This window comes from Eschrichtius robustus, chromosome 3 (genome assembly GCF_028021215.1).
Source record: "Eschrichtius robustus isolate mEscRob2 chromosome 3, mEscRob2.pri, whole genome shotgun sequence".
NCBI lineage: Eukaryota > Metazoa > Chordata > Mammalia > Artiodactyla > Eschrichtiidae > Eschrichtius > Eschrichtius robustus.
This window is the reverse complement of record NC_090826.1, coordinates 168997157-169069245: the sequence shown is the minus strand read 5'-3', so window position 1 is coordinate 169069245 and position 72089 is coordinate 168997157.

Here is a 72089-nt window from a genome sequence, read left to right as displayed (position 1 = left end):
ACCTTAAAACCTTGTCCATGTCTTTCACTGTCACCAAAGCCACAGCTTTTGGAACAATGGCTGAACTGGCTAAAGTGATCACATCAGTTTCTAGGGTCATTTATAATTCCTTACACCATTCTCTAGGGCAGAGATTTTATAAGTGAGGCACGCATATCACAAAAGGTATGAGAGAGAGTTTTAAAGATATAAAAATGAATTTTTATTTTAATAAGCTTGTTTCTATTTCAATGTACATTAGGAAAAAATACTACCAGCACGTCAAACCACTGATTTACAATAACAATAGAAATTTCCTATTTTAAAATCTTACAAAATATTTTTTGCCTATAAAAAATATCTACTACATGTAAGATATAAAGAATGATATAATAAAACATGCACACACCCACCACACGGCGTAGAAACAGAACACTATGAATAACCAGTTTTTCCTGTCTGTCTCTCCCTGAACACTTCAGAAGTAACAAGGTCTGAGATTTTGTAATTGTCCTTCCATTATTTTTTTCCACACCTCATCTATGTGCGTCTTGAAACAACATGTTTAGTTTTGCAAATTTCAGAATTTACATAAATGGAAATATTCCATATGTATCTGTGACTTGATTTCTTTGTTTAGGGTTATAATTATGAAATCCATCCATTTTTGAAGCCTATAGACACCATTCATTCCTTTTTTTACTGTCTCAAGCAGACTAAGGTATGATATATTACAACTTATATAGTCAGCTCATATAGAAAGAGACAGATTTTTTTCTGTATTTTGGGGCTATAACGAACAATATTATTATGAACATTCTTCTACATGTGCATGAGTGCAACGATTTCTTTAGAGCATATGCCTAAAAAGGAAATATTTGGATCTTTAGAGCATGCTCATATTCAAATATTTCAAGTATGGCTAAATTGCTTTGCACGGCAGTTTACATCCCAGCAGCAGTGTCTGTAAACACCTACTGCTGTAGTGCTGGTCAGCACTTAGTATTATTAGACATTTTAGTGTGTACCTCTCTGGGGGTATAAAGCAATACTACATTGAACTCTGAATTTGTATTTCTTTGATTACCAGTAAGGTTGAGCATTTTTTTTCCCTATGTTAATCCTAAATTCTGCTTCTTTGTGAAATTCTCATTCACATATTTTCTATTGGGATTCTTTTCTTCTTTTTATTGACTTACAAGAATTCTTTATGTATAAAATACACTATGCATTTGCAGCGTTGTTTTTTTTTTTTTTCTTTTACTTTATGAATAGTGTGTTTTACTGGAAATTTTTCATGTTAGTATAGCTAGATTTATCACATTTTTTATTTATGTTTTATAATTTTTGTTTTGCTTAATGGTCTCCTTACCCTGATCCCTCTTGTCCTATAAATACATAGGACAAAATTTCCCTCAAGATATTTAAGACTTGGCTTCTCACACTTAAATCTTTAATCTTCCTTGAAGTTATTTTTAGGTATGGTATAATGTAGGTATGTAATTTTATTTTTTTCATATGAATAATAAATTTTGTCAGCACCATATTCCATTTCGCCCCCAATATGCAAACTCGATCTGACACCAACCTTTCATATGTGCAAAGATAGGTTTCCCAGCTCTTGAGACTATTCTAGAGGTCTATTTTTCTAGTGCTGTGCTGCTGGTACACTGTCTTCATTAATATACCTTCAAAAACATCATGCAAGGCATGTTTCCCCACCCTGTTCTTCTTCGAGAATGTTTTGGCTATTCTTAGTCATCTACTCTTGATTGTGAATGGTATCTTTTTTTTTTAAATTACATTTTCTAAATGCTTATTGCTGGCATATAGAATTCAATTTTTAAAATAGTGAGGTTAAGTCCAGAAACCCTGCTAAACTCCTTTATTAATTCTAATAGTTTGTCTTTAGATCATCTGGGGGTTTTTTTCACACAGGACAAAAATGTTGTCTTAAACTAATGACGATTATGTTCCCTAAGTATCCTTATTTTCTTTCTGATTTTAAGAGGAATTCTTTTCATCTTTAACCATTAAATATGATGTTTGCTGAAGTTTTCTGGACTACCTCTTATGAGGTTAAGGAATTTTCTTTTTCTTCTTAGTTTGCCAAGAATTTCTTTCTATGAATGTTGATGAAGTTTATTGTATGCCTTTTCTTCATCTAATAAGATCATCATATAGTTTTAACGTTAGAGCAAATTTACATTCCTTGGATAGTTCAGTATGACTATCATATTTGTAGAATTATAGTTTCTACACATTGTTTGCTGAAATAATTTGCCAAGGATCTCCACATCTATATTTGTTATTTAGATTGAATGATAATGTTTTCCTTTTTGTACAGTCATTGTCTGGTTTGGGAATTATAAAGTGAGATGGGGAGTTTCTTGTCTTGCTATTATCTGGAAGATAATTTGAATAATTGAAAAACTTGAATTTGAATAATATCGACATTTGAATAATACTGGCATTACTTTGAGTGTTACTAAAACTACCCTGAAAAATCAGTAAGGCCTTGTATTTTATTGGGGGGAAGATTTTTAATAGTAATACATTCAATAATTTTAAAGAGTATAGGACTACTCAGGATTCTGTGTCTTCCTATAGTAATTTTGGTAATCTATATTTTATAGGAATTTGTCTATCAGGGGAGAGATCTGGGCTGAAGATACATCTATCTTTGTATCTCCTGCATCAAGAGCCAACACCAACAACAACCAACAGCCAACTGAATAAACATGCTAAAATAAAATGGGATGAATCAGACACACAAAATGATCAGTCACCTGATGTCATTTTCCGAGACATGCTAACTCATGGGTTTCTCAAGGGCCATGCCAGTGAATCCTGAAGAGGGCATGGTGAGGTCTAAGGCCTGCCTTGATCAGTGGCTCCTTATAAGTCTTCAACTCAGCACTCAAATTTTTTAATTGGAAATTGAGGCTAATAATCCTGATGACCTGTCTACTTCATGGTGTCAGGCTTAAGATGTAAGGTGATAATACACACACTGTATTTTGGAATAAAATTATGGAAAATTACTAAATGCACATGAATGAACGTGTGAACCAAGTCTCCTTTCATTCCATCTTAGGGTTTACGGGGCACATTCAAAAGGGGTCGCACACCCTATCAACGTCTCACTAAACGTAACCACTGGCTTGATGCCCACCTTAGCTTTTCTTTACTGATTGTTGCTTCCAGTATATAGTGTACTTCAAACAGACAGACAGATGATGCAAGTTCAGACACAGTGCCCACATGCTTACTGGTGACTCACATTGCTGAGGGCATATTCCTTGTGGTCTTGGGTTTACGGACAGCAGTGCTAGAGGAGGAGGAGTTTGGAATTTCTAGTTAGGAGACCTACCAGATGTAACTCCAGCTCTGCTAGTTTCCAGTCATGGGACTGTGGCTAGACTCACGTAACTATTATGAGCCTCCTCCCTTGTGAAGTGCGGATGACATCATCTCCCTCACAGCGGAATAACATTAAAGATTCTCACCTCCTTCGCAGTGTAGTATAAAGACTAAAGGAGATCATGTTTGTACACATGTTTAAAACTGTGATGCACAATATAAAATAAATGTTTGTTCTAAGATAGTCCAATAATATGGATGAAAAGCAGGATGGGGCAGTGGGAAAAGACTGAAACTTATAAAAAGAAATGGGGGATTCAAATACTTAACGTTGTTTCTTTTTAGACATGTGATCTTGATCAAGGTACCCTTTCTGATCCTCAGTTTTCCTATATAAAAATGGAGTGGTTTTTCCCTTGTCATTTTCCTTTTTAGTGAGAAATATATGCTTTGAAAAGGAAATGTAGTATACATAAAGCTCTGGAAGACAGTAAGCATTTAATAAATGTTATTTTGTCCCCACTCCCCCCGACTACCACCACTATGAATTTGGTTAAAGAAAAATAAACTTATATTTATTGTTTATTTGTTCTATATCATTGGTTTCAAGGTGATCCACTTTTGAAAAATCTTAGCCTGATGGAAGGAAGGAAGACACATGTCTATGGAGTTCTAAGAATGTATGGGTGAGAAAAGTTGACCTCGCTGGATTCATACTTGAACTCTACGTGTTAGGTCTTTGTTCTATCTCTGAGCCAGATCTCAGCTGCTTACATAAGTTTATCTCATCCAATATTAGACACACCTGGGGGTCTGAAACCTGAATGGAGATAGCCTATCACTTGGGCCACGCCCCAGAAGTGGTGTTCAGGCAGCAATTAAGGAAACTGTGTCTAAAACTAAAACCAAAATACCTTCCATGGTCAACTTTCAAGTTCACTTAATGGGGCTGTTAGATAGAGACTAACTCTTGTAGCTTCTCTCTGCTATTAGCCATCTACATCGAAGAAGAAGAAAACTCCAACCACATGGATGGACCTTGAGGGCATCATGTTAAGTAAAATAAATCACACAGAGAAGACAAATACTGTGTGACCTCAACTGTATGTGGATTCTAGAAGAAGAGAAAACAAAAAACAAAAAAACAAACTCATAGAAAAAGAGATCAGATTCCTGCTTACCAGAGGCAGAGGGTGGAGGGAGAAGGAATCAGAGGCAGATGGTCAAAAGGTACAAACTTCTAGTTATAAGATAAGTAAGTACTATAGATGTAATGTACAACATGACTATAGCTAACACTGTTGTATGATATACAGGAAAGCTGTTAAAAGAGTAAATCCTAAGAGTTCTCATCATAAGGAGAAAATATTTCTCCTTTTTCCTTTGTTTCTCTATATGAGAGCATGGATGTTAGCTGAACCTGGTACTCATGTCATGATATATGTAAATCAAATCATCATGCTGTATACCTTAAAATTCTACACTGATATATGCCAATTATTTCTCAATAAAACTAGAAAAAATAATAATAATAAATATTGCTATTGAGTAGGGCAAGTTCCCTCCAACATTTTTCCTTCTTTGTTAATATCTTGTTTACTATTTTTCCTTACACTTCAATATACATTTTAGAATCAGTTTGTCAGGTGGCACTTTTTAAAGTGGGTTTTTTTTTCCTTTTATAAAAAATTGCATCAAATCAATGAATTGGTTTTGGAAAAATTGACATACATACAGTGTTAAGATATCTTGTCTATTAATATAGCATAGTTCTCCATCTATACAAGTATACTTTAAGGTCTTTAAATAAAATTTATTCCATTTTACACATGAATTGTGCACAAATTTTAATTGACTTATTCCTAGGTGTCTCACAGTTTCCTACTGTAAAGCATGTTTTTAAAAAAATTCACTTTGGACTACCTACTACTAGTGTGTTTAAATTTCTTTATTTTTGTATATTTTCCTTGAGGCATTTGTAACAAATTTTCAGTTAACAACTCAGCAATATCACCTGATCCCTTTTATGCTCACCTTTCTTTAAAATGTGCTAGAAACTTTACCAATCAGATGCACTGAGATTTATTTGGAAGCAGGAAGAGAAACAGGAGTCTTTTTATTGCTCCCTGGTAGCAGTGACCTGGTGTGGACTTTTCTAGATGTTAGATTTTATCCAATAGCATTTTTCACAAAAATATAAAAAGCAATCCTAAAATTGTATGGAACCACAAAAGACCCTGATAGTAAAAGCATCTTGAGAAAGAAGAACTTAGCTGGAAGCATCTTGACAAGGAAGAACCTAACCGGAGGTATCATACGTCCTGATTTTGATGCCAAAATCTCAGCTTCTGTACACCAGTGCCAAATCAAATCTCAGAGACAGAGTTTTGGGTGAAGTAGAAAAGAATAGCTTTATTGCTTTGCCAGGCAAAGGGGGACACAGTGGTCTCCTGCCCTCTAAAACTGTGTTCCAACCCAGGAGGATTTGATGAAGAATTTTATAGCAATAGTTCAAGGGTAGGTTGCTGATAAGATTAGGGTGTGTGCAGGGCCTGCACTACTTTAATCTCATTTCAGGTAATCTTCTTGATGAGCTTCTCTGGTTCCTTTAGTCTAACCTCAGGTGGTCTTCTCTGATATGGAGAATAGTGACATCTTCCATTTGTTTGGTTTTAATTCTATAAAAGGGTTTAAATATATTGCTATGTGTGTCCCTTGAGGTGGAACCAGGACCCTGCCCCAAGGCTGTACTATTGTTTCTTGGCTGTTCCTCCCTTGACTCTTCATCCCTTCCCTTCCTGGATTAACAATGTTCGAATCTGCCCTTTGGAACTCAGGGAAGGTCATGGACGCTGAACAGAAAGGCTTCCCGTACCCAGGACCCCCTACAGGGTCCTGTTCAGTTTCAATTTTAAACTATATTACAAAGCTATAGTGATCAAAACAGTATGGTATTGGCATAAAAACAGACACATAGATCAATGGAACATAATAGAGAACCCAGAAATAAACTCACACGTGTATGGTCAATTAATTTATGACAAAGGAACCAAGAACATATAATGGGGAAAGGATAGTATCTTCAGCAAATGGTGTTGAGAAAACAGGATATCCACATGCAAAAGAAAAAAACTGGACACCCATCTTACACCAAAACTAAAAATCAACCCAAAATGCATTAAAGACTTAAACATAAGACATGAAACCATAAAACTCCTACAAGAAACATAGTGGGTAAACTCCTTGGCATCCATCTTGGCAATGATTTTTGGGGGTTTGATACCAAAAACAAAGGCACAAAAGCAAAAATAAACAAGTGGAACTACATCAAACTGAAAAGCTTCTACACAGCAAAGAAAACCATTAACAAAATGAAGAGGCAACCTATGAAATGAGAGAAAATATTTGCAAACCACATATCTGATAAGGCGTTTGATGGGTTTCAGGGCAGGCCACCCCAAAATATCTTGCTTTAGCATATTCATTGTTTTTAATTAAAGTGACTTAAGAAAGAGCCAGTGCAAGAAGGACACTCTGACCCTCATTTGTCCCCTGAAAACAGGACACAAATCACCCATATGAAAGGTACTCTCCCTGTACCAGGAGAGAGAGACATCCTTATCATCAGAGATAGGGAATTCAAGGTTAATAAGGCTATATGAAAAAATCTTGTTACTAATTTATTACCCCAAGCCCAAACTTCTTTGTCTTGTCAATTCTTCACAAGTGTATTGTTTCTTTGTCTAAAATGTATAAAAACCACCTGCTTTGGTCATTTCTTTGAGTCTCATATTACTATGAGCTACTGTGCCTACAAATTAAATTTGTTTTTCTCTTGTAATCTGTCTTATGTCAATTTAATTATTAGACCAGCCAACGAACCTAGAAGAAATGAAAGGAAAACTTTACCTCCCCTCCAGATTAATATCTAAAACATACCAGGAACTCATACGACTCAATAGCAAAAAACCAAATAACCCAATTTAAAAATGGACAAAAGTCCTGAGTGGACATTTTTTTAAAAAAAGACATACAAATGGCCAACAGGTACTTGAAAAAGTGCTTAATATCATTAATGATCAGGAAAATACAAATCATCTCACACATGTTAGGATGTCTACTGTATTATCAAAAAGACAAGAGATTAAAAAATGTTGGCAAGGATGTGAAGAAAAGGGAAATTTTGTGCACTGTTGGTGGGAATGTAAACTGTTATAGCCACTATGGAAAACAGTATGGAGGTTTCTCAAAAAATTAAAAATAGAACTACCATATGATTCAGCACTTCCACCTCTGAGTATGTACTTAAATGAAACAAAATCATTATCTTGAAAAATTATCTGTATTCCCTTATTTATTGCAGCATTATTCACAATAGTGGAGGTATGAAGACAACCTAAGTGTCCATCAATGGATGAATGGTTAAGAAAATGTGGTATATACATACAATGGAATACCATTCAGCCTTTAAAAAAAGGAAATCCTGCCATTTGCAACAACATGGATGAAAATGGAGGGCATTATGCTAAGTAAAATAAGCCAGAGAAAGACAAATACTGCATGGAATCACTTATATGTGAAATCTTAAACCAAAAAAAAAAAAAGGCAAACTCTCATAGAAGCAGAGTAGAATAGTGGTTGCCGGGGGCTGGAGGGGTTGGGGGTGGAATTAAGAGAGGTTGGTAAAGTTATAAGATGAATAAGGTCTGAGGATCTAATGCATAACATAGTAACTATAATTGATTATACTGTTTTGTATAATTGAAATTTGCTAAGAGAGTAGAACTTAAGTGTTCTCATGAATAAATAAATATGTGAGGTGATGGATGTGTTTTTTAGAAGAAGAAAAAAAACTGCATCAGAAGCTTGGTGCTGAGGTGTTAAAATCAGAAACTGGTCTTCAAGGAACTCAAGTGAGTAATTTGGAGATGATGACGGTTCACTGGAGAAATGTTATCAGTTTCTGACATTTTAGTTAGATCTCCTATAAAGAAAATGTGGGGTTTCAAGTTTCTTAGCCAAAGTCTGCTAATTCCCTGCATTATATTATCAGCAATTCAAGGACAGGACCAAGTCTCCTCATTTACTTATAATCCCTGTGGTGGTGCTGACATACAGAGTCACTGCTCAATAAACATTTCTTGAATGTTATTCTTCTCTCTGAACTCAGTTTGCATTGTGTGTCCTTTGGCATCTGCCTCCCACCTAACCTCCCATTCTTCATCTACCATTTACCTCCTCCTTTCACTGAAAGATGACTAAGGCATCCTTCCAAGGCCTGGCTCAAACTCATTTCCAGCAGAAAGCTCTCTTAGATCAGCCATACCCTCTATGATCCCTCCCCCGACATTTGGCATTTCTTCAGCCCCTCAGTGTTTAGACTGTTTATGGATTGCTTTACACATGTTCTCAAATTGCCTTTTTTTATAATATCTATTTCTTTCCAGTTAAAGAGGGATGAATGCTTGGAAGTATGCTAGGTATTTTATCATTTGCATAAAAAATATGCATGAAAAATGAAATACAGAGCAGGAAAAAGAAAGAGCAAAGAAAGTAAGAAAAAGGTAGAGTAGAGAGTATCCCACGCCTAACATACACTGCTCTGTAGATGCAGCAGTCATGGCCAGATTAGATGAATAACACGATACAAACAGAAATGTGAAAAACCCAGAGAAACCATGAACCATAGAGAAAGAAGCGAGTGTTGTTTGTCTCTTCATTCAATCTAACACTTAGGTAGATATAGGGACTTCACCAAGGTGTTAACCTTCTAGGTTTTTTTTTATATTTGGCAAGTTATTATTTGTTTTTGTAAAGAAGATCTACTTTATTACCCCCTTGATATGCATCTGAGAGTACAGACTGAGTCAACAAGTAAGGGAGTTGGGGCTAAAACTCGGGATAACAGTGACCACCTGTCTTAGTTCTGGAGGCTGAAAGTCCAAGGTGAAGATGCCAATAGATTCAATTCTTGGTGAGGGCCCTCTTCTTGGCTTGCAGACAGCTGCCTTTTTTTTTTACTGTATCCTCACATGGTGGAGAGAGAGGTCAAGCCTCTTCCTCTTCTTATAAGGACACTAATTCCATCATGGGGGCCCCACCTCCTTGACCTCATCTAAACCTAATTATGTCCTAAAAGTCCCACCTCCTAATACCTTCATATTGGGGATTAAGGCTTCAATATATGAATCCATAACACCAGAAATGCTTGGTCAGTCCAGAAACCACGCGAGGGTGATCTGGCAATGATGTCTGCCATGAGGGTGATTACCCACATTAATTCATGCAGATCATGATGGCTGGCTGGATGCAGGCTCTTCTTCCCTCACTAGGGTGGATTCTTCTTGAAGCTGGGCACTCCATGGAAGAGACAATCTTCCTATTTGTTTGTTCTTCCATTGAACAATTATGTATCATTCCTACTATGTGCCAGGAACTCTTCTAGGCACCAAGGATACAAACTCCAGGAGTTTGTGCTCCTTTCTCTCCAGGATCTTATGTTCTAGTGGAGAGAGATGGGTAATAGGGAGAAAACCAATGGGCAAGATCATTTCAGAAGGATATATATTGTGAAGAGTAGTGTGATAGATAGGTCATTATTCAATCCAACACATATGACTGTCTTTCCTCCCTTTGCTCAAATCTCCAAATGAGCTCCCCAAGTTTGTCCTCAAATAAATGTCATTTCTGTCAATGTCAGGAGAACATTTTCTCTCTCTCTGCCATCTCCATCCTTTTCTTTCTAGCTCACATTTATTGAAGCATTGGTTAAAGTGCTTTACAAGGCATCATCTCATTTAATCCTAACAATAGCACCATGAGTTTAGTATCAGGAATATAACCATTTTGCAGATGAGAAATCCAAGTCTGAGAATAGTTTAGCAACTTGCCTATAGTCATACAGCAAGTAAGTAGTGAAGCCAGGATATGAATGCACGCCCTCTGATTACAGAGGTCCTGGCAAAGCTAATCTGTCAGAATTCACCCCGTGGCAGAATTAGTCCTTCCAACAAAAGGAGGCACCAAACAGATGTCCTCCCTCTCCCCAAAGGATAGAAGAAAGATTCGTATTAGAGCCAAGGGATATGAACTAGACACGATAAAGAATATCCAGCTAAAAACTTCCTAGAGAAGTTTAGAAAATTTTTCTCCTGCTAGAGACTAGAACAGAGGTCAGCATACTACTGCCCATGGATGAAATCCAGCTACTTGTTTTCATAAATAAAGTTTCACTAAGACACAGCCACACTTCCTCATTTACGTACTGTCTATGGCTGCTTTCACGTTGTAAGGATAGAGTTGAGTAGTTGTGACAAAGACCATATGGCCATAAGTCCTAAAAGATTTGCTATCTGGCCCTTTATAGAAAATGTTGGCTGACCTTTGATGGGTTTTGCCTGGGTTGGCTTGAGTATGTTTCTCTCCAAATTCAAGGAATGGTCTAATTGAAACTTTAATATCCCTTTCAGCTCTAGGAATAAAGATGTGTTCCACCTAATTGATGGAACTCTCCTACCCACTTCTCCCAGCTTTCTCCCAGCTCTGATTTGGCTATGTCTCTACGTTATATTTAAAATGTGCATAGCCAACAGAGGTTTCCCAGATTACATTGCAGACTACCAGTAAGCACAGCTTAACTGTAGTTGGGATTAAGGGGGCAGCGGTAATAAATTCTACCCACCAAGGAATTTAAAGTGGTATTTGCATTGACTTAATTCTGCTTCAGTTGCCATTTGGATTGGGCATGAAGGGATGACAGACTTCTGCTATCCCAGTGATTAATATCATTGCCATGATCTCTATTATTAGTAATAAGGCTATATCTTATTTAATTTTACTTTGGGTGAAAGAAAAACTGGTTGTTAGGAACATAAAGTGTTAATTGCTGAAGAATTCTTATGTATCAAACCAGCAAAGCAGAACTGAGGCACTTATGACTTTTTTTGGAAAAATACTATATATGCACACACACACACACACACACACACACATCCTGGGAAAAGTATGTACTAACTGCAAACATTTTCCATCCCTAAGAAGTTCATGAGGGGACTTCCCTGGCGGTCCAGTGGTTAAGACTCCATGCTTCCACTGAAGGGGGCATGGCCTTGATCTCTGGTCGGGGAACTAAGATCCCGCATGTCATGCAGCACAGCCAAAAAAAAAAAAAAAAATTAAGAAGTTCATGAGTATATTCCCAATTCAGTTCAGTGTAAAATGACATTCCCTTTTGCTTTTTTATACCACCGCTGCAAAACCAGACTGTGAGCCTGCCTCTTACAAGCAAGCTGTGTGATCTTAAGCAAGTGACTTCACCTCTCTGAGCCCCACGTTGTTTGGTGAAACGTGGCTGTAGAATGGATGCTCTTTTCCTACCCAAACAGAAGCCAGCATGCCTGTGGGCCCTAAGAGTCCTCCTTCCTACCCCAGCCTCCTCCCTCTACCTGGTATCCAAACCGTGTCTCAGCCTGGTATAGTGAAAAGATGTGAACTGGAGTCCGCCAGCCAGGCTTAGGTCCAACCTTGAAAAGCACGTTTTTATTAGTGGTTCGAGCTGCACACCAGCCTCTGGGATGGCAGGCTGTCATGTTGTTGCACACACTCTTTCTCCACCTAGAACACCCTTCCACAATCAGATCAGAACATTAAGGTTCCTCGTCCCTCTCCTCACCCTCAAGGAAGAGGTGTGTGTCCCCAGGTCCCCTGGGCAGTTTGCACTGTGTGTAACTGTGTGTGTGGACCCCTTCCATAGACGATGACTTTCTCAAGGTCAAGCATGGTGAGGACATCCACATGAAAAGAACTCCCTGCTTAAGCCCGTCTATAGCTTTTCATCTCATTCACTCTCAAACCCAAAGTTCTGATCCTGGTTTCAAGGTTCTGTGCAAGTTAGCCTCTGCCAATTTCTCCAGCCTCATTGCAAGCCATCTGACCCCTTCTTTTAGGTTCTCAGGGCCAAGACCCATCCCCTCATTTTCTTTATATACATCTAGTTCCCTCTGCCGGTGAAGTTTTCTACACAGAGCTCTCCCCAGCCCTTTACTGGGTCTTTTTCAGATCTTAGCTTCAGCCCATGCATTCATTTAGTTAAAATTACTTCTTGAGCACTGTTCTAGGCACTAGACAAAAATCGCTGCCCACCTAGTATCTGCATTCTAATTGGGGACAATGAAGAAATAAACCAATAAATGCAGACTGTGTCCTATGGTGATAGTTGCTAAGGAGAAGAATAAAGCAAGATGAAAGAGGGAGTCCTGGGACAGGTGTCACTCTATATGAGAAAGGTCAGAAAGGCCCCACAGAGGATAATGGATGAGCAAGACCTGATAGGAACACGGAGGCAAGCTTCATGGGTGTTCATGGAAGGAGCAGTAAGTGCAAAGGCCCTGAGTGTAGGCGGACCTGAGAGGGTTGAGGAAGAGCAAGGAGGTCAGTGAGAGGGAGAGAGGGGTGGGAGACGGCGGCAGAGATAGCAGGTGTCCAGGTCATACAGGGCCTTTAGGTCATTGGGAGGACTTTGGCTTTTCTTCTGCACGAGATGTGTGATTCAAGCAAAATGATCCAATTTCCATTTGGAAAGGGCCACTTGGGTTGGTGTGTTGAGATTAAATTGTGGAGGGACAATTTCAGATAGAGACTAGTTAGGAGGTTTTCCCAATAATCCAGGTAAGAAATGATATTCACTTGGACCAGGATGGTCGAGATTATAAAAGGGTTAACAAATGATTGGGTTCTGGACAGAGGTGGAAAGTAAAATCTACAGGATTTACAGATGTATTGGAAATGAAGGATAAGAGAAAAAAAGGATGCAAAGGTGACGCCAAGGTTTTGACCTGAGCCGTGGGACGTATGCATGTGCTGTTTACTAAGATGGGTGGACTGAGGGCGGAGAAGTTTAGGGGATGAGGCAGGAAATGAGCTTGTTTGGGAGACAATCAGGTACAGAGGTCTGTTAGACAGCCAAGTGGAGAAGTCAACTGCACAGCTTGATATACGAATTAGGAGTTCAGGAGAGAAGATGGAGATGATTGCAGGGGCGCTCCAATCTTTAGAAGACATGCATGTGAGAATGAACCAGCTAAGGAGAAGGAAAAGTAAAAGCCTGTTATGTAGGGGCAAAACCAAAAGAGAGCGTGGTGTCCTAGAGGCTAAGAGAAGAGAGCGATTCAAGAGGGAGGGACTGATCAACTGTCAAATGTTGGTGATAAACCAAGCAAGACAGGACTGAAAATTGACCACTGGACTTAGCAAACTGGAGGTCATTGGCAAACAGGCCAGTGTTATTTCCTCAGAGCACCAACCTCAGTGAACTACTCTCTCCTCTTCACTATTGCTCTGGGGCTCTTCTCACAATTTGTAACAATATGTTGTATGTCCATCTTTTCTCTTTGATGCCCCTGCTCATTGACTATAAACCCCAAGAGGGAAGAAACAGTCCACCTTGATTCACCACTCAGTGTCAAACCCTGCTGGACACAAACTAGGCAAACAAACAAAAAATTCATGAAAGAATGAAGAAATGAACAGACAAATGGCAAACCTTTTTGTCAAGTCATGCCCATTTCACGGTTCTTTAAACCCTATAGGTCCATCTCTGCTGTCATTAACTAGCTCCTTGAGCTTGGGGAAAACTCACTTCTCCCCTCTGAATTTCAGTTTCTTTATCTTTTAGCAAAGTGCATAAGTTAATTGCCACTGCCAGCTCTATCAGCTCACTGCTCCATGACAGGTCTAAGGCAGGCCCCCTCATTTCCCTGCCGTGGTGTCCTCCCCTCCCCAAAAATGTCTCCCACTGGCCTGAAATCTATCACTAGATTTTAACACTTTTGAATTCAGTTTGATCTCTACTATATACATGAATAAGGAAGCAGATATTATCAGCCATTTTTGCCAGAGTGTGAGTACATTTTTTCTGGTCCTTTCCTGATGACAGTTTTAGATAAGAACTTGAAAAAGAATGAGAATAGCCTGTGCTCAGAAAGAGTGTCGCTGCCGAAGTAGGAAAGGGGTTCCAAAAGGAACCCATTGGGGAAACGGATGAGCTACTTGAAAATCAGTGTAGGGCAGGTCTCATGTTATGGGACTGAACAGTAAAGTTTCAACAAAGGTTAAGTTGTATCTCTAAGCAACTGTAAATTCTAACTGAAAGCCCAGTGATGTTGACTAAATCATTTCTCCAACCTGGGTTTTGATATCAATGATAAGAACAGTGGAGTTGGACTTGATAATCTAAAAATGCCCTGCTGCCTTTAAAGTCAGGGCTTCTCTGACTAGGGAGGACTTCTCTGACTAGATAGGGCAGGGTAGATAATCCATTCAGCCTTATAATGAGAGATCAAGCAAATGGTCCCACATTTGCAAACATGCGGTTGGTCACGTCAGCCCCAGGAAATGCTATCCAAGCATCTTAACACAGCAATAATAATAATAATAATAATAATAATATTAATTTCTTAAATTTATTCAAGTTCCAACAAAAATTATAAATGGCTCTTGCCTGCATGTGGCCATGCCCTGTAAGTATGGTCGTATGCACCGTATGCATTAAAGGTTACGGAATCCACTCTTAGCATTGCCTTTGGCTGAGACCTTGTATATAGAAACAGGGTTAATTTAGTGCCCATGGTGCTGACCTCCCTTTAATAACCCTTTTAGCATCAATAATAAGGACTGGGTTATGGGCAATTTTTCCAGCAGTGGACTGGCTTATACTGGACCACGTTTACGTACATGTACAACATCTATGGCAAGATTCTTTGTGCGCCGGTGTATAGGGTAGACTCTATGACCTCATCCCAAATCTGTATTTGGTGGAGGTTGTGTATAAATAAACAGGTCAACAAGCAAGCAAACAACATTTCTGACCATGAAAGAGAGTGAAGTCAACTGGATCATCAACAGAATCCAGCCTGTAACTTCAGATTCATTTGCACAGCCCCAAGGACAGCAGAAATGATGTTTTCGGATAACCAGGGTGAGATAAGAAATTTGAGAATGACCATCTGGTGCTGTCAGGTCTACCTTAAGGCAGGGAGCAGGAGCCTTGGCAATGGGCACACGTGGATGTGTTTTGGGTGGTGTGAGCGTGTGCTTGTGCACGTGTGTTCAAAGTCCTTGTGGGTGGTACAATTAATACGGTGCTTTTCTGTCCAGGAAAACTATATCCCCTCCAAAGCCCTGAATTATTAAAATCTTGACGTTTCTCACATCTGTCACAAGCCTCGTATCACAATTTCTGAATGCTATTGGGTGCCATATTCTGTGTGTGAAGTTACAGGCATGCCCGAACGCTTCCACAGCCAAGCTGGGAAATCTTTTGTTATAACTGCAGCCACAAAACCCAGGGTGCATGATTCTGAGAAGAGCCAGCACGCAGCAGGGCAGTGAGCCGGCCGCGCTATGGGGTGGTCTCAGCACTCAATATTCCAGCCTCTTGCCTGAGTGTAACCAGAGCCCCTCAGAGACAAACCAGCCTGAGGTGCTTCAGCAGCTGTAAAATTCCTCTAAGGGCCTATATTCTAAGTTCCTCTCGCTCAGACCACCACCATTTAGATGGAAACTGAGTTAGGTCCAAATAGGATGAACCAAATTTCTGTTTAAGCAAAAAAGTTGGCCCAGGGCTGCATGGCTTTAAATGGACCATGAATAATGTTTTATTGCCTCGGCACTGGGGTGAACTCGGCCCCTACACTCAGCCTCACCTTTCACAGTGTTATTTTTAGAGATCTCATTACACCCCAGCTTAAACTAAAAATACGTTTCCCAGGAATAGCAGAACCTAGTTTTAATTGTGTGGAGTGACCCAAGGGCTCCTGTACTCTGATTACATATGATGTTTCATGCATTTGATATCTGCTTTAGGCTCAAGAGGGGAATTGCTAAATTTCATTTTTCAAGAGCAGCAACAAGACTGGCTTTCAGGCTGTTGGGCTCCATTAGCATTTTCTGGGCTGGAGTTGCTTCCACCAGTGATGCTTTGGTTTCACATCATCTGGTGTGACTACACAGAATCACTGGTCCCGGGAAGCCCTGCTCATAAGAAGTTCACCTCCAGGTTCTCATCCAACCCTGACACATCCTTCCCTCCCCACAGTCCCAGGGTTTGGAAGGAAAGGTCATACAGTAGAAGAGCTTTGGGGTCTGACAAAGTGGCAGCTAGATCTTACTCTGTCCCTCTACCTCCGTGACTTCAGGCAAGTTGTTAATCTTCCTGAGTCTGATTCCTCGCTGAAAAATGAGAATAATAGACATTGTATCAATAAAATGAAATAATATATGTATAAAGCAGAACCCTAATAAATAACCACTTTTAAAAATTTTAACTTGCTGATATACTAGTCAAATCAGTAGGGACGTTGGTTGAGCCCTAAGGCCACATAGGGGACATGCGATGTGGCGATGTCAGACCCTGCAAAGATGCACACAGGGGCACAGATGGCCTGGAGCAGGGCAGCGTGGAATGTCACATTGGGCTTGAGGCACCAGTCTGGACTCTGGGGCCACTAGCAAGGGAGCACTTCATCCTGAAGAAAGAAAGTCTCCTGAATTCAAACTGGTCTTTGAAGGATTCCTCTCCCTACTGGTGCACTTAAGGGTTAAGGAACTAGTCTGCCCCACATGGAACCCCCGTTCTACCTCTTACTACCAGCGTAACCTTGCACAAGTTCCTCGAGTTTTTAATGCCTTCGTTTCCAAAGCTGTAATATGGAGATGTGATAAGACCTGCTTCACAATGTGGTTGTGAGGATTAGATGAGATAGGTAATGTGACACACATGTCTTTAGCACATTGTCACAAAGGAATCACTCAAGAAATGCTGGCTATTAAGGGTACTGTGAAAAGTACGTTCCTGGAAGAGGGAACGGTTTGAACAAAGAGAGGAATGTGCAGGACAATTAAAGGAGCATCATGTGTCCTAGTTTGACTGACTCATAGTGTATGTTAGGAGAGAAAAGCAGGCTCTCACGTGTCCTCACTGGGTTGGTCTTTGCATTCATTTGTGACATTTTCTAGATTATCATCAGTGTACATTCAAACTCTCTGCCTAGTTAATACGTCTTCTAAAGACAGGAAGTTCCTTTGTAACCACTCAGAGAGCCTTCTGTTCTCGAGAGGAATCATTTTCCACTCCCGTTTTCAGATTTCTGGTTTCGGCAGTTCTTCAAGAGCACTGGACAATTCTTGACCTCGTGATGAACCTCACAGTTTCATGACGTCAATGTGATCACTCAGTCTGGCTAGAAGGAAAAACATGTTTGTAAAATTCCTCTTTGAGGAGAAATCCAGAGGCCCTCATCTCATTTGTGTTACCTCTCGAATCCCAGAGCACAGCCTAGAAGGGGGTTTGTTCATACTGGATCTGACAGCCATGTTCCATAGCATGAGGGTAGGGACGGGGTGGAGGGATGCCATGTCACAGGCCAGCCACGGAGACACAGGGTTCCTGAAAGGGTCAACACATTTCAAAAATGAGATCACCGTGAGTACTCTTTATATATGATCCACCGTTGTAAGTTACTCTCTGTTCCTGTCATTATTTGGGATCTTTGCAGGGCGTACACTTGTACCCAATACCAGGAACCAATTATATTCCCTTTTTCTTCCAGAGAGCTCTTGACATATTTGCACATAGAAATGAGTCCCCATCTCATTGACTTCAGGAAGAAGAACAATTATTTTGCACACCATTGTGAACAATTATTTTACACACTGGTGTGAATAAAGAACAGAAAGAAGGAGGAAAATGAGAGGAAGAGGAGACATACTGGCTCCCCTCCCAGGCTGTGAGTATTGTCACCTGGTGTGTACCTCCGACCCCCTGACGGTTGCTTTCAGACCCTAGTTTTCCTCTTTCGCCCAACATCTAGAAGCACAAGACCTGAGCCCAAGTGAAGCCATCAATGCCTCCTGGGAGTTGACTCTCCCTGGTGGGTCTCCTTAGACCCCAGTCTGCCCCTCCTACGTTGGCTTCCAGCACCGGGCTCTGCCCCTGGCCGCTCACTGTGAGGGGCAGTGAACCAGGCTTCAGGGAAAGACTCTCCCTAAGGACCACATCACGCACCTACTTCTTGGTTCATCTGGTGTCCTGGGACGGCCCGGGAGCATCCGAGAAGGACAAAGAGCGCCCCACACAGCAGCTGGGCGGCTGAGGTGCTCCAGGGCCCCTCTCCGCCAGGAGGAGGCCTGCCTCCTGGGAGCCGCCTGGCTGGACAGCTGATCCTTGTTAATCCCCACCCGGTAGGGCAAGCCTGGTCACCTTTCATATAGCTATGACTTGCGTGTTGTTCTTTACATCGCCTGCTTTATTTTCAAACCTGTCAACAGGCCTCTGAAAAGGTTACACACATGAGCAGAGGCCCGGGAGGCTCGGAGAAGGACAGAAGGAGCCACAGGCGAGGTGGGAACGGCTGCCACCCCAGACCTGAGAGACCAAGTCAGGAAACCGTGGGCTCCCCCATTGTCTTGGGTTTTCTCTAATCAAAGCAAAAATGAGGCAGACATTTTTACACGGTGACCCCTTCTGGTAAGGTTAGAAAGCTGGCTATAAATCTGAGATGGACCACACACTTACTGAACTATATTTATCAAGTTTCTTAATAAAGCAAAAAGCTCAGAAGCCTTGGGGAGTAAGCTTTGTTTTTTTTCTTTTTTGACAGAGACAGAAGCCAGCAACAATCGGTTTACTGCTGTTGTCCTGTTGCCAAGTGGGTGATTCAGTTAAAATAGGAGCTGGCTCACATCTGTTTACAGGAACCTACAGGGTTGCTATTTGTACGGGGGCCCTACTTGTCTGACCTTGGTTGTCACTAAACTTGTTTTTCCCAAGACTGTTCCAAGGATCTAAAAGAAGACTCACAGCCCCACCACCAAGGGTGACATTTGCTCGCAGGTCTTGTTCCCCCCCGATACCATCACGTTGCTGTGACAAATACTGGATGGACAGACTGAGGTCCCCTCTGAAGCTGGATGTCACACCGACTACTTTCTCTAAGCTGACTAGTTGATTAGCCTAACAATTGAGTTTGAGATCATTAAAATCAGAATATTCGAGTTGATGGGGATCTCGGGGGATTACATAGTACAACTCCCTCATTTTCTGTTGAAGAAACAGAGAACTAAAGAGATTGCTGGTGGGAGCTAGAACGTGAAGGCAGGATTATAGGGCTCTTTCTAGTTTTTCACACTCCCCAGGAAGTGTGGCATCTTGAGATAGAGCCTGGTTCAGAAATTTCACATCTAACCATATAAATGTGTAACCATGTGGGAGAGGAAAACCGGGCTGTCCCCTATGGGGAGAGCAGCATTCTGGGTCCTCATATCTGCACGGGTCCTCTTGAAGCTGGGAAGTGGCCTCCAGATTTTCTTTCACCCATAAACCACGTGGAGAATTCAAAGTCTCTGATGGGCTCCAGAGGAAAACTACAGAGGAAAAATACCAGGATAGTCCAGGGACAATAGCTAATGAAATAATGTATGGGAAAAGGACCCTTTCTGTAAACCCTAAAGCAGTCTTCAAATATTTGAGTGTCATGGGATGTTAAATTGGAAGTTTTAATTGAGGTATCAAGATATAAATATCGGATACAAAAATATCAACAAGGCCACTCAATAACAATTTCATGTTTCTATGGCCCTCTCTGGAGAAGGCTGCACTATGAATATCACCCAACTCTCAAAGGCTCTTAGAGAGTTTGTCACATAATTAGGGAGATAATGTGGACTAGTGCCTTATTCTCAGACACCAAGCCTTAAAATGTGAGCATTGGGGGTAAAGGAGAGGTGACAGCTCTAGGCAGCCTGTCTCCTGGAGCTTGCAAGGCAAAGTGCCCTGAGTTTCCAAGGACCAGACGTGGGCCATGTGATGGAGCCGGCACGGGGTGGTCCACAGAGAAGTTGGTAGAGGACCATCTGATTTCCAAAGGGCTAGGAGGGGCTACATGGCCGCTAGAATGGAGAGCCTTAGCAGGGTGAGAGGATCTGCAGGCAAAAGACCCCCAGTGAGCAGAGAAGACCCACAAATAACCCAGGGAAAACATCAGCCTTTAACTTTTCCCAGGCTTGGAGAGCTTAGAACCAGCTGTCTTTGGTTTGGCTGCCTTGGAGCAGAGCCTAACGTGGGGATTCTTGTGGTTTACTGAGGGCGTGCTCTCAGGGGAAAGAGTTAGGGAATCAGATAAGACAGAGGGGGGAAGCACAAAACAAGGATTCGGTCTCTGTGAGTGGCTAGCTTCTGACTGGCCCCGCAGAACTCTGCTCTGTCCCGTGGAAAGGGGGTCAGGCTTTTAACACCAAGTCAGTTGGCCATTGGCTCTTGCTTGTAATGTGGGGGAAAGGGGAACACTTGGGGAGGGTGGGGCAGGACTGGGTCATCACCCAGCAGAGGTGGCTTCTATCTGGTCAAGGACAACTTCTCCCAAAGGGGGAAACTGTGGGCCATTAGCAGCCAATACTCATAGCACCTGCGGATGGGGCTCAGGGAGGGGCGTCAGCAAGATTCACTCTGCCAGCTTCATGCCCGCCTAATAAGAGCTTTTGGGTTCTCCTTACATGTCCTCCTACCTCACAATTTCCAACCCCTGCCCCAGGGGTCAGAAAGTGAGAGATGGGTAGGAAGACAGAAGGGAGGTGATCTTCTCCACACACCACACACACACACCACACCCCACGCACACACCACACACATACCACACACACCACACATACACCACACCACACACACACACACACACACCACATACACTCACATACACCCCACACACACACCACACACCACACCACACACACACACACACACACACACATACAGTTCCTTTCCAAAAGTCAAAAGACTCACCTGTAATAGGACCTGTCTAGAATTGGGGAAGAAGTCGTAACTTTGAGTGAAATTGAAGGTTTTGATTACTGCATAGGACTGAACACTTTCCAATGTTTCATTGCAATATGACATCCATATAGAAAAGGCACCTATCACAAGCCTACAGCTCAATGAGTTTTCACAGAACGCACCAGTATAACAGTCCCCAAGATCGAGAAACAAAATCACCAGCTACCCAGAGGCTCTCTCTCAGTCACTTCCCTCCTATTTCCACCACAAGGGTAACACTACAGCAGTCTTCCAACGGCACAGATTAGATTTGCTGTCTTGATGAAACCTGAGATCTTGACCTATCTGGAACCTGAGTTTATAACAAATGTCATCAATCTCAAACTGATTTTGAAAATCCAACTTCAATTCCTATTATCATGGGGTGAAGGAGGGTAGTTTTTCATAATAAAAATAGAAAAGAACCAGATTTTTACCTCCTTGATTGTTGTGGGGAAAGAGGAGAAAGAAAAAAAAGAGGACTTTTTTCCAGGTTTCTTCCCGCCCTGCCTCCCCCTGCCCTCCCAGCTTCCCAAGGGAGCACACACAAAATAATCTCATTCCTCCACTCTAGAGAGACTAGGCTGGGCCAGAGGGCATCCATTCAAGATGTGTGTATGTCCTCATGTGTAAGTGGGGCATACAAGCCATTGCTGGACGATGTGGGCCTTGAGATCTTTGGTCCCTGGATGGGCCTCTGGAAAGCAAATCCAGCTTTTGTTGTTTCTTCCCACATTTTTGTCTTGTCAGTTGTTTCCCTGAGAGAATGAGGGGTGCTAGGAAGTCAAGTTGCTGCTGAAGGCCTTTGTTTGAGGGAATTTTCACCCAACATGTCATCTTCTAATTGGGGTTATTTGCTGTAGTCCTCCTGCCTGACTGTCTGCATTGAGAGAAGGTTATAATTATAAACAGAGAAGCAGCATTTCCACTGAAAACTCATCATGTGGTTTCCCTGACTCGTCCTAATGAACTATGGGCCCCTCGAAGTGAAGAGATTTTTTTCCCTCCGAAGAAAGTACTACGGTGGTGACCTTAGTAGACACTGCTGAAAGACAAAATGCACTTGTTATTCAATTTTTAAAAACATTATATTAAAAGGCAGGAGAAGAAATGAAACCAAGTGGTGTTTGTTTGTCTGTATGCTGTGAATATACCTGTGTATTTTACTTGAGAAATTTATGTTTTAAATTGTGCCAATACTGGATGGCCATGTGGCCCTACCAAAATTACTCACATGTTTTCTTCAAAGGCGACTACTTTTTATGAAAACATAATATTACTGCTGGACAAGTTAAGAAGAATAAAGAATGAATTAAATAAGAGGATACTTGAAAATCTTGCTTTCATGATATGGGGAAGTGGCTGAAAGAGTTATTACTTGGGGAGGGAGTAGTTTATCCTGCTGAGCTCAAGTGAAAGTGAAGGATCCCAAAGCTTTGGGAAGGATCCCATAACCTTTAGGGTTTTCCTTACAGTACAACTCCCACTCAGAGGAGCCCATCTGTGAAATGGTGAGTTTCTATTTAAAAGCCCTGCTGGCTGCCTTCCACTCATTAAAGATTCCACCACATCCTGTGGGGAGGAAAGAGACGCACCTCCTATTTCTCATGATGCCTTGGAGACATTCTCAGAAGTCATAGACTCCTGGAAGGTCAGACTGGGGAGGGACTTGGAGAAAGATGAACTTGGGCACATTTCAGATGGAAAGGAGAGCTCTTCAGAGATGGCACCAGGACCACAGATGTAAACCTGGATGAGCCAGGCCAATCAGCTGGGATCTTTCTAAAAATACTTGCTCTTGTGTCTGGTCCCAGGCCTACTGAATCAGAACCTGCAGTGCGGGGCCAGGCCCCTGTGATTCTGATGTGTACTCACATTTGGAAATCAGTGATTCTCATGAAAAGGCTTCATTTCAGAGTCTAAGATGATAAGATTCAGGAAAATGATTCCTTGCTGGGGATCACCGAGTGGTTACTGACAAGTGTGTCCCCATGGCGTGTTCAGTGTTCTTCCCATTCTGGATCCCCGACACTGGCTTGCCTTCTGGTTGCTTCTCTTGCCTTGGTCTCTCACCTTCAAAAGGTTGCCAACTCTGCTGTTTGACCAGGAGTTTCACTTCTCTGAAACTCATTGTCCTCATCTGTAAAAGAAGGATAAGAACTGCCAAATGAGGATTTAAAAAAAAAAGATTAGGAAGAGCTTTGAAACTGTAAAAAGCAGAATACCTAGCAGATAGGACTCTTATTATTATTTATACTGTGAAACTATCTGTTTACACAAATTATATAGGAAACTAAGAAAGAGAAGAGAGCAGAAAACCTGTCTATTAGTGGGCAAGAACCTTTAAAATATTCAACCTTCTCAAGATGCAACGGAAGCAGGGCTTTAGGTGATGATTCAAATAAGCTTTTGATGGGACTGGGCCTTGGACCAACTAAATTTGCCCTTTAGCTGATAATAATTTTCTTTTGCCCTCTCTCATGCCTACCTTCAGACTACTTTAGTTTGCTGTGATGTAGTTTAAAATTTTCATGACGATTGAAGCTGCTATAATTACATATCCACCCAAGACTCTCCCACTCATGTTGTGACCCTCCCTGAAATGAAGACCACTTTCTCAATTCTTGAGAAAACTACCAGCACCTCACATAGTATCCCACAAGAGATGGATGATTAATGGGTGATCCTAGAAACACGGGACTGGAGGAGACCTCAGAGGTCCATTCATTCAACCATTTAACAATATTTATTGAGTGCCCGTGATATGCCAGTCACTCTTCTAAGCTCTAGCGTTACAGCGGTGAGCAAGAAAAAAATTATCCTTGCCCTCTTGATGCTCAATTTCTATTATGTAAGAGTAAATCTATAAATAAGTGTCTTAGCTCAGGCTGCTATAACAAAATACCACAGACTGGGTGGCTTAAACAACAAACATTGAGTTCTCATAGCTCTGGAGGCTGGAAGTCCAAGATCAAAGTGTCTCAGACTTGGTTCCTGGTGAGAGGCTGATTCCTGGCTTGCTTTGTCCTCACATGGCATTTCTTTGGTGAGATGGGGTGGGGAGAAGGAGATGGAGGGGTAAGGGCAGGAGGGAGGGAGAGGGGAGGAGGGGAGGCTGTGGGAGGGGTTAAAGGCACCCACTTTGGTTTTTCTTCCTCTTGTCATAAGGGCACTAATCCCAACAGCAGGGCCCAGCCCTCCTGACCTCATCTAAACCTAGTTACCTTCCATAGGCCCTCACCTCCAAATACCAACACATTGGGGGTTAGGGCTTCTACATATGAATTTGGTGGGGGGGACACAGATATTCAGCTGAAAACAGTAAGTTAACAAATAAGTACATAAATAAATGAGGCATCAGGTAATGCTAAGTGCTATGAAGTGAAGGGCATCAGGTCAAGGGTTAGAGGGTGGGGGAAAGAAGGCACGGCTCAGGGAGCCTCTGAGGAGGGAACATTTGAGTGGAATCTGAGGAGTGATTCGAGTGTGGGGTGAGGAGTGAGCCTCACTGTGATTTCACAGGTCCAAGTGAGGAACAGGAGTTGGAGTTGATTCTTGCAACCGGAGGATGCCGAGGGGGATTCTGAAGCAGGAGTTGGCGCAGGTCTGACTCTTTTTTTTTTTTTTTTTTTTTAAGGATCATTTCATTTCTATTTTTCTTTTTTTTTTTTTTAACTTTGGGTTTATTTATTTATTTATTTATTTATTTATTTATTTATTTATGGCTGTGTTGGGTCTTCGTTTCTGTGTGAGGGCTTTCTCTAGTTGCGGCAAGCGGGGGCCACTCTTCATCGCGGTGTGCGGGCCTCTCACTATCGCGGCCTCTCTTGTTGCAGAGCACAGGCTCCAGACGCGCAGGCTCAGTAATTGTGGCTCACGGGCCTAGTTGCTCCGCGGCATGTGGGATCTTCCCAGACCAGGGTTCGAACCCATGTCCCTTGCGTTGGCAGGCAGATTCTCAACTACTGCGCCACCAGGGAAGCCCCACTGACTCATTTTTAACAGTATTACTTTAGTCGTTGTGCAGAAAATTCACAGTAGAGAAGTAAGTGTGGAAGCAGAAAACCAGTCAGGAGACTTTGGGGGTGAGGGGTGACGGTGGCTTGGATGTGGGCAGAGGCCGTGGAGGTGACACACTCAGTTGCAGTCTGAAGGAAGCACTAAGTTAATTTGCACAAAGTCTCCAGTGCGGTGATGCTCACCTGAGTTCCAGGACCCGCGGGGCTCCTGGGAAGAGCCGGGGGTGGGGGTGGGGGGGCGGTGAGGAAGGTGGGCAGGGGAGTTAAGCATCTCCAGCACCCCCTGCTGGTCTCCACCGCAACTGCTTAGCTTTACCTGCTTCACACGTCGGGTTCTGAGCAGCCACCCACCTGAGACAGATCTGACTCCCAGAGCAAGTCATTTGTAATTACCCCCTCCTCCTGTATCACAACATTTGCAGTAATAATCATGAATGAAAAGAACACCAATAATGACCAGAAAAGAAACAGTGTAAATTTGCTTTCATTAAATTTCATATGCGTGTGTAATCACACCATTAAACACAAAAATAAACGAAAGATATGAGAGAAAATAAATATTATGGTACAAAAAGGGAGGAAAAGCGCAACTATTTACTCAATAGCTTTACACTTACCCAACAGCTTTGAAATGTGATTCTTTGGTTATAGCGTTGTAATAACATGTTATATAAATGACTCTCCATTAACTAATAAGCAAATTGTAATAAAACTGAAGTGTCTGCAAAGGGCACAATTTAGGCAACTACGAAATCGTACTACTGATGTAATTTTTTTTCCTTACTTTGTTTTTCAGTTTTAACTAGGTTTTAACTTTGGTTTTAACTGAAGAACTAATCAAGAAAAAAAGTTACAGTGATACCACCACTATTAATTTTAGTAAAACAATTAACAGTTGTTTTAGAAAAGAATAAATTTAAATCTTATAGATATTATTCCATTACAGTAAACCATTTCATGTATGAATTAAATTTGTATTTCTATAAATACAGAGAGGTACAGACACACACACATATACATATTACACATTTATAGTTTATAGTTTATTACATGTTTATATTTATAGTTTATACTGTTTCAACATTTTAAATGTTTAAACAAATGAAAACTCCAAGTGGACACAAAGAATGACAGAGTCAAAGTAATTTTGATTCCTTTCTCCTTCTCTGTACTCTCTGTGCTGTCACTGTTTATTTTGAAACCACTGTTTAAAGGCAGGAAAACGCAATAAGTCTCATGGGGACTGGTGACACAAAATGCACCCAGAGCCCTCAAAAGATGTTAAACAATGACGCATTCACCCTCCAAACAGACAGTCAGCTGAGTCTCCACGTGTGAGGGGCAAGTGTATAACTGTGAGCTTTTAGAATAAACCACCATGTAAATTACAATGTTTATTACTGGATAATTAATGCGCTATGCTATTTAAGTTTACATATTATGAAAACTCAGCAGCAACTGCAGTTTCTTGGAACTTAGACCAAGAAAACATTTTATTTTTTTGGTGGAGGAATATTTTATCACTGACTGGTAAAAAGAAACAGGCAGACTTTTAGTAGCTTTACATTTTTTACAGGCAACGCATCCTCTTATTGCCTGAATCGAAGGTAGAAGTCTCCCACTGCTTGTTCAGCCCTGAATATGCCACCGGTCCCAATAAGGTTGCGTTTGCATTTCCCCGGGGCACGGAGAGTCAGGAAACCTCCATCTAGCTCAGTCCCCTCATTGTCCAGGTGAGGAAGCTGAGGTCAGGTGGGTGTGTGACTTCCACAGGTAAGGGAAACCTTGGTGGAAGGAATTGAGAGCAAGGGTCTCCAAGCCTCGCTTGTTGGGCTGCAAGCTGCAGAGGCTCAGGGGGACATGATTTGATGTGCAGCCCATCCAACTCATGTGAGCAGCGCACCTCGGAATGTCCCCTGGGACCAGGCAATGATGGAAATGGGGAGTCTGGGCGGTGGAGGGGATGTGGAGAAGTAGACAGCACAGCTCGCACCTGAAAGCAGGTAGAAACTTAGCTTCAGCGAGGCGTTGCCACGCAGGAACACGGGCAAGCAAGGCCAAGCCTGCTTTTCCTAGAAAAACCAGAGAATGCCCTGCTCCCCTTTGGCATAAAATCTCTTGCTTTTTATATTTTGGCAACTAATCCAAATTACTTGAAGGAAAGCAAAACGGAAGGAAGAAAGAGAGGGAGGATGGAAGAGAGGGAGGGAAGATGGAAGGAAGAAAGGAAGCAAGGAGAGGAGGAAGGGAAGAGAGAGAAAGCAAGCCTCTAAAGCCTGCCAACTCTGCACGCGGGGCTGGCAGGGCACAGCCCGCCATCAGCCTCTGTGCTGATAGTTAAGCAAATAGAGGCTTTGTCTTCAGCACCCACGTTAAAGAGTTCCAGGTCGGCCTTTCCTCTTAGAGGCAGTTTAATTAGTATTTACTTGTGGTGAAGTCTCCTTGGGTACTAGAGGGCTGAGGGCTCTGCCCCCTCTCACCCCCACCCCCCGCTGCGAATATTTGGAGCCCCTTCAGGCCAACGCTGGCCCTTTGGCTCCACGTGGGGAAACAAGACGGACCCCCTTCCTGTCCAGGGAGAGGCTTGCCATCCATGGGCAGCGCTCTGCTTTCTGCTTCTGCCCCTGCCCTCTCACCACCAGCTGCAGACAGAGCTCAAAATGCGGCCCAGCCAGGGAGCTAACAGGTCAAGTTCAAGGGGCCACTGTGGGCTGCCAAGAGCAATTTCCCCTCCGTAACCTGTCAGGAGCAGACAAGCTGCACACAGCTCATGTAACATTTTCACCATATGCCGTTTTGAAATAACCCTGTTCCATAGGGAAAACCTTCCAAAGACTTTTCTTTGTAAACAGACCTGACGATAAAGACATACTAAGTCCTGGAGCCCAGAGGCTGTCAAGTGTTTTACATAATACCAATTTTGTCTTATCTCCTGGGCACTGTGGAGTTGAACATAAGCTAGAGCTAAGTGCTGAATTTATTAGACACATGTCAGCATCTGTCTGTCACAAACAGCAAACGGGAGAGCCTCCCTGCCAATTGAACCGCTCTCTGGTTGAGGGAAAGATTAAAAATTGTCTGGAATGTTTTCTGAGAATATTAAAAAAGCCTAGGTTACAGAGGTTTTGATTTCTCTGCTTCTACCCAGCAGAAGTAAAGTGCAGAAGCGTAGGTGTTGATTATCTGAAATTTGTTTTAAAAAATAAATTCACACACGCACATGCAAAGAGAAAGACCAGGTGAATAAACATCAAAACGTTGACAATAGTTATCTTCAAGTGGTAGAATAAAGGATAATTTATTTTTCTTTTTGTGTAACTCAATTTTGTATAATTCAGATGTTCTGTGATGAATATTTATTACTTTGGTCATAAGGAAAAAATCAATCAATGCAAACTCGGAAAAAATGAGCACACATGATATATTAGTTTGCCAAGGTTGCTATAAAAAAAGTACAACAAACTGGGTCACTTAAACCAGCAAAAATTTATTCTCTCACATTCCCGGAGGCCATAAGTTTGAAATCAAGCTGTCAGTGAGGTTGGTTCCTTTTGGAGCCTCTGGGGGAGAATCTGTTCTGTGTCTTTCTCCCAGCTTCTTGCGGTTGCTGTTGATTCGTGGTGTTTCTTGACCTATAGACACATCACTCCAATCTCTGCCTCTGTCTGCACAGGGTGTTCTCCCTGTGTGTACATCTGTGTCTTCACATGGCCTTCCCATGAGCAAGCGAGTCTTTGGGGTTAGGGCCTCCCTCATCCACCCTAATCTTTACTAATTCCATCTGCAAAGACCCTATTTGAAATTCTGATATTCCGGGTGGACATGAATTTTAGGGGAACACTATTCAACCCAGTATACACGGCAATGAACTGGATTAATCCCCCCAGAAGAGATTCAGGTCACCATTGACCCTATTAAGCCTTAATTCCTGAGAAGTGGGGCTTTGGCTACCAGAATTACACGGCCTCCCTCTCCCTCAGTCTCTGGGCTAAGGAGTAGGGCCAGAGCCAAAGCAAGAGGTGGACCCACAACACAGTCCAATAGGACAGATCTGGGACCAGTCACACCCCCAGGCCACTGAGCCCTGGCAGAGCTGCTGGTGATGCGAGAAACCTGACAATCACGTGTGCCCACATTGCATCTCACTCAGATAATGCATTATACTTTTGTAAGTGTGTGTAGATGCCATTTGGATTAGTAAATTGCAAACTTGTTTTACAGTATTTCTATCATTATATATTTTCTCCATCAGTGGGTACTAAAAGTAGAACTACTTTTATGTGTAAGTCTATGAAATATTTAATGATAAAAAGATTCTTTGGGGCTTCCCTGGTGGCGCAGTGGTTGAGAATCTGCCTGCCAATGCAGGGGACACGGGTTCGAGCCCTTGTCTGGGAAGATCCCACATGCCACAGAGCAACTGGGCCCGTGAGCCACAATTGCTGAGCCTGCGCGTCTGGAGCCTGTGCTCCACAACAAGAGAGGCCGCGATGGTGAGAGGCCCGCGCACCGCGATGAAGAGCGGCCCCCGCTCGCCGCAACTAGAGAAAGCCCTCGCACAGAAACGAAGACCCAACACAGCCATAAATAAATTAAATAAGTAAATTAAAAAAAAAAAAAATTATTTGTACTCCAAAAGGTTGAGAATCACCATCTTGCATTCTTTTCCGTAGCAGGCTATCTGTCAGATGAGAGGCTATAACAGGGATGTATTACATATTATCTAACAGGTACTGTGCATAGTCCTTTATAACCATTATTCTCTTAACCTTCAAAATAAAACCATGAGGTAATCATCCCATTTTTCAGGTGAGGAAACTGAGACTCAGAGAGGCTAGACATTGGTAGAGAGGCCCGAAAATACATAGCTAGGAAAGGGTAGAGGTGGGATTCGAACTTGGAGGTAAATGTTTCCAAGACTATGGGTGGTGTTAATCTTTCAGGGGCTCTGCCAAAGTGTGTCATTAGTACTCTCTTTAGTACTGGATAAAGCATCAGCAACTACATCCTGGGACTACATTGCCATGGCTCCCCACAGAATGTGTCTGCCTGAGGGATACATTAGGGTGTGGCCTCCAGGAGGGACCCTCTAATAGCCTTAGTAAACGCATTCCTTTCTAATGTTCAGACACATGGAGAACACAATCCCCTGTACCTCTCTGTGCCCAGGGCATGAAGCCTAGGTGAGATATTTCTCCAGAGTTAAGGAACAGGAAAACTTCAGTTTCCTCTGAAGAACTGACATATTTTCTCCTTAGAGTCGAAGGAATAGGATTTACCTGGATTTCCATTTTCTCTATTCAGATCTGTCAACTCCATCACAGTAACTATGGATTGATTTCCTTATGGTCTGAATTCTGTGATCCAGTCCCCCAGCCCCTACTCCTGGTCCTGGCCCACTTTTCCCATTTATTTTTTTTCTGTCTCAATTTCTGTTTTAATTTATAACTTACTCTTGTGTTGGCCATTTTTCAGGAAAGCCATCCTTTCTCCAGAAATCTTCTATTAAACAAGGTAGATCACTTTTTTTTTTACATTAGTATGGGTCTTGCACAGGAGGGGGAAGGGAATGTGGTGTGGAGTTAGCAGCATTTTCCGTCTACTCCTGCCGGCTCTGGCTCCTTTCACTGGGGTCCCTCCAATAGGCCAAGCTCCATATGAATCTGCTGGCTGCCCAGAGCCTCACATGGCAGACATGGTCCACTGACTCCTTGTTACTCAGGGCTCCCATCTTGAAGACTCCTCTGGCCTAGGTCCCGTCTTAGATCTCTGTCTTCAAGTGAGTTAATTAACTAGGCAGAAAATTTAACTGCCAAATGAATTCATGAGTATCCCCCTCGGATAATGTACACCTCAATCTAAAAAAGAAGCACTACTGGTTTCAACAAAGACTCAAGATTTCTCTCAAAATACACCTAATTTATGTAAGAAAAAGTAGAAGCAGGCTACCAATTTGGTCAACTTAACAATGTGAAGTTGAGGGGTGGAGCTCCACGAAGCTCTACACTTTTTCGAACGTAAGCCAAACCCCCAAGCAGCAGTTGTCAATGTACAGTTTGGGTCCTTGATTCTGTAGAAACAAAGGTGTTCTAAAACGCAAGGCTGTATAAAGTTGTAGAAGACCTTAAGGGCCTGACTCCAATTCCAATTCAACTACAAGTATATTGACCACATTCCATGTGTGCTACCTGCTCACACATTATTTTAGTTAATCCTCTAGCCACTTTGTGACCTCTTCTCCCAAAGCTCCTGTGGTAAAGCCAGAACCATCTGGAGTAAAGAAGTGGTAACTGCCTCTGCTCCAGGCCTGTGACCTTCTGCCCCGGGACCAGAGGGAAGATTTGGTCGCGCCTAAGCAAACACACAAGGTAGTCCACCATGTGGTCTGATCCCTCGGACTGGAACATGAAGCTTCCTGTTAGCCTGACCTTCCCCAGGTGTCAACACCTGGCCTGGCAAGGTTAGCACAGCCTGGCATTGAAAGAAGCTCCTCAGAAGACAACCTGCTGTGAGCTGAGGTCAAGGAGAGTGACAAGACCCCCTGGGAAGCTGAGCAGACACAGTGTATCTACCTGCACAGGTGCAGCAGTGCCTGGAAACATCAGATAGAGACTCTGCAGCATGGGAATTAGGAAACAGCCATCTGTGTCTAACAGGGATCTGAACCAACCCAGGGCAGCCATTGATGTGTCCCCTACGTTCATGGACATTATTCTCACCAACTGGTTCCATCAGTGTTTACCCCTCCTAAGAAGGAAAATTGCCCCCACCCCACCCCAATAAGGACATGCAAGACAGATGCGAAGTTCCTGGTATCAGACAGCATTTACCTCTAGGCTCACTGAGGGCCCTATCACAGAGTACCAGACAGGAACTCTTGCACACAGTCAAAAGTTGTGTACCATTTATTTGCATGGACATAGCAAAACTATGCAATATACCATCTTACTACTCTCTGGCTCAAAATTCATTGTTTTGCAAGGCAAGATTTACAACATTATTAGGATGTACAATGTTTCATTGTGTGGCAGTCATAATTTCTGTGAAAATATGAAGAAATGGAAACAAACATCCTTTGGAATAGATTTTGCAAGATGTAAGAATAAGGAAATACAATAAATTTTGTATCATTTGGTTGTCTAACTAATGGGAAATGAAGAAAAATCATTAAATTTTTCCTAAGAAAGTGTATCTCTTCTTGATCCCAGAATTAATAGAAACTCTTGCAATAACTTAATCAAAGTTTTTAAGCCTGGACTCTGGGAACCCTTGAAATTACATACATTTGTATATGTGCTTTGTTATGTAGAGAGAAGCCATATATTTGATCAGAATCTAAAAGGGGTTTACCATTGATCTAGTGCTCAATGACTTTAGTTTATGGGTGAAAAAACTGACACGCAGAAAGTGAATTCGCAAACAATAGTGGCAGAGTTTTGACTAGACTCTGATTCCTTACTTTCCATGCGTCACTGTTTTTAGGAAGAGCTTGGGGTCTCTGTGAAAGGTTAGCCACACCTCCTTATTTGACACTGTCCAGTAAGAATCCAGATAAATCTGCATCAGCTTGGGTGCACAGAGGGGCCTAGGGAAAGCAGGTCTGCTTAACAGAAATGGGCTGAAACATGCAACCAAATTATTCATTATGTAAAACTTTAAGTCTAATTTCTCACTTTCTTAACACTTGGGGAATTCTTCAAAGCGGCTAGAAAATTGGCAGTGCATCATTTGTCCTCATGGGCGTTTTTATTAAATTAAAAGTGGATGCATATTCACACATTGAAACCGGCAAAAGAAAGCTGCTCTATACTTCTTAGCTCTCTGTAAAATCTTGCTTTTAATTACCTTGATCCATATTGAATTGCCCCACCTCTCTTTAACATCCATCACTAGGAAGCATGAGGCACAAAAGGCAAGAGCCCTTACTACACCATCACCCAAAACATAAATCAATAGTAACAACTGACCCCACAGTCTTATGTTGTTGATCTTGGCCCTGGTCTAGAACACATGAACTCAACTTGCTTTTCCTCCTTTATTAAATTCCTACATATAAACCATCCTTGTAATTAAGTCAGGAGCTTGGGTCTTCATTCACACCTGCTAGCCTGCACCATTCCCAAGTTCTCAGGGTGGGAGGATCTCCCTGGATCCTCTTTCTAGTGTTTTCCTTTCAGCCAGGCTGACCTCTGAAATATGATTATCTCTAAACATGTGCATCACCACATCAGACTTTTAAAAATCTATTATAATAATGGTAAAAAAAAAACTACTAACATTCATTGCACCAAGCTATGTATCAAGAAATGTGCTGAGCACATTCACAAAAATTTCAGTTAATCCTAAGAGTTTATGAGGGAGGTGATTTTTTTATTCCCATTTTACACAGGAGGAAACCGAAATTTAGAAATTCAAAGATCATAAGCTTGCAGTAGCAGAGCTGGAATTTGAGCTGAACTTCACAGGGCCTTCTCTTTCCCACCCTTCTGCTATCCAATACAAATAACGTGAATTCCTAGACTAGTAGTAGTTTTACTCAGATGTGATCTTTGCTGGTAATGGTTTCCTGACTGGGAGAACACACAAACTTAGATACATTATAAATTACCAGGAAATATAAGAATTTAGCCATGAACTTCAGGAGAAGTTAGTTTGTTACAAGTCCACATTTAAAGGCCATGGTTTATTGAACATTTCCTATGTGCCTAATAAAACTACTGTGATATAGGTATTTTTTGATTCATACACTATCTCCAATCCTTTACTTCAAGGTGATTTCACATTTTAGATGAAAGGAAACTGAAGCATATAAAGGTTAAGTGACTTGCCCAAAGCCATCTAACTAGTGATCCAGGTCAGGATTTGAACTTGTGCTAGTTCTCACACTTCCCATATTCTTTCTATGCCTCATATACAGCTATGACCTTTATTGGTTTATGTACACACATGAAGTGAGCAGTATTAACTACCCACCACCCTCCATTAGTGGCGCACAAGATGAGTATGTGTCCACATGCCCCTCATCCCCTTCGTGGGCAGCATACATGTATGGAACCAGAGAGGCTGGATGTAGAAGGACAGTCAATACCAAGGTGTTGGTATTTTTCAGGTGGTTGGTCATGGTACCAAACCCAGCTACCTAGCCCACTTTGGGGCAAACCCCAGTCTTATAATGGTACATGTAATTCAAATGAGCCAACCTGTAGAAACCCTACTCTTTCAAGACCACAGTGTTGTTAATGATAAAGAATCATGGCACAGTGAAAAGAATATGGTCTTTGAAGTCACATAGACTGGTAAATCACATGTGCTGGTAAATGTCTAATAACCAGCTCTATAGTGGCAGGAAGAAGCTCCGAGTTATAGCATTTGTCAATTTCCATGATATAAACACTCACATGGTGGCTCATTTCAAGATAGCAAAATGATGTCCCTGAACACAAAGTTGGTAAGAGAGATAACAGTAATTGGCCCTCAGGAGCTGGTGGTGCCAGTCAGCTCCAGCACCCCACTGTCAGTGGACCTTATTCTCATCCCAGTTCATAACTTCCTAATGTTAGATTTGGAGCAAGCCACCTAGCCTTTCTGAGTATTAATTTCCACTTCTATAAAGTGAGGAGGACAATACCACGAGAAATGATGCCATGACTAGAGGGATTTTAACAGGAGAACAAGATCATCATCTCTCCCCACATACTGAGGGAGCTGCACACACAAAGCATTCTGACAGAGGGAAGCAAGGGAACACTTTATGGTAAGTGCAATCTATGCCTCTGAACTCAATTAAGACGGATCTGATGAGATGTAGTCAAGGTTAGTGTCCTGTCCTATCCTATCCTCCTATCCTAAGCCCAAAGCCACATCCCAGGATCCGCTCACTGCCTACTAACCCCACGAGGGAGAGAGGTTGAAGAGACGTGAATGGCCACCAGATGCTTGCCCTGTGGTAACAAGACATAGGCAGCTCAATGGCATGAGTTCAAGAGAGAAGCAAGAGAAAAGCAAGGTAAGCAGGCTTCCTCTCTTACCCTACCTGCCTTCTAGAAGGGGAGAAGCACCACACTTAATAACTTTAAACCTGTAGTGACTCACCCCCTGGCACCATGGCCCAATCAGCACCCAGCTCACTTAGATCAGCACCTGGGAGAGGGGTGACGGATCCACCTTTGCAATTCTGTTGTGTGGTTGCTGGGAAGATGAAAGGACATTAAGCAAAGAACCGCATTTTGACTAAAGTTGTGCTACACAGTTTTATCATCCAGCTTTCTTTCACCTGAGTGACTCTGAGTGAATTCTGACTGTTCAAAACAAAAGAGGAAGAAAGAATTTAAATCTACTTGTGATGACCTGTAATCCTTATATAGTCGCCTGCTACTCCTCCACATCAAACCCACCATCACATAATGAGGCTGATTTACCATCTTGAAAAACATTCAGAAGGTTGTGTTTACCATGCGATCAGAAGATAGATGTAAAACTGTGTTGAGCATGAGCAGTATTGTCAAAACAAGCCGCTTCCCTCCCGAGCTGTCCATTTTGAAGGGGAGAATGCATTTTGATGTTTTTGGTTCTTATATGGTCCTATAAAAGTCAGTCCCATTACTTTGTAGTAGTGACTTTTATTCTTAAATATGAGTCACAATAGTTCAAAGCAAATGAACTGCATTAAATTAAAATGCTAACTTATACATTCATTCTGTGTAAACCAAAGAGGAGTGGGAGGTTTTCTACTTGGATTTTGCCTTTAACCTTATCCTCCCAGCACCTGCAGCTCCTTAAGTCTTTGGTTTCCCTGTTGTGGCTTCCATGATACAAATGTGTCTTAAGATCCATCAACTGGAAAGGAGTTTTCTGGATTTGCCTACTTTTTTTTTTTTTTCTTTTTTTAAACATCTTTATTGAAGTATAATTGCCTTACAATGGTGTGCTAGCTTCTGCTTTATAACAAAGTGAATCAGTTATACATATACAATATGTTCCCATTTCTCTTCCCTCTTGCATCTCCCTGCCTCCCACCCTCCCCATCCCACCCCTCTAGGTGGTCACAAAGCACCGAGCTGATCTCCCTGTGCTATGCGGCTGCTTCCCACTAGTTATCTATTTTACATTTGGTAGTGTGTATATGTCCATGACACTCTCTTACCCTGTCACATCTCACCCCACCCCCTCCCCATATCCTCAAGTCCATTCTCTAGTAGGTCTGTGTCTTTATTCCCGTCTTGCCACTAGGTTCTTCATGGCCTTTTTTTTTTTTTTTTTTCCCTTAGATTCCGTATATATGTGTTAGCATACTGTATTTGTTTTTCTCTTTCTGACTTACTTCACTCTGTATGACAGACTCTAACTCCATCCACCTCATTACAAATACCTCCATTTCATTTCTTTTTATGGCTGAGTAATATTCCATTGTATATATGTGCCACATCTTCTTTATCCATTCATCTGTCGATAGACATTTAGGTTGCTTCCATGTCCTGGCTATTGTAAATAGAGCTGCAATGAACATTTTGGTACATGACTCTTTTTGACCTATGGTTTTCTCAGGGTATATGCCCAGTATTGGGATTGCTGGGTCGTATGGTAGTTCTATTTGTAGTTTTTTCAGGAACCTCCATACTGTTCTCCATAGTGGCTGTATCAATTTACATTCCCACCAACAGTGCAAGAGTGTTCCCTTTCCTCCACACCCTCTCCAGCATTTATTGTTTCTAGATTTTTTGATGATGGCCATTCTGACCGGTGTGAGATGATATCTCATTGTAGTTTTGATTTGCATTTCTCTAATGATTAATGATGTTGAGCATTCTTTCATGTGTCTGTAGGCCATCTGTATATCTTCTTTGGAGAAATGTCTATTTAGGTCTTCTGCCCATTTTTGGATTGGGTTGTTGGTTTTTTTGTTATTGAGCTGCATGAGCTGCTTGTAAATCTTGGAGATTAATCCTTTGTCAGTTGCTTCATTTGCAAATATTTTCTCCCATTTTGATGGTTGTCTTTTGGTCTTGTTTATGGTTTCCTTTGCTGTGCAAAAGCTTTTAAGTTTCATTAGGTCCCATTTGTTTATTTGTGTTCTTATTTCCATTTCTCTGGGAGCTGGGTCAAAAAGAATCTTGCTGTGATGTATGTCATAGAGTGTTCTGCCTATGTTTTCCTCTAAGAGTTTGATAGTGTCTGCCCTTACACTTAGGTCTTTAATCCATTTTGAGTTTATTTTTGTGCATGGTGTCAGGGAGTGTTCTAATTTCATACTTTTACATGTACCTGTCCAATTTTCCCAGCACCACTTATTGAAGAGGCTGTCTTTTCTCCACTGTATATGCTTGCCTCCTTTATCAAAGATAAGGTGACCATATGTGTGTGGGTTTATCTCTGGGTTTTCTATCCTGTTCCATTGACCTATATTTCTGTTTTTGTGCCAGTACCAAACTGTCTTGATTACTGAAGCTTTGTAATATAGTCTGAGGTCAGGGAGCCTGATTCCCCCAGCTCCATTTTTCGTTCTCAAGATTGCTTTGGCTATTCGGGGTCTTTTGTGTTTCCATACAAATTGTGAAATTTTTTGTTCTAGTTCTGTGAAAAATGCCAGTGGTAGTTTGATAGGGATTGCATTGAATCTGTAGATTGCTTTGGGTAGTAGAGTCATTTTCACAATGTTGATTCTTCCAATCCAGGAACATGGTCTATCTCTCCATCTATTTGTATCATCTTTAATTTCTTTCATCAGTGTCTTATAATTTTCTGCCTACAGGTCTTTTGTCTCCTTAGGTAGGTTTATTCCTAGATATTTTATTCTTTTTGTTGCAATGGTAAATGGGAGTGTTTCCATAATTTCTCTTTCAGATTTTTCATCATTAGTGTATAGAAATGCAAGAGATTTCTGTGCATTTATTTTGTATCCTGCTACTTTACCAAATTCATTGATTAGCTCTAGGAGTTTTCTGGTAGCATCTTTAGGATTCTCTATGTATAGTATCATGTCATCTGCAAATAGTGACAGCTTTACTTCTTCTTTTCCGATTTGGATTCCTTTTATTTCTTTGTCTTCTCTGATTGCTGTGGCTAACAGTTCCAAAACTATGTTGAATAATAGTGGTGAGAGTGGGCAACCTTGTCTTGTTCCTGATCTTAGTGGAAATGGTTTCAGTTTTTCACCATTGAGGACAATGTTGGCTGTGGGTTTGTCATATATGGCCTTTATTATGTTGAGGAAAGTTCCCTCTATGCCTACTTTCTGCAGGGCTTTTATCATAAATGGGTGTTGAATTTTGTCAAAAGATTTCTCTGCATCTATTGAGATGATCATATGGTTTTTCTCCTTCAATTTGTTAATATGGTGTATCACATTGATTGATTTGCGTATATTGAAGAATCCTTGCATTCCTGGGATAAACCCCACTTGATCATGGTGTATGATCCTTTTAATGTGCTGTTGGATTGTGTTTGCTAGTACTTTGTTGAGGATTTTTGCATCTATGTTCATCAGTGATATTGGCCTGTAGTTTTCTTTCTTTGTGACATCTTTGTCTGGTTTTGGTATCAGGGTGATGGTGGCCTCGTAGAATGAGTTTGGGAGTGTTCCTCCCTCTGCAACATTTTGGAAGAGTTTGAGAAGGATAGGTGTTAGCTCGTCTCTAAATGTTTGATAGAATTCACCTGTGAAGCCATCTAGTCCTGGGCTTTTGTTTGTTGGAAGGTTTTTAATCACAGTTTCAATTTCAGTGCTTGTGATTGGTCTGTTCATATTTTCTATTTCTTCCTGGTTCAGTCTCGGCAGTTTGTGCATTTCTAAGAATCTGTCCATTTCTTCCAGGTTGTCCATTTTATTGGCATAGAGTTGCTTGTAGTAATCTCTCATGATCTTTTGTATTTCTGCAGTGTCAGTGGTTACTTCTCCTTTTTCATTTCTAATTCTATTGATATGAGTCTTCTCCCTTTTTCTCTTGATGAGTCTGGCTAATGGTTTATCAATTTTGTTTATCTTCTCAAAGAACCAGCTTTTAGTTTCATTGATTTTTGCTATTGTTTCCTTCATTTCTTTTTCATTTATTTCTGACCTGATCTTTATAATTTCTTTCCTTCTGCTGGCTTTGGGGTTTTTTTGTTCTTCTTTCTCTAATTGCTTCAGGTGCAAGGTTAGGTTGTTTATTCGAGATGTTTCCTGTTTCTTGAGGTAGGCTTGTATTGCTATAAACTTCCCTCTTAGCACTGCTTTTGCTGCGTCCCATAGGTTTTGGGTCGTCGTATCTCCATTGTCATTTGTTTCTAGGTATTTTTTGATTTCCCCTTTGATTTCTTCAGTAATCACTTCGTTATTAAGTAGTGTATTGTGTAGCCTCCATGTGTTTGTATTTTTTACAGATCTTTTCCTGTAATTGATATCTAGTCTCATAGCGTTGTGGTCGGAAAAGATACTTGATACGATTTCAATTTTCTTAAATTTACCAAGGCTTGATTTGTGACCCAAGATATGATCTATCCTGGAGAATGTTCCATGAGCACTTGAGAAAAATGTGTATTCTGTTGTTTTTGGGTGGAATGTCCTATAAATATCAATTAAGTCCATCTTGTTTAATGTATCATTTAAAGCTTGTGTTTCCTTATTTATTTTCATTTTGGATGATCTGTCCATTGGTGAAAGTGGGGTGTTAAAGTCCCCTACTATGATTGTGTTGCTGTCGATTTCCCCTTTTATGGCTGTTAGTATTTGCCTTATGTATTGAGGTGCTCCTATGTTGGGTGCATAAATATTTACAATTGTTATAGCTTCCTCTTGGATCGATCCCTTGATCATTATATAGTGTCCTTCTTTGTCTCTTGTAATAGTCTTTATTTTAAAGTCTATTTTGTCTGATATGAGAATTGCTACTCCAGCTTTCTCTTGATTTCCATTTGCATGGAATATCTTTTTCCATCCCCTCACTTTCAGTCTGTATGTGTCTCTAGGTCTGAAGTGGGTCTCTTGTAGACAGCATATATATGGGTCTTGTTTTTGTATCCATTCAGCCAGCCTGTGTCTTTTGGTGGGAGCATTTAATCCATTTACATTCAAGGTAATTATCGATATGTATGTTCCTATTCCCATTTTCTTAAATGTTTTGGGTTTGTTATTGTAGGTGTTTTCCTTCTCTTGTGTTTCTTGCCTAGAGAAGTTCCTTTAGCATTTGTTGTAAAGCTGGTTTGGTGGTGCTGAACTCTCTCAGCTTTTGCTTGTCTGTAAAGGTTTTAATTTCTCCATCGAATCTGAATGAGATCCTTGCTGGGTAGAGTAATCTTGGTTGTAGGTTTTTCTCCTTCATCACTTTAAGTATATCCTGCCACTCCCTTCTGGCTTGCAGAGTTTCTGTTGAAAGATCAGATGTTAACCTTATGGGGATTCCCTTGTGTGTTATTTGTTTTTTTTTCCCTTGCTGCCTTTAATATGTTTTCCTTATATTTAATTTTTGACAGTTTGATTAATATGTGTCTTGGCGTGTTTCTCCTTGGGTTTATCCTGTATGGGACTCTCTGTGCTTCCGGGACTTGATTAACTATTTCCTTTCCCATATTAGGGAAGTTTTCAACTATAATCTCTTCAAATATTTTCTCAGTCCCTTTCTTTTTCTCTTCTTCTTCTGGGACCCCTATAATTCGAATGTTGGTGCGTTTAATGTTGTCCCAGAGGTCTCTGAGACTGTCCTCAGTTCTTTTCATTCTTTTTTCTTTATCCTGCTCTGTAGTAGTTATTTCCACCATTTTATCTTCCAGGTCACTTATCCTTTCTTCTGCCTCAGTTATTCTGCTATTGATCCCATCTAGAGTATTTTTAATTTCATTTATTGTGTTTTTCATCATTGCTTGGTTCCTCTTTAGTTCTTCTACGTCCTTGTTAAATGTTTCTTGCATTTTGTCTATTCTATTTCCAAGATTTTGGATCATCCTTACTATCATTATTCTGAATTCTTTTTCAGGTAGACTGCCTATTTCCTCTTCATTTGTTAAGTCTGGTGTGCTTTGACCCTACTCCTTCATCTGCTGTGTGTTTTTCTGTCGTCTCATTTTGCTTATCTTACTGTGTTTGGGGTCTCCTTTTCACAGACTGCAGGTTTGTAGTTCCCGTTGTTTTTGGCATCTGTCCCCAGTGGCTAAGGTTGGTTCAGTGGGTTGTGTAGGCTTCCTGGTGTAGGGAACTAGTGCCTGAGCTCTGGTGGATGAGGCTGGATCTTGTCTTTCTGGTGGGCACATCCACGTCTGGTGGTGTATTTTGGGGTGTCTGTGGCCTTATTATGATTTTAGGCAGCCTCTCTGCTAATGGATGGGGCTGTGTTCCTGTCTTGCTAGTTGTTTGGCATAGGGTGTTCAGCACTGTAGCTTGCTGGTCATTGAGTGATGCTGGGTCTTGATGTTGAGATGGAGATCTCTGAGAGATTTTTGCCGTTTGGTATTACGTGGAGCTGGGAGGTCTGTTGTGGACCAGTGTCCTGAAGTTGGCTCTCCCACCTCGGAGGCACGGCCCTGATGCCTGGCTGGAGCACCAAGAGCCTTTCGTCCACACGGCTCAGAGTAAAAGGGAGAAAAAATAGAAAGAAAGAAAGAAAGAAAGAGGCTATATAATACAGTGAAGTAAAATAAAGCTATTGTAAAGCAAAGCTATACAGACAAAATCTCACCCAGAAGCATATACATATACACTCACAAAAAAAAGGAAAAGGGGAAAAATTAATATATCCTGCTCCCAAAGTCCACCTCCTGGATTTGGGATGATTCGTTGTCTATTCAGGTATTCAACAGATGCAGGCACATCAAGTTGTTTGTGGAGTTTTAATCCGCTGCTTCTGAGGCTGCTGGGAGAGATTTCCCCTTCTCTTCCCTGTTCGCACAGCTCCTGGGGTTCAGCTTTGGATTTGGACCCGCCTCTGCGTGTAGGTCGCCTGAGGGCGTCTACTCCCCGCCCAGACAGAACGGGGTTAAAGGAGCCGCTGCTTCGGGGGCTCTGGCTCACTCAGGCCGAGGGGAGGGAGCGGTACGGAGGAGGCGGGGCGAGCCTGCGGCGTCAGAGGCCGGTGTGACGTCGCAGCAGCCTGAGGCGCGCAGTGCGTTCTCCCGGGGAATTTGTCCCTGGATCATGGGACCCTGGCGGTGGCGGGCTGCACCGGCTCCCGGGAGGGGCGGTGTGGAGAGTGACCTGTGCTCACACACAGGCTTTTTGGAGGCGGCAGCAGCAGCCCCAGCGTCTCACGCCCGTCTCTGGGGTCCGCGCTGATCGCCGCGGCTCGCGCCCTTCTCTGGAGTTCGTTTAGGCGGCGCTCTGAATCCCCTCTCCTTGCGCGCAGCGAAACAAAGAGGCCAGAAAAAGTCTCTTGCCTCTTCGGCAGCTGCAGACTTTTTCTCGGACTCCCTCCCGGCTAGCTGTGGTGCGCTAACCCCTTCAGGCTGTGTTCACGCCGCCAATCCCTGTCCTCTCCCTGCGATCCGACCGAAGCCCGAGCCTCAGCTCCCTGCCCCGCGCGCCCCGGCGTGGGAGCAGACAAGCCTCTCGGGCTGGTGAGTGCTGGTCGGCACCGCTCCTCCGTGCGGGAGCCTCTCCGCTTTGCCCTCCGCACCCCTGTGGCTGCGCTCTCCTCCGTGGCTCCGAAGCTTCCCCCCTCTGCCACCCGCAGTCTCTGCCCGCGAAGGGGCTTCCTAGTGCGTGGAAATCTTTCCTCCTTCACAGCTCCCTCCCACTGGTGCAGGTGCCGTCCCTATTCTTTTGTCTCTGTTATTTCTTTTTTCTTTTGCCCTACCCAAGTACGGGGGGAGTTTCTTGCCTTTTTGGAGGTCGGACGTTTTCTGCCAGCGTTCAGTGGGTGTTCTGTAGGAGCAGTTCCACGTGTAGATGTATTTCTACTGTATCTGTGGGAAGGAAGGTGATCTCCGCGTCTTACTCTTCCGCCATCTTCTCTCCTCCCCCCAAGTTCCTGGATTTGCCTACTTTAAGGTCTAATTTGCTGGGGACTGGAGAGCATCAAGTCCCAGTTCTGTTAAATGGAGTTGTGAGGATGTGGTGTATTGAGAAGCAAATGCAGAATCTGACAGATCTCCTTCCATGTTTCCTGTCTCCACGATTTTCTGTACTTTTAATTTCCACCAAGTGTGACAAGGGGGAAACGTAATCTGCCTGCCTAAAATTCATCCAAAATATCTAGGCAAGAAGCCTAAATAAGATATATCTCCTTTGGCGCATAGAACTAATGTCACAGCCAAAGGAAATTGGGTTGTGACGTGGCCGAGGAAGGAAGAGAAATTGGGGAGAGCCTAAGAGGAGACCACCCTCCTGAGGTCTTAGGATCTCTGGCAGGGATCCCTTTTCTGTCTGTCACACAGTCCCATGCTGAGGTGCGCAGTCCCAGAGCCCAGAAACTTTTAGGAGTCCAAGGAATTCTAAGAGAACTGCCAACCGAAATTAACCAATTGAAATAAATTTGAAAAGTCACCTACCTTTTTGAACTTCGGATCCTGCATATACACAGATGCTAAGGAAGTACAAGCAGGGTGGGGTGAGTCTACACAGCAGATAGACAAACGTCCCCAAAGCCAGGCCAGGAAGCAAGGTTCCCAAGCTGTCAGATCACTCAGGCTCTGGATCACATTTCTAAAAATGTACTGTCCAATATTGTAGTCACTAGTCACTTGTGGCCATGTATGTTTAAACTTAAATAAGTTAGAAGGAAATGAAATGAAAAATTCAGGTTCTCTGTGGTGCTAGCACATTTCAGGTGCTCAGTAACCGTATGAAGCTAGCAGCTACCATCTTGGAGAGTGCAAATACAGACATTCCATCACCACAAAAGTTTTGTTAGACAGCGCTGGTCTAAAGTACAAAAATACATGTAAAAGTCCAGGAACCCTCTGACCCTTTACAGAATGCTATTTCCAGACTGAAACTCCCTACTCAGATTTTCAAACAATTAATCAAAACAATTAAAGATAAATAGGATTTGTTCTTCCTCTGTGGTCAGCCTAGAAATGTTTCAGGATATAAGGGAAAAAATGCTTTGATTTCTTTCATACATGCAATTTACATTTTTTATGGAGAAAAGTAAGGAAACCCACACACCACATAACACTCAAGCATGCAACGCTACAAAACTTGAGGTAGCAAATCCTTTCTTTGTAAGTAATGCAAATTTACACATAAATTAGCTCAAGGAGGCAAATTTTTAAAATCTGATTTCAACTGCAGGAAAAGGACAATTAAGAAAAAGCAAGTGCTGTGTTAATTGCCTATCACCGACACAGGTCCCTGTGGGAATTGTTGGGCTACTTAGGCCAGTTTGAGTTCAGAATGTACTCAAAAGTACTGTTTTAGAACTGCGTTATACATACGTACGTGCATGTATGTGTGCTTATGCATGTACCTCAAAATTCTGCTTTTCACAGACAGACTGCTCTGTCCCTTGATCAAACCAAATTTTCAGTAGGAGTTAAGTTATTTCATTCATTCTATTCACATGACATTTCTTCAAGAGGGAGAATTCTATGGCCAGGGCAGATTTTCCCTTAGAAGTTGTGCAGGACAGGGCATCCCGCCTTCTCCAGGGCTTTGCTACCTGCACCTCCACTCCGGACTTCTTAATGATCCCAGGCTGCTGGTGTCAGAAACTGTGTCTGTGGATGTAGTGATTCTCATGAGCATGTGATTGGGCTCTCAGTGCCAAGTGGAGACACTAAGGGTCCACCACACCCTGTGTGAGGGCACGGTTTTACAGTGATGGCTGGTAGTTTTGGAGCTCTTCACCAAATGTTTTCAGCTCTCTGTCTTCAGGCACATGGATTGCACTTGTTTCCCTTAGGATGTGGTGGGATCATGGGGCTATTTCCAAACAATGACTTGTGAAGATAGGTGTCACATGAACACTCGGAACGGGAGCACTTAATTGATGGCATGAGACCCTTCAAAGGTCTCTTTTCCCCTGACACAGAGACTAGTAATATTTTAGATAATTTTCTGTTAACCTGAGCCCTGGAAGGAGAGTAAAGCAGAACAAGATGCCTAGCTCAAACACAGCAGACACGTGAATCAGAAATAAACCTTTGTTGTATCAAAATAAAGACTTTGAGTTGTTACCACTGCATACCCTAGCCCAACCAGACTGATACATGAGATAAGTAAAAGAAGGGGTCGGGGGTGCAGAGGGAGCCTGTTTCTAGGAGGAAGTTATTGCAGAGGGTGATCCTGCTCAGCCAACAATAAGAATGTGTCCTTTGCTGAGCAAATGGTACTAGGCTAGTATCATGGAGGATACGGAAGTTGTATCCTTCTTCCCTCAAGGAGCTGGTAATCCAGTGTAATGACAGAAGTCTGAAATAAATTTGATTTTAATGGGATGAATCCTATTCTACCTGTAGAAACAAAATTCTCTAGCACCTCAGAAAAGACCTTAATAGCTCATTTTACAAAGTTCAAGGAAGGCTGCCATTACAGATTGGGTTCCCTGAGAAGCAGACTCTGAGGTCTGCATGAAGAACTTTACTGGGGAGCACTCTGGGGGTCAACACCTGTGTAGAAGGAGAGGACAGGGTGAAGTACATTGTATAGACGAGTCAGAGAGGAAGATGAAGGAGCCACCTCCTACAGAGTCACAGCAACCATGGGAGGGACAAAGGTAAAGAACATGCATGTGGCAAGTGATGAAAAAGTTATGAAGGGTGAAGTCTGAAATGGTCCCTTGGATTCCACCATAAGGATGTCATTCCAGAGGACTTTCAAGAGGGTAGGAAATGGGCCTAAGAAACAACTGAGCAGCGAGGAAGTATTCAGACAGGTTTCCCAAACTTTTCCACATCATGGCAAACATAGGACATTTTTGGTTTTGTATATATACTGGGGTACATAGACACAGGTCATGTTTGTGGTCAGATGTGATGAACCCAGGAGAGCTCTGGCCACCTTGAGGGCTGAGGGCACCAGGATTTGGGGTTCCTGAAATCCTGCCTGGTAAAACACCAGCGTGGCAAGGCACACCACGCAGGGGCTCTGCACCAATACACGCAGATGACTCATTTGAGATGACTTCTGTGGACGAAAGACCAAAGGACAAGGGATAGAGGGGGCACAAGGCAAATGAGTGATCCTTGTCTTCCCAAGATTAAGGAGACTGCGTGCCTATTTGGCAATAGAAGAAGACAAACCATCAGATAGAGAGCAAACCATCGGAGAGCAAATAAATAACTGAAGAAGTAATACCCAGGTTTAAGGGAAGGACAAGGGCTTTAGTAGGGTGGCCATCTTAAAAAGAAAGTCTGATAACTCTTTCTATAAACTTGGATGAAAATATAACAGAATTGATGATTTAGGGGAAAAAAGTACTTTAATGTGGGAATGAAAGCAAATTTGGGGATTACATGTATTTTGCTGTGAGAGGAGAGTCTTGGGAGATTAAACTTGAGACACAGGTAGTGATCTGTTCATGAAGCATCTTGTATGCATAACTGAACTATCTGGGATCTGGAAGAAGGACAGGGAGACCCAGAAGAGTTGCAAGGAGAATGAGTGGTTTGAAGTGTCTTAGTCAGTCCAGGCTGCTGTAACAAAGTACCATAGACTGAGTGGATTATAAACAACAGAATTGTGTTTCTCACAGTTTGGGGAGCTGGGAGTCCAAGACCAGGGTGCCAGCAAGAGCTCTCTGACAGTTGCAGACTGCTGACTTCTCTTTGTATCCTCATATGGCAGAAAGAAGGCTAAAAAGCTCTCTGGGTCCCTTTTATAAGGGCACTAATCCCATTCCTGAGGGCTCCACCTCCATGACTTAATTACCTCTCAAAGCCCCATCTCCAAATACCATCACATTGGGGATTAGGATTTCAATATATAAATTTTGAGAGGGCACACACATTCAGTCCACACCAATAAGTCTGGCGCCACACCAATAAGTCTGGCGCAAAGAGGAGATTCAAGGCAAGGCAAGAGAGATAAGGAGAAAGTAGCCATGAGGCTGCAATTTTACTCCAAGTGAGAACTGAGAGTCTAAGGCATTGGTGGTGGGAATTAAAAGGACAAGAACAGATTCAGAAGATATTTGGCAGTTAGAAAGAACAGCAAGCCGAGAGAAAATTGAATTGCACCATAAACACCACAAATTGAGCATACTGACCCAGACAGCATATACACTAACTAACCTAACGATATATTACAAGAAAGGCCATATTATCAAGTTTAAATATATGTAACTAGTGAGAATTCTGAGACTCAGGTGAGATGACAAATAAACAGGGCAAGACCCTATGCCTCATTATACAGTCACTATCTCTTGCATTCAGCCAGTTCCTTCATTTTCATATCCTCATGGAGAACCTGGCTCTTTAAATTTGACTGTTAAAATTGGTACATTTCCTACACATTCTCTTTCATGACTAGAAGAAAGGATGTGCAATTTGGTTTGGGTTTGTTTTTTTACCAAGGGATGTTTTTCAACCAGCAGTTACTTTATTGAAAGGGAAAAAAAAAAAGTAATGAGGTTAAAATCCCATTGGTTTTTTTTAAGCAACTGGAAATAATCAATGTGCATTTGCAACCTGTTTCTAAATGTTCTCAGAGAACTCTTTTTTCAAATGTCCTGCTGTGACCCTTGCGATCTTAATAAAAGTAGTGGTTTTGGAGTGATGCCTAATACGAACTTATCACAGAGTGAACGAGCAAATGAATAGGCAGTTGTTTGCGGCTCCTTTGAAACAGTCAGCTGTGATCCTTAAGGAATAAGTGAGCAGAAGTAGAGAACAAAAATTTCCAGGCTGCTCTGATCTTTAGATTTAAGTGGAAGCCGATTTGCAAGCTCAGCCCTGCATGCTGTGATGGTGTGCTAGGCAGGGCTATTCGCCTTAATACTGCATTGATCTTTAGACTAAATTAGAGGCCACACATTTCTGTTTCCTTTTTTCCTTGGGATGGCAGAAACTTCAATCACAATACGTCATCTCCTTTTCCCAGTTTTCAACGGAATTCGTTGATTAAGCACCATGTTGCTCAAGGAAGGAGGGGTATTTAAGCCACCCTTGCAAGATGGCAGACAAAGGAGCTCAACACGCAAGCATGAGAAGACAGACTAACTAACAAAAGCTGCAGTCACTCAACAGAAGGTCCAGCTCTGCTCAGAAAGACAGGTTCCCTCTTCCAGCCAGGTTCCAAGCATCTTCTGGGACCAGCCAGGCATTTGTCCAGTGGTCTGGGAGTTCATGAGGGCCACTTGAATGCTTGAAATTTACCCAGCGCCATTCCTGGCACAGAGAAGACCCTTAAAATACGTTTATTTCCTGGGCTTTCCCTTTTATGAAAGAAGGATTAGTCATCAATAGCCGAGGTCTGTCTGCAAGAAAGCCTGTCACCTAAGGCTCCTTAGCAGCTGGAACCTGAGCGAGACTAGGTTCCAATCATACACCACTGGATTAGCACAGCAAGACCTACACCTCTTCTCTCTCAACGTCTATCATAATTGTTATATTCATCGCCATCATCATCAACATCAACATCCAAAGGATTTCTGTTTTTATTCTTTTGTTTCCATAGCTCTGGGTTTTTTTTTTTTTTATGATTTCAGACCCTATCCCTTGAGATTTGGGCATGGAACCTGAGAAAATGAGATATAATTTTTAAAAGCTCACACTGAGTGTATGTGACCCAAAGTCAACTTCAGGAACTCTGTTCTTATGTTCAAGGAAGGTTATTTTTGTAAACAACTTAAATTCTACAAAGCATTTTCACATATGTTGTCCATTTGATCCTCACCAAGGATGGACAGAGCACAAAATACTAATCCCATTTTGCAGACAAGGGAATTAAAAAACTCTTTGCCCAGATTCACAGAACCCCAACTAGAACTTAGATCTGCAGCCCTGCCCAGCTTCCTTCTGGTGTATCAGGCTGGAAAGGACAGAAAAAGAGAGGCAGAGGCGATTCACTTCCCTTGATAAATCCAGTTCTTCAACCCTCACTTCTGTACCAGTATAAATGTCCCTGGAGAATCCCCTGCCCCAACTTTCCATTGCCCTTCCTCCTCTAGTACAGGGGGCCTCAACTGGAGAAATATTCCAGTTCCTTTTTTTCCAGCCTCCCAATTCAATCTTGTCATTCTCCATTTCAAAGGGTCCTTTGCAATAAGGCCTTTTGAATCTTTTTATTAGGCTGTTCTAAAGCCTCTCTTTCCATCTTTTTTCTTTCATACTTTCTTAAATGAGAAATTCACTAAGGACTGAATTCTGGGTCACCCAAAGGTCAGTAAGGAGAGGGAACGGGTATGGTCATGTCCAAATCTTAGCCCACAATAAACTGATCATATTATACTTATAGTCAGAAAGGCTGCCTCCATTGAATTAAGGATTGGCTATGGAGTCCCTAAATGCCCGTAAGAACATAGCCCAGTGCTATTGTTAAAAAGCAAAAATAATTATTTGGAAGCAGAAATGAATTCTTTACATCTGTCTGAACCCCTGTTGATTTACAACCATAAGGTAATTTGCTTCAACTAACTTAATTCCTGTCCCCTGTTCAATTCCCCTGTGCCTTTTAACTAATGTTTTAATTCTCTTTTGTGCTCTCTGTGCCACCAAATCAAAGCAAAATTTATCTTTCATTTGCCAAAGCCAAGCAAATTTGGAAGGGGAAAAATTACTTAGGACAAAGGATTTTAAAGAAAATGTATTGTTTCATTTCAGTGAATCGGAACAGAGTACAAAGAAGCTTAATTGTTATATTAAATCAAAGGAATGTAAATCACATTATTCATATTCATAATTGCTGACAACATGTGGCCTTTGTAAACCCTGGGATGAGAAAGCCTCTTGGTGGAAGGGGTCGGAGGAGGGAGGGACATACTTGGATTAAGGAACCCCATAGCCAGGATTAGGGTTTTTTCAGCATAGCAGTTCCTTTTACTCCCAAGGCAGCCATTTTACAACTAAAGTTCACACTGTTTCTCATGATATTGGCATTTCAGCCTCTCAAGAAGGTCTGGATGATTCTAATTGTGATGACAACATTGTATCATCTCAATGACTAATCTGGATAAAGATCTTCACAAGCACTCTTCATTCCTCATAGATTCTTTCTAATGCCAGTTCATATGAGATGGATTGACCATCCCTGAATTAATAACAATATTGATAAATCATGTTTAATAAAACATTATGTATTTCTAAAGGCTTTCACAGACAAACTGCCTGTGTGCCGGCACTGGGTCCTCCCCCTCTGCTATGTGACATGAGACCAGTTATTTAACTTCTTTGTATTTCAGCTTTCTCCCCTGTAAAATGGGGATAATGATGTATCTACCTCCTTATTTGTATAGTTCTGTGACAAAATGTTTGTAAATTTCTTAGTACAGTACTCAGTAAAGATTGTATACATACAGTGGATTCTTTTTTTTTTTAGCATCCTGGGACAAGCCCTTTTTTTTTTAACATTTTTTTTTTTAAACATCTTTATTGGAGTATAATTGCTTTACAATAGTGTGTTAGTTTCTGCTTTATAACAAAGTGAATCAATTATACATATACATATGTTCCCATATCTCTTCCCTCTTGCGTCTCCCTCCTTCCCACCCTCCCTATCCCACCCCTCTAGGTGGTCACAAAGCACCAAGCTGATCTTCCTGTGCTATGCGGTTGCTTCCCACTAGCTATCTGTTTTACGTTTGGTAGTGTATATATGTCCATGCCACTCTCTCACCCTGTCACATCTTACCCCTCCCCCTCCCCATATCCTCAAGTCCATTCTCTAGTAGGTCTGTGTCTTTATTCCCATCTTGCCACTAGGTTCTTCATGACCTTTTTTTTTTAATTTTCCTTAGATTCCATATATATGTGTTAGCATACTGTATTTGTTTTTCTCTTTCTGACTTACTTCACTCTGTATGACAGACTCTAACTCCATCCACCTCACTACAAATACCTCCATTTCATTTCTTTTTATGGCTGAGTAATATTCCATTGTATATATGTGCCACATCTTCTTTATCGATTCATCTGATGATGGACACTTAGGTTGCTTCCATGTCCTGGCTATTGTAAATAGAGCTGCAATGAACATGGTGGTACATGACTCTTTTTGAATTACGGTTTTCTCAGGGTCTATGCCCAGTAGTGGGATTGCTGGGTCATGTCCTTTTTTTTTAAATTGAAGTATAGTTAATTTTCAATGTTGTGTTAGTTTCAGGTGTACAACATAGTGATTCAGTTATACACACACACACACACGTGTATATATATATATATATATACTTTTTTAGATTCTTTTCCATTACAGGTTATTACAAGATATTGAGTATAGTTCCCTGTGCTAGTAGGTCTTTGTTGTTTATCTATCTTATATACAGTAGTGTGTATATGTTAATCCCAAACTCCTATTTATCTCTCCCCCCCGACCCTCACATATACAGTGGATTCTTGTTACTCACAGAGCCCCAGAAAATGAATTAGTGAATACTGAACCATTGCTCCTAGGTGGGTTCCTGCCTCGTGGTTACATTTTCATCAATCAATAAATACATAACCATATTTTATCAGTGTTTCTCTTTAAAGACTCCTTGTTTAATATATATTGTTGATTCACTGACACTGAACTCATGGCCCCCAACACTGTAACTCATGCCTGAACGAAGCTTATCTAAAATACCTATTTTCTCCCCTGGCACAACACAGCATACTTGCACTGGGGGTCACTAAAAGGCATGTCAGCACTACATACGAGGGTCATTTTAACAGTGAAATTACCAACGAAAAGCACAAAATTGAGGACAAGGTGGCACTAAGTAGATGGCAGAAAGGGCACTTGTTTACAGTATGAGAGTCGAAACAAGAAGGTAGCATCGCTTTGTTCCAGCTCAGTGGGGAACGTGTTCATCAGGGCCTTGAACTTTTCACTGCTCTGCACAATCTGTGAAAGACCAAGAAAGCACAGTGAGTATTGATTGGGAGGCTGCAAATAAATTTTAGCAAGGAGGCAAATTTGCACATGTGGAATCACATAATAAGGAGGGTCAACCGCATTACGATTAATCACCCAATGAAGTAAACAAAGTAGTTATTATCACTCCCAGTTTACAGGTGAAAGATAGGCTCAGTCAGGTTTTAGGTGATAAGGTGAGGCAGATCTAGATGGAACCCCTGAGTTGCACCCTGCAGGAGGCAGCTTTCTCATCACTGTCTACTTAGATGGTACCCCCCAGAGGTGATGCACAGACCTCGACTTGGAAGTCACATTTCTGACTACTGACACTGCAACAATTTGGTAGCCTAGAGAAAATAACAGAATTGCAAGTGAGGTTTTATATATATACACACACATACATATATTTTCAAAATACATTAAGACATCATATCTATATTCCTAGCTCCCATATTTCTAACAATAACAGATTCCAAAATACATGTTTAAAACCAAAGCAGAATCAGAGAAGTATTTCCTTAAGTCAGTATTTCACTAGTTATATCCATGACTAAGCTCATAAACTAACTTATAAACAGAAATACTCAAGTAGAAGGGACCCAAGAAATCAGTTAGCACAAGGGCTGGCCCTATACTGTGCCAGGGGCATGGGACAAAGTACGATTGTCAGGGCTTGCTTCTTTTCCTCACTACATTCAACAAGTATATACACACACTACACACACAAATCATTTCTGCTTACATCTGTTTTAGTTGTTGGACTTCTGAAGAGGGTTGATTTGAACAAAGGTTTCTTTGCCCAGAACATATCTGAGAAAGGAGAGACCAAGAGTGTTGAAACACATTGTCCAAATATATACAGCCAAGTAGAGGAGAACCAGAGCTAGAATCCAAGACTAACCCAATCTGGTATCTCTCTACTTCTGATGGGCAGAGAGAAGGGAGAAGAGAGGGAGGGGAGAGAGAGATTAAGAGAAACAGAGAGAGAGAGAGAGAGAGAGAAACCAAAGGTAAGCCACTTCATATGCCCATACAATGTCTCTAGTCCTGGAATTTGGGGGCTTTTATTGATTCTTTTCAATTTCATTTTATACCAGTCTTCATAAGTTCCTCCCCAGGAAAAAAATTATAGAAAATTAGTGAGTAAGCAAAGGAAGCTCCACAATGCATATAGACTTCCTTTCAGAAGACTGACATATCAGTCATGAGCTGGAAAACTACTTGTTAAAGTTCAATGTGGTTCCTGGGAAATGGAATATGATTTTTATAGTGATTTATGTGCTTTGGTGTGGATAAACAATAAACAGTATATCTAATAAGATACAAGAAGGCAATGGAGAAACCTTTGCTTTTTTTATCACCCGAAAGAAGAGTGGCAGTGGGTCAAGAAGGATTTTTCCATCCTAGAGAGAGAGAAAATAAAAAGCAGATAAAAGGTAATATTAAAAACCCAAGGAGAAGTGCTTATTGCTATTTTTAGTCTCCATTTTGATAACATCTTTTAAAAGGTCAGCTGTGATATGGAATATGCATCATTTATGATGTGAAGGTGAAAAACTAAATTGGACCGGGGAAGGAAGTAGTTCAAGATTGTCTTTTTAAATGGTGTGTGCAAATCAGTAAAGAGTGAGGACATGCATTTTGGGGTGGGTCAGTTGCTTCAAAACAGGCAGTGAAAGGCATTTCTTTAAAAGAGGTCAAACAGAATATACAACTGAGAAATAAAATCAGTTACTGATATTAATGACAAGACATTAATTGGAAGCAATGGCAGGAAACAATGGAAGACAGTAGTTAGCAATAACAATAGTTAGCATGGTTTCATCAAGAATAAATTATCAGACATATGTCATTTCCTTCTAGAAAGAATGGCAGGAATTCTGTGTGGGAGTGGAGCCATAGACGGATTGTCTGTGGACTTTAAAAATTTTTTATTGAAAATAGGACTCAGAAATAGAAAAGCACATAAAACAATGGTAGCACTCAAGGAATTCTTGTAAGGTAGATACCATTGTCTCCACCACCTAGATCAAGAACAGAAATTTTCAGCCTCTGAATAAGATTTCCATGTGCCTCATTCTAATCCCCACTTCCTCCTTGCACAAGGAAATAATTCTGCCTTGTGTGGTAATCACTTCTTTGTATTTCTTGATATGCCTATGGGTATTAGTTTCCTAGGGCAGCCATAATTTGTTATGGTACCTTAAAACAACAGAAATTTGCTCTCTCACAGTTTTAGAGTCCAGAAGCCTAAAATCAAGATGTTGGCAGAGTTGATTTCTTCCAAAGGCTCCAAGAGGGAATTCATTCTAGGCCTCTCTCCTTGCCTCTAGTGGCTGCTGACAATCCTTGGCATTCCTTGGCTTGTAGCTTCCCTCCATCTCTGCCTCCATCTTCCCATGGCCTTTTCCTCTGTGTCTATGTGTGTAGAAGTCTCCCTCTCCTTCTCTTATTAGGACACCAGTCATTGATTTAGGGCCCACTCTAAACCCAAGATGACCTCATCCCAAGATCTTTAACTTAGTTACATCTGCAAAGACCCCATGTTCAAATCATGTCCTATCCACAGGTACTAGGCCATAAGAACTTAGACATATTTTTTAGGGCTACTATTCAACCACTACACCTTGTGTATAACCCTCGTCTCAATAGTTTGCTATTGCCTATTTATTATTTTTAATTTGTTGTCTGTTAATCTACAGGTCTCCCTCTGTCCCATTCTTTTCCTTACAATTTATGTGTTAAGAGTCAAGGTCATTTAATCTGTAGTTTCCCACAGTCTAGATGTAACTGATTGTACACTCTGAAAAAGACTCTCTTCTTGACCAAACTTCAAATGGGCCTCTCTGGGCCCTCTTTTCAACTACATCTTGCTCTTGGGCTCTGTCTTTGGCTTGCCCAGTGCAGTTGTACCAAGAATCCTGCTAACTCAGTTTAGCAAGAATCCTCCCACCCTTGATGTGGGATCAGCCTGGCCATGCTGAATAGGATTCAGCAAGAATCCTATTAAGTGAGTTTAGCAAGAATCCCCCCACCCTTGATGTCTCCTTCTGGTAATTTTTCATCCACCAACCCCTTCACCCTACTCCTTGGCTATAAATCCCCAGTTGTTTCCAGAACTGAGTTTAGTTCTATACTGAAGTATCTTTTCCCTTATTGTATAGTTTTGAATAAAAATCTGGTTTTACTGCTCAAACAGCTCAATATCAAAAAAAACGAATAACACAATCAAAAAAATGGGCAGAAGACCTAAATATACATTTCTCCAAAGACATACAGATGACCATGAATAAATGCTCAACGTTGTTAATTATTAGAGAAATGCAAGTCAAAACTAGAATGAGGAATCACCTCACATCATTAAAAAGTCTACAAATAACAAATGCTGGAGAGGGTGTGGAGAAAAAGGAACACACTTACACTGTTAGTGGGAATGTAAATTGGTGCAGCCATTATGGAGAACAGTATGGCTGTTTTATCAGTAAAAACTAATAATAGGATTACCATATGATCCATCCATCCCACTTCTGGGCATATATCTGGAGAAAAATATAATTTGAAAAGATACATGTACCCCTATGTTCATAGCGGCACAATTTACTATAGCCAAGACATGGAAGCAACCTAAATGCCCGTTGACAGATGAATGGATAAAGAAAGATGTGGTATATATATATATGTGTATATATAATATATGTATTGTGTGTGTGTATATATATATATATATATATATATAATGGAATATTACTCAGCCATAAAAAAGAATGAAATAATGCCATTCGCAGCAACATGGATGGACCTAGAGATTATCATACTAAGTGAAATAAGTCAGACAGAGAAAGACAAATATCATATGATATCACTTATATGTGGAATCTAAAAAAATGATACAAATGAACTTATTTACAAAACAGAACAGACTCACAGACATAGAAAACAAAGGGGAAATGGGGGGAGGGATAAATTAGGAGTTTGGGATTAACAGATACACACCACTATATATAAAATAGGCGAACGACAAGGACCTACTATACAGCACAGGGAACTATATTCAATATCTTGTAATAACCTATAATGAAAAAGAATCTGAAAATGAATATATATATATATATATATATATATATATATATAAAAAACTGAATCACTTTGCTGTACACCTGAAACTAACACAACATTGTAAATCAACTATACTTCAATTTTATAAAGACTGCTACAGCAAAACAAGATAAAAATATATTTCTACAAACTCTCAAATAAAACTGGTATGGAGACAAATCACTGATAGTTCCAAAACCCCATACAAGAAAAAATGCAAGAAAGGCAACTGGGCTTTAGACAACCCTGAAAACAGAACTCAAAACGACCCACAGGTACTCATTGGAAAGCAGAAATCATAGTGGGCCAATCTGAGAACAGCTGTCAAACTAGAAGTGATTTCTGCAGAATCTAATTTATTATTGGAAACTCTATAACAAAAGCAGCCAGTTTCTTTAACATAGACCGCAAGAAAAAAAAAAGGAGATGGAGAGGAAATATATAAAGTAAAAGACACTTAAAGAGTTATATCAATCAAAGACACAACTGGAAGATTTTTGGAATCCAATTCAAATAAACAAACCAAAACAATTTAAAAAACAGCCAGTGAAATACAAACAATAAGTGGATATTTAATTGTATTAAAGAATTACTATAGATTTGTGGTAATAATATTGTGGTTATGCTTTTTAAAGTAGTCCTCGTATTCTAGAGATGCATATGAAATCTTTGCATATGAACTGCTATGATATTTGAAATTTACTTCAAAATAATCCTGTTCGTGTACAAATGAAGGAAGATTGTCCATGAAATGATCATTTTTGAAGGTGGGTACATTGGCTTCATTATAGTAATCTCTACTTCTGTATATGTTTGAAATTTTCCATAATGAGAAAAAAAATTTAAGATATTTAATTTAAAACAATTTAAATAACACCTATGATGAAGGCAGCAAAGTGCTACACCAGTTGAGGGAGATGCATGTCTTCAAGGAAACAAGAAGATAAGCACCGCATAGAAAACCATGTGGACCATTTAGAGGGCCCTTGAGATACTAACTAGTTTCTGGACCTTTTAGAGACTAAGTCTCAAAGAGAAGGAAAACTGGATGAAGATTATATTCAAAGAGTTAATTAATTAAACAGTTTTAAGCACTGTTGAATGCTACAGGGAGATTCAAAGAGAAATAGAAAAACACAGTCCAGTCACTCTAATTGCACAGAATTTTTTAAGGAAAAAAGTGACATACATTTATTTATTAGCGGCATATAAGGTAAGGCAGTTCAAACCGACCCTATATATGCTAAAGAACTCAATTCAAAAGAGGTATCAGAAAGCACCTAAAAAAAAAGAAAGAAAAAAAGCAGAGTTTCATGGACGAAAATGGGATAGGAAAAGTTTTGTGGTATATGATGAACTCTTTGTGCATCCTTCATGATAGAGCACAGGGAACCAAGCTAGCCCTCAGGCAGGGAGCGGAAGATCTCATTTGAGTCCTTTCTTTTCCACTTTCTAAGTCTGGATCTTCAATTTTCTGAGCCCTAGTTTCCTGCTCCCCCGCTGAGTTGGATCCAGGATTCAGTGTGGGGATTTATGTAAGCAAGTGTGCTTTGTCAGCTGTAAAGCCAGCACTTTCCTCTGCAGTACCAGGCACATAATGGGTGATTAATAAATCTGACTCCAGGGCTGGAGCTCCAGGCCAGTAGAGTTTAAAGGCAAACATGAGACAACTCCCGGCATCAGGATTTTCCCCTGTCTTGAACTTCAGATGCTCCCTCCACACTAAAGACTCAGCAATTTTCACTCAGTGTTCCAAGGCAAAGAAGAAATCAGGTTGTAAACCGGCCTTTCCTGGTTTTATTTCAACTCTTGCTGAAAATATTGACTTAAAAAAAGAAAAATTGTTTCCGGTACTTTTAATGTAAAAGCAGATTAAAACCTCAGTTTCATCATTTGCAAAGTTGACCTTGGGCAAATTACCGTACATCTCTACATCTCGGTGTCCTCATCTGAATAACACAGATAAGAATATCTCCCTGTTTGGACTGCGGTAGAATTAAATTAAATTAAATTTTATGTATAAACTTAATGTTTTGTTTATAAATATAACTTCAAAAATATACATAACTTTGGATAAATAGTAACTTAATCAACACAGAACTAAAACCTTTGTAGCTATTTAAAGGGATTTAGTTACGAAGTTGCTTATGTTCACTATGATGCCGCCAATCAGAGAGATGCAGACTTCTATCAATACTAAAGGTCTCACCCATTTACTCAGGGAACAAACTTATATTCCTCACCCCCCCTCCACCCACCAGTAAAACAAAAACACAGAACTATTTACAGTTGAGAGGAAATACGCTCTTGCTTAACCAAACTTGCAAATAATTGAACAATAAACGGTTGCAATAATAATAAACTAGTACTATTTTTATTGTTAACAAAGGTGCTGAGCAATTTCTCTGAGCTCTTCTTTTCTCAAATGTGTTGTGGTCTGCACTGGACTAGTCAATGTTTAGGTTGAGGGCAGGAAACACACATTATATACGTGAGAGAAAAGGAATATCATTAGTGTTCCTTTGGGGACAATATCTTAGAATGCTACATTTTCCCCACCACCACACCAGCCCTTTCCCCCATCAGGTATGGTCCTAGGTGAGCACCGTAAGGAGGAAAATAGAATGGAATTAAAAACGCTGCCTCAAGTTCTATAGCCACAGAAAAATCATGACGATAGTAGTAAATATCACAGACGACAGTTTGTAAGTGTTTACAACGCATTTTCATGGACATTAGTTATTTGACCATTTGTAACGCACCTCTACCCAGTAGTCTTTTTTATTTTTAAACATCTTTATTGGAGTATAATTGCTTTACGTTGTTGTGTTAGTCTCTGCTGTAAAACAAAGTGAATCAGCTACACATATACATATATCCCCATATCCCTTCCCTCTTGTGTCTCCCTCCCACCCTCCTTATCCCACCCCTCTAGGTGGTCACAAAGCACTGAGCTGATCTCCCTGTGCTATGCGGCTGCTTCCCACTAGCTATCTATTTTACATTTGGTAGTGTATATATGTCCATGCCACTCTCTCACTTCGTCCCAGCTTACCCTTCCCCCTCCCCGTGTCCCCAAGTCCATTCTCTACGTCTGCATCTTTATTGCTGTCCTGCCCCTAAGTTCTTCAGAACCATTTTTTTTTTAGATTCCATATATATGTGTTAACATATAGTATTTGTTTTTCTCTTTCTGACTTATTTCACTCTGTAAGACAGAATCTAGGTGCACCCACCTCACTACAAATACCTCAATTTCGTTTCTTTTTATGGCTGAGTAATATTCCATTGTATACATGTGTCACATCTTCTTTATCCATTCATCTGTTAATGGACACTTAGGCTGCTTCCATGTCCTGGCTATTGTAAACAGTGCTGCAATGAACATTGTGGTACATGACTCTTTTTGAATTACGGTTTTCTCAGGTTATATGCCCAGTAGTGGGGTTGCTGGGTCATATGGCAGTTCTACTTTTCGTTTTTTAAGGAACCTCCATACTGTTCTCCATAGTGGCTGTATCAATTTACATTCCCACCAACAGTGCAAGAGGGTTCCCTTTTCTCCACACCCTCTCCAGCATTTATGGTTTGTAGATATTTTCATGATGGCCATTCTGACCAGTGTGAGGTGATACCTCATTGCAGTTTTGATTTGCATTTCTCTAATGATTAGTGATGTTGAGCAACCTTTCATGTGTTTCTTGGCAATCTGTATATCTTCTTTGGAGAAATGTCTATTTAGGCTTTCTGCCCATTTTTGGATTGGATTGTTCATTTTTTTGATATTGAGCTGCATGAGCTGCTTGTATATTTTGGAGATTAATCCTTTGTCAGTTGCTTCGTTTGCAAATATTTTCTCCCATTCTGAGGGTTGTCTTTTCATCTTGTTTATGGTTTCCTTTGCTGTGCAAAAGCTTTTAAGTTTCATTAGGTCCCATTTGTTTACTTTTGTTTTTATTTCCATTCCTCTAGGAGCTGGGTCAAAAAGGATCTTGCTGTGATTTATGTCATAGAGTGTTCTGCCTATGTTTTCCTCTAAGAGTTTTACAGTGTCTGGCCTTACATTTAGGTCTTTAATCCATTTTGAGATTATTTCTGTGTATGGTGTTAGGGAGTGTTCTAATTTCATTCTTTTACATGTAGCTGTCCAGTTTTCCCAGCACCACTTATTGAAGAGGCTGTCTTTTCTCCATTGTATACTCTTACCTTCTTTATCAAAGATAAGGTGACCATATGTGCATGGGTTTATCTCTGGGCTTTCTAACCTGTTCCATTGATCTATATTTCTGTTTTTGTGCCAGTACCATACTGTCTTCATTACTGTAGCTTTGTAGTATAGTCTGAAGTTCAGGAGCCTGATTCCTCCAGCTCCGTTTTTCTTTCTCAGGATTGCTTTGGCTATTTGGGATCTTTTGTGTTTTCATACAAATAGTGAATTTTTTTGTTCTAGTTCTGTGAAAAATGTCATTGGTAGTTTGACAGGGGTTGCATTGAATCTGTAGATTGCTTTAGGTACTATAGTCATTTTCACAATGCTAATTCTTCCAATCCAAGAACATGGTATATCTCTCCAACTGTTTGTATCATCTTTAATTTCCTTCATCACGTCTTATAGTTTTCTGCATACAGGTCTTTTATCTCCTCGGGTAGGTTTATTCCTAGGTATTTTATTCTTTTTGTTGCAGTGGTAAATGGAAGTGTTTCCTTAATTTCTCTTTCAGATTTTTCATCATTAGTGTATAGGAATGCAAGAGATTTCTGTACATTAATTTTGTATCCTGCTACTTTGTCAAAGTCATTGATTAGCTCTAATAGTTTTCTGGTATATCATTTTTAGGATTCTCTATGTATAGTATCATGTCATCTGCAAACAGTGACAGCTTTACTTCTTCTTTTCTGATTTGGATTCCTTTTATTTCTTTTTCTTCTCTGATTGCTGTGGCTAACACTTCCAGAACTATGTTGAATAATAGTGGTGAGAGTGGGCAACTTTGTCTTGTTCCTCATCTTAGTGGAAATGGTTTCAGTTTTTCACCATTGAGAATGATGTTGGCTGTGGGTTTGTCATATACGGCCTTTATTATGTTGAGGTAAGTTCCCTCTCTGACTACTTTCTGGAGGGTTTTTATCATAAACGGGTGTTGAATTTTGTCAGAAGGTTTTTCTGCATCTACTGAGATTATCATATGGTTTTCATCCTTCAATTTGTTAATATGTTGTATCACATTGATTGATTTGTATATACTGAAGAATCCTTGCATTCCTGAGATAAACCCCACTTGATCATGGTGTATGATCCTTTTAATGTGCTGTTGGATTCTGTTTGCTTGTATTTTGTTGAGGATTTTTGCATCTATGTTCATCAGTGATATTGGTCTGTAGTTTTCTTTTTTGTGTGACATCTTTGTCTGGTTATGGTATCAGGGTGATTGTGGCCTCGTAGAATGAGGTTGGAAGTGTTCCTCCCTCTGCTGTATTTTGGAAGAGTTTGAGAAGGATAGGTGTTAGCTCTTCTCTAAATATTTGACAGAATTCACCTGTGAAGCCATCTGGTCCTGGGCTTTTGTTTGTTGGAAGATTTTTAATCAAAGTTTCAATTTCAATGCTTGTGATTGGTCTGTTTATATTTTCTATTTCTTCCTGGTTCAGTCTCAGAAGATTGTGTTTTTCTAAGAATGTGTCCATTTCTTCCAGGTTGTCCATTTTATTGGCATATAGTTGCTTATAGTAATCTCTCATGATCCTTTGTATTTCTGCAGTGTCAGTTGTTACTTCTCCTTTTTCATATCTAATTCTGTTGATTTGAGTCTTCTCCCTTTTTTTCTTGATCAGTCTGGCTAATGGTTTATCAATTTTGTTTATCTTCTCAAAGAACCAGCTTTTAGTTTTTTTATTGATCTTTGCTATCATTTCCTTCATTTATTTCTGATCTGATCTTTATGATTTCTTCCCTTCTGCTAACTTTGGGGTTTTTTTGTTTTTCTTTCTCTAATCACTTTAGGTGTAAGATTAGGTTGTTTGTTTGAGATGTTTCTTGTTTCTTGAGGTAGGACTGTATTCCTATAAACTTCCCTCTGAGAACTACTTTTGCTGCATCCCATAGGTTTTGGTTTGTCATGTTTTCATTGTCATTTGTTTCTAGGTATTTTTTGATTTCCTCTTTGATTTCTCCAGTGATCTCTTGGTTATTAAAAGCGTATTGTTTACCCTCCATGTGTTTGTATTTTTTACAGTTTTTTTCCTGTAATTGATATCTAATCTCATAACGCAGTGGTCGGAAAAGATGCTTGATACAATTTCAATTTTCTTAAATTTACCAATGCTTGATTTGTGACCCAAGATATGATGTACCCCGGAGAATGTTCCATGAGCACTTGAGAGAAAATGTATTCTGTTGTTATTGGATGAAATGTCTTATAAATATCAATTAAGTCCATCTTGTTTAATGTGTCATTTAAAGCTTGTGTTTCCTTATTTATTTTCATTTTGGATGCTCTGTCCTTTGGTGAAAGTGAGGTGTTAAAGTCCCCTACTATGATTGTGCTACTATTGATTTCCCCTTTTATGGCTGTCAGCATTTGCCTTATGTATTGAGGTGCTCCTATGTTGGGTGTATAAATATTTACAATTGTTATATCTTCTTGGATTTATCCCTTGATCACTATGTAATGTCCTTCTTTGTCTCTTGTAATAGTCTTTATTTTAAAGTCTATTTTGTCTGATAAGTGAATTGCTACTAAAACTTTATTTTGATTTTCATTTGCATGGAATATCTTTTTCCACCCCCTCACTTACAGTCTGTATGTGTCCCTAGGTCTGAAATGGGTCTCTTGTAGACAGAATATATATGGGTCTTGTTTTTGTATCCATTCAACACGTCTATGTCTTTTGGTTGGAGCATTTAATCCATTTACATTTAAGGTAATTATTGATATGTAAGTTCCTATTACGATTTTGTTAATTGTTTTGGGCTTGTTATGGTAAGTCTTTTCCTTCTCTTGTGTTTCCTGCCTACAGAAGTTCCTATAGCATTTGTTGTAAAGCTGGTTTGGTGGTGCAGAATTCTCTTAACTTTTGCTTGTCTGTAAAGGTTTTAATTTCTCTGTCAAATCTGAATGAGATCTTTTCTGGGTAGAGTAATATTGGTTGTTGGTTTTTCCCTTTCATCACTTTAAATATGCCCTGACACTCCCTTCTGGCTTGCAGAGTTTCTGCTGAAAGATTAGCTGTTAACCTTATGGGGATTCCCTTGTATGTTATTTGTTGTTTTTCCCTTGCTGCTTTTAATATTTTTTCTTTGTATTTAATTTTTGATGGCTTGATTAATATGTGTCTTGTTGTGTTTCTCCTTGGATTTATCCTGTATGGGACTCTCTGTGTTTCCTGGACTTGATTGACTATTTCCTTTCCCATATTAGGGAAATTTTTAACTATAATCTCTTCAAATATTTTCTCAGTCCCTTTCTTTTTCTCTTCTCTGGGACCCCTATAATTCAAATGTTGGTGCATTAAATGTTGTCCCAGAAGTCTCTGAGACTGTCCTCAATTCGTTTCATTCTTCTTTCTTTATTCTGCTCTGCGGTAGTTATCTCCACTATTTTATCTTCCAGGTCACTTATCCTTTCTTCTTCATCAGTTATTCTGCTATTGATTCCTTCTAGAGAATTGTTGATTTCATGTATCATGTTGTTTAGCATTGTTTGTTTGCTCTTTAGTTCTTCTAGGTCCTTGTTAAACGTTTCTTGTGTTTTCTCCATTCTATTCCAAGATTTTGGATCATCTTTACTATCATTACTCTGAATTCTTTTTCAGGTAGGCTGCCTATTTCTTCTTCATTTGTTTGGTTTGGTGGGTTTTTACCTTGCTCCTTCATCTGCTGAGTATTTCTCTTTCTTCTCATTTTGCTTAACTTACTGTGTTTGGGGTCTCCTTTTTGCAGGCTGCAGGTTCGCAGTTCCTGTTGTTTTTGGTGTCTGCCCCCAGTGAGTAAGGTTGGTTCAGTGGATTGTGTAGGCTTCCTGGTGGAGGGGTCTGGTGCCTGTGTTCTGGTGGATGAGTCTGGATGTTGTATTTCTGGTGGGCAGGACTTCATCCAGTGGTGTGTTTAGTGGTGTCTGTGAACATATTGTGATTTTAGGCAGACTCTCTGCTAATGGGTGGGGTTGTGTTCCTGTCTTGCTAGCTGTTTGGCACAGGGTGTCTAGCACTGGAGCTTGCTGGTCGTTGAGTGGAGCTGAGTCTCAGCGTTGAGACAAAGATCTCTGGGAGAGCTCTCTCTGATTGATATTATGTGGGGCTGGGAGGTCTCTGGTGGTCCCATGTCCTGAACTCAGCTCTCCCACCTCAGAGGCTCAGGCCTGACACCTGGCCGGAGCACCAAGACCCTGTCAGCCATATGGCTCAGAAGAAAAGGGAGAAAAAAAGAAAGAAAGAAAAAAATAAAATAGTTATTAGAATAAAAAATTAAAAAATATATTATTAAAATAAAAAAATTTTAAAAGTAATTTATAAAAAAGAGAAGAGCGCAACCAAACCAATAAACAAATCCACCAATGATAACAAGTGTTAAAAACTAAACTAAGATAAACATAAAAATCAGAAACTAGTCAGTCGCATACAGCAAACCCCAAGTCTATAGTTGCTCCCAAAATCCACTGCCTCAATTTTGGGATGATTCATTTTCTATTCAGGTATTCCACAAATGCAGGGTACATCAGGTTGATTGTGGAGATTTAATCCACTGCTCCTGTGGCTGTACAGAGAAATTTCCCTTTCTCTTCTTTGTTTGCACAGCTCCTGGGGCTCAGCTTTGGTTTTGTCCTCTCCTCAGCATGTAGGTCACCCTCTGGCATCTGTTCTTCACCCAGACAGGAGGGAGTTAAAGGAGCGGCTGATTAGGGGGCTCTGGCTCACTCAGGCTGGGTGGAGGGAGAGGTATGGAATGCGGGGCGAGCCTGCGGCAGCAGAGCCGGCATGACGTTGCAACAGCCTGAGGCACACCATGTGTTGTCCCGGGGAAGTTGTCCCTGGATCACAGGACCCTGGCAGTGGTGGGCTGCACAGGCTCCCAGGACGGGAGGTGTGGATAGTGACCTGTGCTTGCACACAGGCTTCTTGGTGGCTGCAGCAGCAACCTTAGCATCTCATGCCCATCTCTGGGGTCCTTGCTGATAGCCGCGGCTCGCGCCCGTCTCTGGAGCTCGTTCAGGCAGTGCTCTGAATCCCCTCTCCTTGCACACCCAGAAACGCTCTTGCCTCTTAGGCAGGTCCAGAGTTTTTACTGGACTCCGTCCCAGCTAGCCGTGGCACACTAGCCCCCTTCAGGCTGTGTTCACGCAGCCAAGCCCAGTCCTCTCCCTGGGGTCTGATCTCTGAAGCCCGAGCCTCAGCCCCCAGCCCCCGCCCGCCCCAGCAGGTGAGCAGACAAGCCTCTCGGGCTGGTGAGTGCTGGTCAGCACTGATCCTCCGTGCGGGAATCTCTCTGCTCTGCCCTCCGCACCCCTGTTGCTGTGCTCTCCTCTGTGGCTCCAAAGCTTCCCCCCTCCGCCACCCGCAGTCTCCGCTTGCGAAGGGGTTTCCTCGTGTGTGGAAACCTTTCCTCTTTCCCAGCTCCCTCCCAGAGGTGCATGTCCCATCCCTATTCTTTTGCCTCTGGTTTTTCTTTTTCCTTTTGCCCTACCCAGGTACGTGGGGAGTTTCTTGCCTTTTGGGAAGTCTGAGGCCTTCTGCCAGCGTTCAGTAGGTGTTCCGTAGGAGTTGTTCCACGTGTAGATGTATTTCTGATGTATTTGTGGGGAGGAAGGTGATCTCCACGTCTTACTCCTCCGCCATCTTGAAGGTCCTCTCCTACCAAGTAGTCTTAGTATCTCATTTCACTACAGTTTGCGAGTTGTGTGTTTCAAGTTTCCACAGATAAAAGCCTATTTATGAATAGCAACAGAGAGATAATTCCTTCCCCTTTCTCAGGCTTGGGATAGAGAAATAAACCACACGATATTTCTCACACCCTTAAAATTGAGGACAGTAGTTTGTTTCAGTGTGGAATATCACTTCCCTCTTCATGTTTCACTGATTCTTCCATGAGATTTCATTTTCCCCTGTCCCCCTTCTGATTACAGCCAAGAAGCAAGCCAACTCGTGGACTCCAGCTTCTCACAAGCTAATTACATTGAGACCTCCCCTTACGTTTAGGCGTTTTCACCCACACATCATGGAGAAATCAGGTGAGAGCCATAAAACCGTGATTTTGCCACAGTGCACACAGCCTCAGATTCTTAAACTACAGGGCCAGATCTGGGCTGCAAGGAGAAGGGGGTTGGGTTCCCTGAGCTCCTCAGAGAAGACAGTTAACTTCTGAGGACGCTGAGGGCAACCTGGAGGCCAATCACTTCATTTCTGATGTCTGCAAAGCTCTAATGACCCTGATCGTCTTCCTTAACACAGCCTCTTCCAATCTGCAGCCTGGCGTCTCACACATCTTCCTGGAGGGACTCTATGAAGCAGAACGACTATAAAATAAACAGTATCCTAGGAATTTAATATGGTTGCTTCATTTATTTACCACAAACCAGAGGAGGACAAAAGATAGCTACTTTCTCTTCTGATTATTACTTTCTTTGTTGTCATTTGCAAGCAAACCAACAGTGCTCGAAACAAAAATCATCTCCTAACAAACGTTCTGTCTCTGAGATCAGCTTTTGGTGCGTGTTCCTAACACTGTTCCTAGTGGCCCAAATGAGTCGGGTGGTCCAGCCTTGCCACTTGTTTAGATCAGGGTTAGATCTACCTGGCACCCACTTCATCTAGGTTTACATCACCCATTCCCTTAGCTCTGGCTACTCCAGAAGCATACTCAGTAGAGAGGGTGGTTGAAGAAATAGCAATTCTCTTGCTGCTACTAACACAGTGAGTGGTGAGCTGATTTTTTTTCACAAGCCAGGCTCTTGGGACACCAGAACTGCATTGCTTTGATTCACAGACCCTCAACCACACTGAGCTGCACCAGACACGGAGAAGTAAGTCTGGATGGATGCATCAGTGAGTATAAACCCCCTGTATTCTCCATCTTCCCCATCCAATCCATCCCCACCCCCAGCACAGAGAAGGCAATTCATAGTGCTTACCCCAGTCACAGCTAGGATGCGAAAACAAATTCCACAATCCTCTCTCACATGCCTTACAGACATAATGTAACTGGGAAACTATTTACCCCTTCTAAACAGACAAGGCTGTGGGTGAGGAGAGCCGTCTTCTTCTATCGAAGTGAGCATTTCATCAGCACACCTAGATGGAGTCAGAGGGATGAGGGATGACTTTTCACCACAGGCCAGGTCCTGTCCGAGAGCAAATTCCTCCCCAAGAGAGCTAATGCCTGGTTCCTTCCCCTTGCAGCTTGAGAGAAAACCAACATCCCAACAGACTATGACCTTGCTAGCAAGCCTTCTAATTTGCTAGTAGGATATGGACAACCTCTTACTCCAAATACCTTACCTTTCTGTAGCCATTTTCACTGAGACAATAACGATTCACTTGGTTACACCTTGCGTCTTCCCTTAATGAAATGAATCTGTTCTTAATCAGGATATTCCTGAACTTTATCTCTTAAGAAGTCTACTATTCTGACGGTGTCAGGGAAGTCAGTAGAAAATAGAGTCGTGATATTGTCATTTTAAAACAGCATATCCAAAAGGGAACATCTTCAAGCTGTCATTCAGGATTAGAGCTCAGTAGAAGCTCTCTTTATCAATCGTCACTTCTTCACTCACCTTCTGATCTGTTTAGCGTATTGACTGAGACCATGGCACCTAAACGCACAAGGAGGTGACTTCAAATCGTCCTTGGATTTCTGCTCCCACAAACTGAAAAGAGAGCATGCCAAAAATCAGTTTTGTTTGCTCTCAAACCTGATTGTGATAGCTGCCCTTCTTACTGTAACTATGTAATTTAATTTAATATTAAATACATTTAAGAACTATGAATCAAAAAGGAAAGAGTAGTGTTTCTAGGAAAGTGACACTGAGTGTTTTACAAAACACCAATAACTATGATTCTCTAAAGCAGTGCTGGCCAATAGAAATGTAATTCAAACCACATATGTAAGTTTACATTTTCTTGTAGTCACATTTAAAAAGTAAAAGAAATGGGTACAATTCATTTCAATGTATTTTATTTAACCCAATATATTCCAGACCACCATCATTTCAACCTATAATGGTGTAAAATTATTAATGAGCTATTTTATGCTCTTTTATTGTTCTAAGTCTTGGAAATCCAATGTTTATTTCATTCTTCTGGCACATCTTCCTTCTGACTAACCACAGTTCAAGTGCTCAGTGGCCACCTGTGGCAAGTGATGGCTGTACTGAACAACTCTAAAGAATCCCAGCTGAATGAATAGAAACAACTATTACAGACTGGGGGGGATTTTTCATAGTTAACTGGACTCAGATTGTGCATCAAGTGTCTGTAAGCGCTCCCTCCACATTGAAGAAACTGACATTGGAAATTTGCAATTTTTTCATTATGAGTAGGATGAATGCAAGAAAGAAAAGCAGGGACTCAAATCAGTGAAAACATATTCAAAGAAGAGTCCTTGGTGCCCTGTCAAAAAACTTGGCAAATGAATGTCGATTTTAAGTAAAATGGTTTATGGTATACATATAGCTTTTTTTTTTAAGTGACTGTCCATCTTATCTTACTTTAACAAAAATTATTTAAGATCTTTATTAACAGATGCTTGCAGTGTGTGCAGTTTGTTGATTTTTTTAAATCAAGTTGTAAACTTTTATTACAAATTCAAAATGAGGTTCTTAAAAATCTCGATATGAAAAAATTTAAAAACGTTTAAAGGTGTATGGTGAAAAACCAGGCTATAAATAAATTTTTTAAAATAAATAAAATAATAATAACCCCATGCTGCATAAATAATGCAGATGGTTCTAGCTATCTGCTCTAATGGGCAAAAAGTAAGCACTTAAGGTCTTCAGCTCCAATCTTCTGTTCATTTCTTATTGCTGGAATTTCATATTCATTTCTTCTTGTTAGATGGCTAAGCAGGAAGATGGTAGAAATGGTAAGCTGGCATTTTCTCAGCCTCGCCCTGCCGAGCCTCGCACGAAGGAATTCTCAGCTGCTTTTGTCTCTTTGCCATGCTGTGCTTTAGGCTTTCCGGGCATCCGCATCTGTAACTGCAGATGCGGCGGTACCGCCCCAGAGATGGCCACTGAACGTTGGGTTTCCTCTCCTTCACTGTCCTTACCTTGTTTCTTGCGGTCCTCTTTGGCTGCCCTGAGGAGGGCTCCTGCAGAACCATGCTTTATCACCCGATCTGTCTTAGGGGTCCACCTTGCTCTCCGGCGCCCTGGTGGTCGGCACCTTCCCCCTTCTCCCTGCCCAGGAGGGCTGGAATGTTGTGGGCGCCCATGGGTTCTCCGTGTGGGGCAAGATGAGCCGCGTGGCCCCCAGTGCTGGCCCGGCCTTTGGGAGCCTCTCCCATCCCTCATTCTTCTCCCCGATCTGCTCTTGCAATTCTGGTCCTTCTGCAGGTAATCGGGAGGAGGACCCTGTCACGTGGGTGGTTCTTTGATGGTTCCTGGTCTGCTGCTTATTTACTGCCCAGACTGGAACTCCACCATGGTGGGAACATTTGCTGCTGCCACACCCTCTTCCCCTTCAACGTCAAATAACACCGTCTCTCCATCTCTTACACTGCGAAGGTCCTTCCTGAGGTTATTCTCTTTAGGGCAGTCTGGTGTACAAATATATCTTCTTTAATGCCATTCCTGTTGATGAAACCATAACCATTTCTTATATTGAACCGTTTTACTGTTTCCAAAACCTTCGTTGCTATGACTTCCTTGTCCCTACTGGCAGGTGCCACCAGTGTGAGGCTGCCTGGGCTGCCCCCGGACAGCTGCAACTCCTTCCATGTCGTGATGGTAACCAGGCCATTGGTAGCAGTGGGGCTGCTCAAAGCTCTCTGGGGTCCACTCCTACCTTTTTCTGATTAACCAAAAAATACTTGTAGCAATCGCATTGGATAGAAGGTCTTCTATTGTACTTGGAGTGTCTTCAAACTAATTGAATTCGACACATATTTACTGAACATCTCCTATTTGTGAAACTCGTGTTGTTACTGGCCCCAAGGATTACAAGGGTTGGTAGGGACCATGAGACAAATAATAAAAATAATTGCACAGAGCAAGTAACAGAACAAGTCAAAATAGATCATGTTTGGTAAGAAAATCAGAAAAATAGTTCATGAAAAAATGGCATTTGAGATAAGCCTTGAAGGATGTGTTAGTTTTCATCACAAAGATAGAAGAAGGAAGGATGTTCATGACAGAGATTACAGGATTTTTCTGATTGGCAATTTTCCTCTCAATATTGTCAGGACCAACTCACCTACTATCAGTACCCGCAAATTCCACTAGGGGTTAGCTGTTATCTTTTTCTCTCCCCCTGCCCTGAAACTGCACTATGGGACGCAGAAAAGCATGTGCTTTGGTGGGCTAAAAGTTATTGTCGTTTATCAACTTCTACTTTCAAGGGCAGAAATGACAAATGGGATGCTGAGCCACTCTTACTTGTCCAGATAAAATGTGCTCTAGAAATTGATTGAATGCACACCCACCATTCTCCTCATTGCCGACCACCCATACATCAACTGTCACCAAGTGATAACAGCCCACAACCGCTAGTGGCCAGATATTGATTTCTCCTGTAGTCAGCAGTAGTTGAAGTTGTGCTCATGTGCACGCGCGCGCACACACACGCGCGCACACACACACACACCAGAATATACTTTAAAACTTATGGCCAGGGACTTCCCTGGTGGTGCAGGTTAAGAATCTGCCTGCCAATAAAGGAGACATGGGTTCGATCCCTGGTCCGGGAAGATCCCACATGCCGTGGAGCAACTAAGCCCGTGCGCCACAATTACTGAGCCTGCGCTCTAGAGCCCGTGAGTCACAATTACCGAAGCCCGTGTGCCTAGAGCCCGTGCTCCGGAACAAAGAGAAGCCACCAAAATGAGAAGCCCACGCACTGCAACAAAGAGTAGCCCCCGCTCGCCACAACTAGAGAAAGCCCGCGCACAGCAACGAAGACCCAATGGAGCCAAAAATTAATTAATTATTTTTTTAAAAGCTTATGGCCAAATGAATTAAATATGTTTCTTTCAGAAAAAGTGTTTTCATTTTCCAGGACAAGAGTTTTTTCCATCCTCTAATTAGAAGTAACTCAAATAAAACATTATCAAATTGCTTATAAGGAGGCATAACCACCCCAACCCCACAATTATACAAAAATCTAGATTGGTACTACTTATGTGACTTTTCTCAATTCTTTACAATATGACTTACCATGAGCAGGTTAAGTTACAGAAGGAGAATAGGTAAACCATTCACAGCATGGTAAAGATACTAAGAAACAAGCATTTTATCCTCTGTGAATCCAATTGTATATACCTTTCAAGGTGTCCATTGTTTTGAGTTATGTTGTCCAACTTTCCTCCATTAGGGTGGATAATGGAGCATGAACTGTGTTTGGCAAAATCTATGACCTAGGAGTAGGCCGGGCCCTAAGCAAAATTATGGAGTAGGAAAAAATATGTCTTTAACATCCTTGGATATTAACAAGGATATTGAACAATTTCCTTACCTGGCTACCCAATCCTCCCTTTTGAATAATTTCCTTACCTGGCTACCCAATCCTCCCTTTCTGTGGCCTCTTTCAGATCTTCTCTCTTGAATAATATCCTGCAATCAAGATCTCCCTTGTCTTATTCTAGGTTATCAGCATTTTATATCCTGTATTCTGTTCCATAAAAGATACAGTCTCTGTTCATGAATGTTAAGCCAAAGAGAGTTTTCTT